The sequence below is a fragment of the Glycine soja genome, chromosome 5 (genome assembly GCF_004193775.1).
Source record: "Glycine soja cultivar W05 chromosome 5, ASM419377v2, whole genome shotgun sequence".
NCBI classification, from domain to species: Eukaryota; Viridiplantae; Streptophyta; class Magnoliopsida; order Fabales; family Fabaceae; genus Glycine; species Glycine soja.
In genome coordinates this window covers 34,358,404-34,415,257 of record NC_041006.1, presented here as the reverse complement: position 1 = coordinate 34,415,257, position 56,854 = coordinate 34,358,404, and the positions used below count along the sequence as shown (strand labels likewise).

Genomic DNA, 56,854 nt, shown 5'->3' with positions numbered 1-56,854 from the left:
TCTTTTAGCAAATAACATAAAAAATCTAATTAGAGATTCATATGTGAGGTCACAAATATCTCAGTATACCTCCCTATAGGTCACAAATTTACACCCTAATTGATGAAAATACAGATATATCCAATGATTCACAATTAATTTACTTGTGTTTGGTATTAAATTATCTACATTCTTGTGAACCCTTTTATGTAATTATTTTAACGCTAAAAAATAACGCAATAAACAAACATGTAATGTATGAATAGGGCGTATATAATTTATCACATGTTTAAAACCTGTAAGGATTAAAATAAAAGACAACAGAATTTATAAATATGAAAAAATACTACATAGGCATTGTATTATTTTTTATGTATGATCTATATATAATAATAATTAAGGTTTTAATCAATTAAAAATAATGTAATTTTTTTATTTATTTGAAAGAAATGAAAATATAATCATAAAATTATAAAAATTAACATATAAAACCCCAAAAATCATATTAATGAAATAAATTAATTAATTATAAAAATAAATAAATAGTTAAATATATATTTATAAAACTATATGAGATTTTAAAAGATTATTTATTATTACGGATCAAAATGTTATTATGAGAATAAAATAGTAAGTGCGCGTTTGGTTCACGTTAGAAATTAATTCTGAATGTTTAGTTTTTCTTTATTGAAGAATTCATAATTAATTTTGAGATCCAAATTTAGTAAATTTTTTGTTCATTCTTCTTAATTGTTCTCTCTGAGACTTTGCTTATTTTAGAAAACTTTTGAATATAAGTCTCGTTTGTGCTCGAGTTAGAAAGAAAAGCAGACCATGAATAATAGGAGTCACCAAATGACCAAGCACCAAAACGCGTATGATTCTTGGTCAGAGCTTCATACACAATTCCCATTAAAGTCTCACTTTAAGACAGAGTTGCCACTACATACCCATTGGAAAAGGCATGAATGACTCTTACACTTTTTTAATTGGGAGTCAGAAGAGAGAGATATCAATTTTGATCCCTCATCATCACTAATCTTCTATCTAATGCATTATTTCTTCATTCTGCTAAATGATGTTCAAATAACAAAGTCAAGCCAAGAAAATAGAAGTATGTACATGGATGCTGGAGTGGAGGATCCTTACTCCTTATCCAGTTATCCTCATATAAATCGTCTTACACAATTAAATGAAATTAAAACTAAATATAAAATTATTATCTTAAAATATAAAAATATCTATTCTTTTTACTAATAATTAGGAAAATTTATAGGAAAAAAAAGTGAGAATATAAACTAGAAGGGTACTAAGAATATAGTCTTTGATATATTTCTTTTAACATATTTTATATTATTGATTAAAATTCATTAAAAATTATAAAATTTTCAATAAACATTAAATACAAAGTGAATTAGTGAAACCTATAATATTTCTATAGAATTTCAAACTCTTTTCTATTGGTCAACTCAACCCAACTAATTTTTTTTCACATATTTTGCAGAAAACTCTCATAATTAGCTGAGTTTAAAACACATCCTTGAAGTATAAGTCATCTCATTGCAATCTTAGTTAAGTGTGTAATAATTAATTCTTCATAATCACAATCATATAGAAGAACTCAATTAATAGACAAATATAAGTTTAAGGATCTAATTGAAAAAAAGACTAAATTGTAATTGATCTCCTTTAACTTTTTATCTACAATTTTGATAATCTTTTTTTAGATTCAAGTCCATCTATTTTAAAAATTTATAATTTTGATCAAATTTTTAATTTTACATATGTTTTATCCCTGACCGGTGCATATGAAAAAATATTTATTTAAATATATCAACTTCTTAAATAAATTTTAATAACTCAAGAGATTAGTATTTGACACTCAACCAAGAGATACTCCTATTTGGTTGTAAATGATATATGTGATAATAATATAAATTGTATTGATCTACCTTAAAAAATATTGATTTATAATATATATACTTAAAAGATACATAAAAAAGTGAATAGTTTATTATTGTTAAACAATAATGTATAATAATTATTATATTTTTTTTGTTAAATTTATAATAAAATACTTTTATATACAGAAGTATAGTATTAATTTTTACACAAAAAAATAGTAACAATAATTTATCTATCAAACATGTATATTTCACATAATAATAATAATAATTGTTGTTGTATATTATATATCTTCTATTATAATAATTAGTTGTTGAAAACAGCCATTTATGTATCATGCTCATTTAATTTATTGGCAATTATTTTTTTACGGTATAAGTATAAATATTTATTATTATGGAAATTGCATAAAATTATTATATATTTCCTTTTTGTTCTATTTATAAGATATTTTTTTAAAAATGTCTCTTTTTATAAGACTTCATTTTAATTGCCTTGTACATTAATTAATTTTTTACTAAAATAATGAATTGTCTCTTTCGATCTCCTGTGGAGATTAGAGAATATAAATATGTTCCTAATAAATTTAAGGATAAAATTGAAAAAATATTATAATTATAGATAAATTTAATGTTAATAACTAATTTTCTTAATAAATATAGATGAGTCAAACTGACTTATAATTAGTGAAGAAAAAAAAAATATTAGTGATATTTATATATTAATAGGTGGACCAAGTAATAAATGTCTGAATTCAAATATTCATTAATGACATGATTAAAATTCATTGTCATTTCTCCAATATCTCTAAATGAATGTGCATTTAAAATCTATTTTCTATTAAATGTATCATTCATTGATATAAAAAATGCATAAGTAAATCTATTATTTAAAAATTAAAGGCAAATGCTAACCAAAACCATGAGAGTATTGGTTGAGGAACTTAAAGTTGAAATACTTTTATTGGAAGGCAAAAAATTACGTTATTCATTCTTTATTTTTTTACGTTCTCTTATAATTTATATAATAAATATTTTTTATTTTAGTTCTTTAACCAAATGTTCTAAGGACACAAGTTAGTGAAACCCAAAATTAAACTACATAATTATACTTAGGTATATTCCATAAAAAAATATACATACACACAATAACAAATTAATAAATACATGAATTCACATTCATTTATTATATCATTAGAATTCATTATCGTTTCCCTAATATCTTTTAATCAATGTGTATTCAAAACTCATTTTCTATTAAATATACCATTCATTAATATAAAAAAATGTATAAATAAATACATTATTTAGAATTAAAATTCATAAATATACATAAATATAATAAATAAATGCATACTCATTTTGTCTCATAATAATCATCTTATAAGAAAAAAAAGTTCATCCCAAAATAATTATCATTGAAAATGAATTAATGATGATAAAGTTAATTTTCTAAAATTATTATTCTCTTTCATTCATTTAATAGTTTTTCTTAATTTATGTATTCAAATATTTTGCAATTTTATCTAGGAGATAAAAATTCAGAAAGCTTGTTAGTGACCCATTCATTCTATTAGAAAAGTCACAAATAACAAATTATCAATTTATCTACATCATCAGTCTTAAAGAAAATAATCTATATCATTAAATACAAAGTACAGTATATAATAAATTCACACGAACACTAATGGAACTGAATTCTTGGTAATCTGAAGATGGCTTGACGCCTTGATCTTCTAATTCCTGTTGTTGAATACAAGAACATTTACTATATATATCACTGCAGTACTATACTAACTAATGTTGCTTCCACCATGCTTTACAGTCCATACTAATACAAGTGCCATGCATATAATAACGAATTATTATATCTGATTCCAATTTGAAAAAATGCCATGCTAGACAAAGAGGACAACAAAAAATATCCAGCAAGCATATATTTCATTTCACTTGGAGAAAAAAACTTTACATGTTCTCAACAATCCTATATTTTTGCTAGTTCACTCACTGTCATACCTACAAAAATTCTAGCGCATTGATGAAAAGGCTTCAGCATCAAGAAAGAATATGGTTTCAATTTTTTTATCCAAAACACTACAGTTATGTTTCCTGATCTCTCACAGCATGGTCTGAGACAGTTCCTTCAGATGACACCTCCACTTCATCGGGCCGTTCAACCCGAGAGGGATCTGATTGAGTCTTGCTGGAATCTCCACTATCAAGGTCATGTACTTCTTGTTCTTGAGGTGGACACCAAATTTTTGGTGAGACCTGCCTAGGATTCTTATTTCTGAAGGCACCTTCGGAGTCTTTGAATTTGGCTCTGCCAACAGGCCTTGGCAATGGAAGCTTGCTGTCAAGAAAGTTTGAAGCACCAGTGATCGATGGAAGATGGGGGCCAGGAGCAACACATGATGCAACCAACTGGAGCACTTCAGGAGATGGAGACAGTCCTGAACTTGCTTTTTTTGAAGAGTGTGACGAGCTTGCCACTTTCAAATTTAGAGGAGGCAAGTTAAGGTCAGATTCAATCTGCTGAGTTCCTAGAGCTCCTGTATGAGAAAGTAGAGGCAATGATGGGCCCAATGGGAGTGAGCTTGAAGCACCGTTATCAACATGGTGGCTTCTGTGCAAATCCCTGCTGTTTCCAGCAAAATCTGGAAGACCCCGACTGAACTTGTGTGATCTTCTCTTCTTTTTCTTTTTGACACTACACCTCGGGTCCTTTGGTAGGGAGGGAGGTGGTCCAGGAATCACAAACGGGGGAATTGTAGGCTTATCTTCCCCGTATAACAGGCGAACTGATTGAGCAATGGCTGATACTGTGGGTGGCAGTTCAGGATCAGGAAGTTTGGCTGGGGAGCTCACAGCTTCTCGTAACCAATGGGGAAGCTTGTCTTTTGAAGTACTGCTTCCACCCACTTCCTCTCCTTTTGAGTGCAAAAGATCAGGTCTACTGGGGTTAGACAACAATCCAGAGCTAGTAGACTCACCATTTCCTACATTAACGCAATTATCACGCACATCATTGGATGATCCATCAAAAAGTACAGGCAACTTTCCACGCTTGGAATTTCCTTGGCCATCCTCCTTTTGATGTGCATCAATGCTGCCTGAGCAATTCAAGCCTAAAGAACCCAAAGTACTGGTTCCAAAAGAATTAAGCAGAAATGGTCTTTCAGTCAGTACACTGGAAGAAGTTCCTGGTCTATCAGTTGTTTCAGCAGGAGCACCTTCAGGAAATTTTGATCTGTTTTTATCATAACTCCAAGATGGAAGAGGTATAAAGTGATCATTTTGCAAACTAGGTCGGTCCAATGTACTAAAATGTGACAGACTAGATGCAGAATCACCTATCCCTAATTTCATGTCAGTCAGATGGTTTTGAAATTTTGGTGGCAAAAGAAATTTGCTCCCATGCAAGGCCCTTTCCATCATTCCATCAGAGATTGGAAAATGTGCCGATTTGGTAGATTTTGTTGTCTTGAATGATCTTTGTGCAGGAAAAGGTGGCCCCTGAAAGACCTTTACCTGCTCCTCTTCCCACCTCACTGATAAATCCTCAGATGTTTTGTACTTTGAAAACTTTAACTTGGGATCTCTGAGCATAGCATCCCAATTACCCCTTCCATGCCTACGAACACCAATCCAGAGGGAATCAAGTTCATCTTCAGACCACCCATCTGATCTTGACTTCTTTTTCAATAAATTACTTGATCCAGATCCAGATCCAGTTCTCATCATTATGTTTTCAAGCACCTTCCTATGGTTTTCTGGGAAAGATGAGAATGTGGTTGGCCTTTGTCCTAAACCCAAAGTAGGGGGAACATCCCTGTCTTGCTGATTATATCTGAACAAATCTTCAGGGGGTATTTTGAAATTTGGCAACACTGGCATTGTTGGAAGGTCTTGCATAGATCCATTCAAAGATTCAAGTCTTCCTCCTATAGACAAACTGGGCAAGAGGTCCAGATGTGAATTTGGCATGCTCTTAGTTGTAAGAGGAAATCTGGCCAACAACCTTTCATCAAATGGCAGATTTGGCAAGGCCATCTTCTCCTGAAAATGAGAGAATCTAGCACCTGAATTTTCAAATGCATCAGATTCCTTTCCTTGCACAGACGGTGGAAACTGCAAAATAAATAAAGGAAAGGATACAAATCATAAGAACACATGTGTAAAGCCAACTACAATCGAAAATGAAATCCACAAATGTATTAAGAGAGCATACTGGAACAAATGGGAGACTGTTATCAGGGATGCTATTTTTGAAACTTGGTTGTAAATTTTCTGTTGATGCATCTGCCAGCTTGGTATTTGCTGCCACTTCCTTACTTCTGACCTCAGCATCCACGGAAGTCCCAGAACAAGGGGCAAGACTGAATGGAAACTCTTGTCTGGATCCATGTCTATGTCTCCAATTAAACTTCGAAATATTACTTTCCGATGAGTCTATTCGGTTAGCATTAGGAGCACAAAGTCCCAGTACAGGCAACAAATTGTTGGTGGGCATAGAGCTTGTCATGCTCAGACCCCCTTTAGGGTGACTTGGCAGAAAAATGTCAGGGAGAGAACGACCTAGATTACTGACAGAAGCATCAAAATGACTGTTCATTTTATGTTTTGAAAGCTTATCGATCCTTGATAAGGAGTCAGTGTTGCTATTCTTAGCTTCTGAAAGTTGTCTGTCCTGTAGGTTGATAGAAGGCCCCTCCTGAACTGAATGCATCGGTCCAGCCCCTAGATCCCCACCCATGGTAATGGCTGGAGAATGTGAAAGTAACTCATTACCTGGAAGTCCTTCAACAGGATTTGATTCTTTAATCGCTTTTATCCGGGCAAGTCGTTCCTTTTGCCGAGCACGGAGTTTACCACTGTTAAGCAATAGCAAGTGTAAATATTCAGCATTGAGGGCCCATTTAATTGTCAAGGCATACTAAATATACAGAATCTACCACTGCCAGAGACACAATATCTTGGTACATGAGTTCGAAAATTGCCAATTAAAATTTGAACCACAATTGAATAATCTCATCAGTACAGATAGAACTGAAGAGGGAATACCAATATAATATGTATAACTTAATTTGTTTAAAGGAAATTAATGCATGGATGTCCAAACTACCTTAAACAATTGATCAACAGCATGTAGGAATTGCTAAGAGATCTAGGTAAGTCATTTCAATAAGTTAAAATTAAAGTATCACAGGTTTATTTACATACATAACTACTTTACAGAAAAAAGAAGGAAAACAAACGAGGAGGAACTCCTTGACAATTTACCAGTGAAAGAAGCCAAGTATAACACCAAAAAGAAGTCATCATGACAAACCAACAGCACTGATGACAGATAGGCTCATTTCAAATATGTATTAAAAGGAGGGGAAAGAGGAATGATGAGAAGAGATTGGAAGATGAACATGTATACATCTCCCTTAACCGTATTTAAAAAACATGAAGTAATTCAGGAAGTTCGAAAAATAAATCATACTATTTTGCCTTGAAGGCCCGTCCTGCTGGTGTATATTCACGCTCAGGCTCTGGTTCTGGCTCTTTTTCCTCTTCACCACCACTCTGGTTGAACAAGCGCACCAATAGAAAACATTAACAAATAGACCAATAGAATTTCTAGAATTAAAATGAAGTTAAGCTTAAATACTGAAGCTAAAGTGGTAAAACAGCTGAACAAATATGAAAACTTTAATAATAAGCAAGTGACCCTAAATTGTGAACAGGAGCCTATTTACAGCCCTCCACACAAAAACCAACAACTAAACTAATACTGAGCTGAAAATAAACTGGGACAGGAATAGCCCTACACAAATAAAGAAAGAAAGTCCCAATTTACAAGAATAAAATCTCCATGTTAAATGCAGCACAACCATTCAACAATAATGCATGTTATTGTATGGGGTCACACGATTACACTGAAGAAATCAACAAACCAATTCCACCTTACCCTAGCTAAACACTCGAAGGGGCCAGAAATGCTTGAGAAAGTTGTGTGACATAGGTAGAGCTTTTTAACTTGGAAGGCATATATATAGAAAAATGTTATAGGTCCATGACTAATATCTTAAAAAAAATGATTTTACAAAGCCCAAAATAGTTTTTCCAAAGGCATTTGGTAGATCTATCCCAACCAGGATCACAGCGGGACAACGAAAAGAATATGAAAAACAGAGTCACCGCCATAGTTTATTAAGGGAAAACATACAGAAAAACTCTAAAAGAAGTCTTGAACCTAAATATGGATTTGGGAATTAGTTACGCGCAAGGAAAGAGCCACCCTATGACATCCATCATAAAGACGGTTACTGTTTAATCTAGCAGTTAAAACAAAATTTGTCTTTCCCTCTTGCTCATTAAGTTACTTACCAAACAATTTTTTTATTTGCATTTTATTTTTTAAAAAGAAACTATTTTTTATCTTATTTTAATCCTTTATTAATGAATTTCGGGGGACAGAGTTTAAAGTCTAAAACCCAACTTAACCAGTCTTTAAATTTGATTAGCTTATATATCTGATAAAAACACATGAGAGGATATTTTAAGATAGTATGAGAAACAAAACTTGGTCATCATCTTCTGCCAGTGATATTCAGAACCAAATACATAATACATAATTAAAAAATGTTGAGCATATTAACTAATAGGTTTTACTTGCGAACAGAAAGGAAGCAAACTACCTCATTCATTGTTTCACTTGGATGTGGAGCATATACTTCCCTATAAGAAACAGCTTTTCTCTGCCGCTTCCCTCGACCAAGAGCTGCTTCCTCCTCACTTTGATATTTCTCCCACCTACAAACCAAGGTATGACAAGAAAATTCAATCATATTAGTCATGCCACTTGATAGCTAACTATGCTGTCAAATGTATGGAAATATGAATTAAAAAAAATTGCTTTCATCACTTGTAAAGATAAGAATTATTCCCCAGGTTTTACTTAAAATATTCGAATTTTTAGAAAAGTGGTTTCTATTACTCATGCTCCTTTACCATCATATGCTCAAAAGAGTTCACTGATTGCTGCTTCAGTTCTTATAAATAAGTGTTAGTATGTTAGGATCGTAGCTAGGATTTGCATGGGTGTCTAAATCTTGTAGTTAGAATCTACACTGTCTGAAATTTTTGTATGCAAGAGTGACGTGCCCCTTCACATAATTAAGACCTAAGTGCAACTACTTCATGAGACTAAGGACCTGTTTGTTTAAGCTTTAAAAAAAAATTAAGCTATTTTTTTTTGGTTTTGTTACAATTATAAAAAAAATACTTGTGATTTTTAAAAGTAGCCATAATTATAGCAAGAAGCTACTCAAAACAGTCTTCAAAAATATCAGAAATCTGACCTTTTCAAGATTTTTTTTTTTTCAAAAGCCTTATCCCAGTAAGTGAGATCAGCTACATCACAGCGCCATTTGGCTCGATTATAAACCAAATCTTTAGAGATATTATTTACCACGAGACCTCTCTTCACAAATTCCTCCAATGTCTTTCTTAGTCTCCCCCTCCCCCTTTTCATAGGACTAAAAACCAAGCAATCTACTCTCCTCACATGGGCGTCTAGTGGTCTTCTTAGTAGATGTCTAAACCATCTTAACTGATTTTCTATTATCTTTTCTTCAATCAATGTCAAATCAATATCTCCAAGTATACAATCATTTCATATACATCCATCTTAACATTTTCATTTTTGTTATTCCCACCTTTTTCTCTTTTTTTTTTTTTGCACAGCAAAAATCTGATATTATTAATAGATGATCAGCACTAGGTGTACTGAAATATATCAAAATATACAAGGCAGAAATCTGCCAGCCCCAATTACATGAGATTTAACCACAATAGGTGGATACCCATACAACAAAAAATTCCCACCTTTTTCTCTTGTTATCCCTTTAAAGCCCAACAGCCAGAGTATAGTCATGCGTATATCAATACAATAGAACTTCCCTTAAATAAACACAGTAAAAAAAATTAGAAGTGATTTTATAAAAAAAATAGTAATTTTTTCATGAAGATAGCTAAAACAAATGGGCTATAAGTGAGTCTCCTCCAGCTGTCAGTTAGTCATGACTGCTAAGTTTGTGGATAGTTAGTCAGAAAGTTGGTTAGTGTGCCAACAATAACTCCGCTGTCAGACTGTGTAAGAGAGCTAGTAAACCTCAGATGTATAAATACCTACATTTGTACTGAAACTATTCAGATATAATATCAAAAACACTTTACATCCTCAAATTCTCTCTAATATTTTCCATTTACTTTCTTGCATTTTGTGTTTCTATCTGGTTTAATTTGCTGCCTTTCACTCTTATATGGCATTAGATTGTTTTCTGGGCATGATGTTGCTGCTCAATCCATTCCATTCCACTTTTGATCCACCACCACCAGGGAAATCTTCTTCCTCTCCAATAATGTTCCCAAACACAACCTTTGTTTGACTAGACAATCACCATTTCTTGCTGCGAAAACAGCAAGTAGAAGCAGTGATTAAAGCTCACCGTCTTATTAGATTAATTGTATATCTGGAAATTCCACTGAAATTTGATGAGAATTGAGAATTAGGATGAGTCAGCAAAGCATGCATGCATGACCAAATGCTGTTCTCATAGTTGACATCCTCTCTTTCCAAATCAATGCTTACCTGAGTGGTTCACTGAGTTCATTCTTGGCAGGTATGGAAAGAAATCCATACCTATATTTAGTGCGTCAACAAGAAGTCCACAACACAGAAAGGCATGCATCCTATATAGAGTATCTCCTTTGAATCAAAGCCCTTGTTGATTCAATAATCTCAATCAGTGGTCTGGTGACACTCCATGATCACACTGATATATCCTTGAGGTATTACCTGAGGATATGAAGCTTTTGTCACCTCAGTCATCCATTTGGAATCTCACAATGTTCATGACATGGAACATTTGCTTCTTGACCATGAAGCAAAATTTCAAAAGCACAGGCAAAATACATTATCAATGTCCTCTCCCTCTGAATCTAGATCAAGGCAATCCTAAGGAATCTGTTTCAAATCAACATAACCAACACTCTGTGCACAGGACTAAGTACTAGTCAGCTTGCATTTTGACATTTGACTTTAGACAAAAATCACAAAAGGGATTTCATGTGAAGGACATGTTAAAATATATCCAATTCCTAGGTCTTCTTCCTTCCTTTAAGCAGTTACTAGACTCAGCAGTAGTAGCTAACTGACTCTTACAGATTCTGTTAAAGTCATAACAGACTAGAGCAGTTACAACAGTGAAAAACAGAATCTAATCAAACAGTAACTATTAGTTCTGCAACTACATGAGCATATCACAAACACCTAAAAATGTACCCATGTCTGATATATAAACTTCCTTAAAAAAAGCATGAACACATACATCCACAAAAAATATCTAAGCCTTATCCCATTATGCACGGTTGGCTAGATTAACAGAAACCTACACAAACAAGTAAAACAGTTCTATCAAAAAATTTGTTTATATTTCAGGTCATTTCAGACAAGGAGGGAGTGATCTACAGCAACATTGTCTGTGTGTAGGGTGCCCCCCACTTCCATCCTGGGGTGCTAATGGGCTTTTGTTTTTGGACAGAAGGCAGCTATCACCACTATGTTTCAAATTCTTAATGTCTCTTGAAATGATATTTTTATTCTTATTGAATAAGTACTTTATGCAGACAATAATCAGTAATTTCACAGAACTTGCATGTTAAAGTAATATATGACAAAAACAGAGGAGAAAACAAATAGAATCTACTTACCTCGCACGCAGTAGTTTGTCCCATTCATTTTCTTCATTGCCATTCACTGCATTATCCTCTTTCTTCTCAGAATTTTGTGTACACACATCATCAGTCCCATGAGGAGGAGATTCACCCACTACATGTTCTTCAGTTGGTTCGTCATTCCATTCAAGCGCCTAAGTAAGAAATTTTCAATCACAATAAGGGGCAGAGCACACTATATCTAACCGCGTGTAAGAGCACAAAGATACAATTTAAGAAAAAATAAAAGTGGAAACTTAATCATTCAATTAACATGATAGAATCAGAGTTTATGGGAGAAAGAAACTTATAGAAAAAGGGAAACCCAGTGCACAAGGCTCCCAACTAGTGGAGTTCGGGGAGGGTAGGTCTACACAGCCTTAACCCCCACAAGCGAAGAGACTGTTTACAGGATTTTAACCCATGACAACCAGGTCAAAAGGCAGCAACCTTACCATTTCACCAAGGCTCACCCTTAGAGAAAGAAACTTATATCATATTAAAAATAAATGGAACGAATTTCCTGAGGCACAAGGGGAACAGAGCATCAACAAATTCTTTGTTTAGATTGTTTACATATTAATCACAGAGGCAACTTCAAAGAACTACATATAGAACCAAGTACAGCCATTAATGACAGAACTGGAAAACTTAAATCATCATAAGCACACAAGCTACAAGACAGTTTCAAATAGCCAAGGTACCTAAGAAAGGAAAATAATAAAAGCCACAAGAGAAAGAAAAGGATAGGGGCATGGGGGTATGTCGTTGTCTAAACGCAAACAATCCAAACAAGATTCATGTATGTCACAAAAACACACCATATGACTAAGTTTATTGCCTTATTGGTAATATTCTAGCTTCTAGCAAAAGTTTAAAGAAACAATACTGTATCAACCAGAGTTAACCAATTACTTCACCTTCACTGAGCCCAGCATATCATTCTCAGAATCCCCTTCAGCATTATCAGTTGAACCATCTTGAAGGTTTGAACGATCAAGCAATTTTAAAATAGCATTTTCATCCCACAGAATCTTGCTGCTGCTATCAGTACACTTATCCTTGTATACATCTCCCAGACCACCAGTCCTCTTCCGATGCTTATGTTCTATATCTGCTACCGCCTCATCTTTGCTACTATTGTTATTTTCACTCGTGTCTTTCCCATTCAGTCCAGGAGAATCGTTGAAGAGTTCCTCAGTTCCCCATTTTAAAATATCTTCTACCTCTTTTTGAGATCCAGACTTATTTACAAAAAGCTGATCAAGCATCAATTTCTTCTTAGCAAGCTGCAAGATGCGCTCTTCAACGCTAGCACGAACCACAAGCCGGTATACCAAAAGTCTATTTGATTGTCCAATTCTGTGTGCTCGATTCATTGCTTGGATATCTGCATGGGGATTGAAATCAGAATCATAGATGATGACAGTGTCAGCAGTTGCCAAATTTATCCCAAGTCCACAAGAGCGAGTGGATAACAAGAAAACAAATCGACTTTTGTCTTGGTTAAAGCGTGCAATAGCTGACTGGCGATCAGCAACTGAAACAGATCCATCCACTCTCTCATACGTTTTAGGCCCAAATTCTATATTCAAATAGTCCTCCAGGATGTCAAGAAGCTTGGTCATTTGTGAGAAAATAAGAACTCTGTGACCTTCCTTGTGTAAAATCTTTAGCATAGAATGCAGAAGAGTCAACTTAGCTGAAGCCTTTATTCTCATTTCATGAAGGAACTCAACAGAACCAGATTCAGGCTCAGTTCCTGGTATGAGGTATGGATGATTACAGACCTTCCTCAATTGCATCACAATGTTCAGCATAGATTGTTGGGCAACCCCTTTCCCAATATTCCGCAATACTTGATAATTCTTTGTAAGCATTGCACGATAATATTCAGCTTGGATGGATGACAACTCAACAGGAACCATTCTTTCTGTCTTAGGGGGGATATTTTGCATGGCATCCTTTTTAAGTCTACGAAGCATGTGAGGAGCAACAAGTTTTTTCAATTCATCAACTTTCTCTGCAGTCGTAAGATCATTAAATTTCTCCTCAAATAAAGATAGAGAAGGAAATGATGCTGGCTGCAAGAAATTAAGCAAGTTGTACATCTCGCCAAGGTTGTTCTGGAGAGGGGTACCTGTCAACAGTACACGATGTTGAAAAGAGAATGTATTTAACAAGCTGAAAAGCTTACTTTCTGAATTCTTCAGTCGATGGCCCTCGTCAACAACAAGAACTTCCCAAGGAACTCCACGCAAATGAGAAGAATCAGCAAGAACCATTTCATATGTAGTTAAAAGCACATTAAATTTATAGGCTTCTGTTTTCTTATTCAATCCACTTGGATTATTTGCATGCCATTCATACTGGCGAATTATTGCTCTTGCTTTAGCACAGCCATGATATTCTACAACATTCACATTCGGAGCCCATAGTTCAAATTCAGCAAGCCAATTAGGCATTGTGGAAAGCGGTACCAAGACCAAGCAAGGAAGTGAAACTTTGAATTCAAAATACAATGATGAAATAAAAGCACAAGCAGATACTGTTTTCCCAAGCCCCATCTCATCAGCAAGTATCACATTTTTGGACTTATACCAGCATTTACGCAACCAGTTCAGTGCCTCAAGCTGATGGGGAAACAAAGAACCACCTTTTAGATCCTCAGGTTGCTCTGTAAGATTAAAAATATCATTTTGATGGTCATTGCTTTTCCTAGTTGAATTTTCCTTTGATGAATCCCTTTCAAGAGTGAGAGTTTCAAGCTTATTGAAAAGTGTAATCAAATGAGAAGAAATTTGAAGCACTGGTTCATCTAAACTTTCCCAAGTGCATTCATCATAAGGCAGTCCAGTCCATTTTATAAATGCTTCAGATGTTCCATGTTTGGAAGTTCGAAGGGCAAGCACCCGCTGAGGCTGCTTCCAATGCTCCTCACAAATATTAATTATTGTCATCCCATACTTTGCCTTGTAATTTTCTAGTTTTCTCTTTGCAAGAACTTTTAACTGGGATTCAGAAATCCAACTATTATGAATATGAGACTTTCCTACCCATTTAACTAAAAATTCATAGAAAACTTGCTCTCCATTTGGGCCTGCGCATTCAACTACGTTAGCATCCTGAGCTTTATCATCAATACAGCCACTCGTTCCCTTCTCTGCATTCATTTCTTTTTGTTTTGTTTCAAGAGAGAGATGTATTTCACAATTTTTTGGAATCTCACTGTTATCCTCACTTCTTAAAGCAACATTAATGATCTCCTCTGTCTCCACCTTGTCAGTTGGTTTTTCCAACTGTTCAGCAGATACAGCAGAATCATCCTGATCTTTACCATCCCCATCACAGGGACCTAAATCATCAGTGGCTTTACTCAATGAATCTACAGGATTTCCTTTCTTACTTTCTTTTGTTATTGATCTTCTGTATACATGAATCCCTTCCACTCTATCAGTGTTTTTCAGTATTCCTTCTTCATCAGAACTCTTGACATTTTGACGATCATCAATATGATTTTCAGTTGATTCAACATCCAAATCATTAGCACAAGCAGAATTCTCATCTAGTAGTCTGGACTGATTTTCTAATATTACCAGATCACCAGAAGGTGAGTCACCCACAACATTCAAGGACAAGTGACGTGATGAATTTGCATTCTCACCTTGAATTCGACACCCTAGAACCCGATCAACCTGTCAGAAGGATATCCAAGTACAGTAAGTCATGATAATCACATAAAAGATATCAGGGGAGGCATTTTCTTAAACAAAGAAATGTAAATCATCTGACAGCTCTTTCTAGATGGTTACCTGCAGAGACTCAACAATAGCACTGCCTTCATGCAACAAAGTTTTGTCCACACGGCTCTGTGCTTTATCAACTTCACTTGGGGTATCTTTCATTAGCTGAGAGACCTTCTGCATCCAGGCAAAAACAAATCATGCTTACAGTGTAATAAAAATGCAATAGCATCTCAACAACAACAACAAAGCCTTGTCCCACTAGGTATAGCATCTCAACAACAATAATAAATATATGCTAGATAGTATATTAATATAAATCAAGGATCTTATAGTAGGATTAATACATTGAAATAGCGAGTAACATGCCCTACCACACTATACTGTTCTGATACATTTTTTTTTTTGCTCAGCAAAAGTAAGTAGTATATATATAGCCTCGGCTGTTGGTTTTCTGGAAGATATTTTTTTTTTTTTTTTTTTTTGCTCGGCAAACATAGATATGATATATTAATAATGAGTACCAGTGGTACTGAAAATACAGATTTTAGGGGCCAGCTGGTTCCTATGATATAGAAGGAAACAAAGCCAGCACCATAACACCCTGCTACCTAACCCATGCTACAAGAGTCCAGCCCCCAAACTCCCAAGCTAAGTACAGAAAGCTAGTGTTAGATTGGAAGACCATTGATTAAAGTGAACTGAAAAATCTTTCTCGTTGGACTTGAGCCAAGACCAAAGTAATAGCAGAGCATCATCCATAACTTTGCTGCTGTTGAAACCTTGATTTTGGAAGACTATTCTATTTCTTTGTTGCCAAATGGTCCACGTTACTGCAACCCACCAACATTTCCACCTTGTAGACTTTGTGGTCCCAGTAACCTGATGCCCATGCTGCATAAAGTGCTCCGCTGGGTGTTGAGGAAGTGCAGTGGCTATACCAATCCAAGATAGTGATTCCCACCATAAAGGTAGGATCTTACTGCAGTGAAAAAACAAGTGGGCAGCATCCTCCTCATGACTACTGCAGAATGGGCACGTCGTGTCATTCACCACCACTTGCCTCCTACTAAGGTTCAACTTTGTTGGTAATCTATCCTTAATTAGCCGCCATGCGAACACTGAAGCTTTAGGTGGAATTTTAAGATTCCAAAGTTCCTTAAGGTGGAATTGAACTAAACTTTTTCTGGAAGATATATCACACACTGCACTCCAACAATATGCAGCAGACAGCTGGGTATGGAAACCTGAATCCAATGGATACTATTCTTCTAAGAGCGCCTACATTCTGCTGCAAGGGAACTCAGAGGAGGGAAACATGGATGATACATTCAAGGAATTATAGAAGCTAAAGATCCCAGCTAAAGCATCAATTTTTGCTTGGAGGTTAATTAGAGATAGATTACCGACTAAGTCTAATCTGCGGAAAAGGCAAATTGATATAAATGACAGCCTGTGCCCTTTCTGCAGTATTAAGGAGGAAACTGCATCTCATCTCTTCTTTGAGTGCAGCAAAACACAGCATTTATGGTGGGAATCCCTATCATGGATTGGTACCTCGGGGGCCTACCCTATAAATCCAAGGATCCACTTTCTGCAGCACAACAATGGGATGAAAGGTGGGAAGAAATACAACAGGTGGAAGTGCTGGTGGGTTGCTCTAAATTGGTCTATTTGGCAGTATAGAAATAAGGTTATTTTCACGAATGCTCCATTCAATGGCAGTAAGTTGCTGGAAGATGCACTGTTTTTGGCATGGACATGGTTCAGAACAATGGAGGAAAATTTTACTATGCATTTCAACTTTTGGTCTAGCAATCTACCAGCTGGTTTTATGTAAACTAGGGTAACACCAGCTGTGTTTTTGTAATTTTTGCCGCTTTGTACTAGGCTAGTAAGCTCCTATCAGTCTGTATTCAGTCTGATATGAGGATTTACTAGCCTTACTTACATTCTCTTGTATTTTCGGTACCTCTGGTACTCTCTCTTATATCAATATATATTATTTTTGCTGACCAAAAAAAAATATAGATGAGTACCAGAGGTACTATAGATACAAATTGAAAATGGGTATACAGCAGGTTCTGAGTGCTAGACTAAACACCAAATATTAAGAACCTATCTGAACCCAAAGTAGGAATTATAAGTGCCCTGCACAAATTATTGATATTCCTGCAGCTACCAGCCTTTCCTAATTACAAAAAGCTTCTTTGAGATGAGTGGACCAGTGACTGAAGTGCAGTGTGAAATCCTTCTCCATAGCCTTAAGCTATGTCCATAGTAAGAATAGTGCATCAACCAGCACTTTACTTCCATCGAAGGTTTGGTTTTCAAAAACTGTCCCATTTCGATGCTTCCAAATGGTCCATGTTAGCAAACCTTGCAAAAACTCTGATACATATAAACCACACTATTGGCATTCCTAATCTAACCGAATGTATCAAACCTTGCATACTTTGAGAAACACTTATACCTCATTTTTCATCTTTTTCTGCAGACTGTAATACATCTAAAAAGAATTCTTACAAAACATGTCTAAACGCGACAATATTCAAAATTTCTCTCCTAGTAAAGGAAAACGTATTTTCAGTTTTACACAAATCATCTAATTCAATAGTTCTTTTCTGTATCCTAGTATTCAGCCAATAGCTAGATCACTGTAAGCCTGCACCATTATTTCTTATTTTCGTATTCATGTTTTACTATTTCCTAACTGTGAGCTTACAGAAGGCTAGGAGATGGGGACAATACATACATACATACATAGAAATGAAATGTAGGTTGTGAATTAGCAATTGAAATTAAATTTGAGGATTGAAGGTGAGTTATGCCATTTATGGACATTACAGTTGCAAAACACCACACATAAAAGACCTCTACTGTAGTCCATCTGAGTCACCGTAATTTAAGGCTACAATAATTAGACCCTTTATCATTTAGACATTACAAATGTATTTGAAATGAATTTCCAAGATATGTATAAACTGTAGAGAGCACTAAACCATTATGATAATTTAAAATAGTCATGCTTTAACGTAGTATACCATGGCCAGAATTGATGTCAAGAGAGACAAAAAAGGGCAATGCTTAAAGTCAACAATTTTTAAGAAAAAGTGGAAACTTGAAATTTTAATATCAATCAAATCAAATGCTAAGTTGGTAATAAATATACTAACATTTTGACTCCATAAGAAAGGACAATGCTTAAACTCAACAATTTTAAAGATAAATTGGAAATTTGAAATTTTATTAACAATCAAATCAAATGTTAAATTGGTAACAAATATACTAACATTTCGACTCCATAAGAAAGGACAATGCTTAAACTCAACAATTTTTAAGATAAAGTGGAAATTTGAAATTTTATTAACAATCAAATCAAATGTTAATTTGGTAATAAATATATAAACATTTTGACCCCATTAATAAAAATGTCAATATTATTATGCCAGGATTTAGTCATTGTAAATTTTAATAAAATGATATCTACATTTAAACTAACAAGTAAAATGAAGTATCTATTAGAAAATGCAATAACTACTTATCCAGAAGTAACAGGTTAAAGATAAAATGTTCCATTGGTTATTAAAAGTAAAAATAAAATAAGACATTAGAGAGCAGAACAAGTACCTCATCTTTTTGTTGGGCATTAGAATTCTTGTTCCCAACATCCTCTTTTGATACAGATGCAGAAATACTATGGGTTATAGACTTCTGCTTCTTGTGTACTTTGTTATTCCCAGACTTGGACTTTATAGAAGAAGGATTGACAATTTTTTTCCCCTTTTCAGTCTTTCGTTTCTTTTGACTAGTATTATCATTAACAACTTTATTCTTCCTTTTTCTCACTTCCTCTCCACTAGCAGCAATAGCAAGAACAAGTGTTTTCCTTAAAGGAATCTTATTGCAAGATAAATCAGTTTTTCCCTCCAGCTGTTCATCATTTGCTTCTAAACTAGTAATTTTAGAGAGCGGTTCATCTTCCTTGGCAGGTGAAGTTGACTTCCTGTCCATCGGGGATTCTGTTGATGCCAAGCTCAATTTTTTTTCATCAGCATTCACACCTGATGAAGTTCCTTCCATAGGACTCTCAAGAGATGGGTCAATAGGTTTGTTGCTACAAGTTTCATCAGCTGGGGAAGACAATAAATTCTTTCCAAAAAAATTGGCTCCCATGCTTGAAATAGGTTTTCCTTTGCTTGAGGACCTTTTCTTTGAAATAAGTTTAGTTCCAAAAACTTTTTCAAGGTTAAGTGAGCTAACTTGATCTTTTGATTTTGTAGTGACAATCTTTGTCCTTGCTCGTTTTGAAATGGGATCCAGGTGGTTTATGGGCATTCGTTGATCTTTTCCTTCAAAGCAACTTGGACATTGCCACTTCCCATTAGGGATGCGCTTCAAGAGACAAAATCCCAAATGATTGAAAGCAAAATCAGATAAAAAAAATCCCAAGAATCGTGACTTTGTAGTTGATAGATAGCCCAAGTCACCAAAAAATGAAAGCACAGCATAAAACCAGATTTGAACATACCTTAAGAGGAGGATCAAGACATTGTAAATGATAAGTGCGAGGACAACTGTCACAGCACAGTAAGTTGCCACCAACATCACAGATCACACATTCATAGTAATACTGAATCAGAAGTTTCATTATCTCAAGTTAGAGCAGCCAAGTGGAAATAATGAAGAAAAAAAATCCTAAACTGGAAGCATCCCAAAATATTGTTCTTAAAAATGAAGAAAAGAAGTATGAAGATTGAAGACAGAGGATAAGATATGCAGCTAGAAAATAAAACAAAAGACAAACAATATTATTGAGATCAATGAGATGACAATGTATAGAGTATACTTACTCGGTGTAACTCTTTCTTTTCTTTTAGTCATGCTGTTAGTCTAACTACAGTTGGTTAACATTAGTTAGGCAGTTAGTTAGGACAGCTGTCACTAACTAACTCAAGTTAGTTGACAGTTATAGTTATATAACTGCTATATAAACTGTATTGTACTAAGTTTCTCTTTCGGTTGAATACAATCAACAATTTCACCTCACTTTACTTTTCTGTAAATTTTCTTTCTTAGATTCTTTTATGGTAACAGAGCAAGTTTTCAATCCATAGTTTTTCTTTCATGGCTTCCACTTCTAACAATCCTCCTCCTCCTCCTCTGCCGCCAGTAAACAATGCAGTTCCGACAAATCATGCGAATCCGGTGAATGCAGACGCTGCTACGCAAGTCACCGCCACTTCTTCCACCACAATCATAAAAAATTTCTTGCACTCGATCTTGGAAAAACTCACAAATTCCAACTATTGGTTGTGGTGTCAATAGGTTGAGCCTGTGATCAAAGGACATCGCCTTCACTATCTCCTCACGAATCCACAAATTCCACCGCGATATGCATCTCTAGTGGATCACAATGCCAGAAACATCTCTTCTGAGTTTCTACTTTGGGAACAACAGGATGAACTCTTGCTATTGTCGCTTCAATCCACATTTTCCGGCAAAGTTCTTCCTAGACTTGTCGGTCGTAAGTCCTCTTAGCATCTCTCGGATAACTTCATTCCCACTTACAATCTATATTCGTGCGAAGAAGAAGCAGCTTCGTAATGATCTTCGTAATATTTTGCTGGATAATCATTCAATTTCTGAATATCTCCTTTGAGTCCAGACCTTGATCGATTCGCTTTCATATATTAGAGAATTAATTCCGACTAATGAACATGTTGACCTTATACTTGATGGACTTCCAAATGAATTTGAGTCACTAGTTATGTTAATTAGTTGTGGGTTTGAGCCTCTCACAATTGATGAAGTCGAAACTCTTCTTCTCGCTCATGAGACTCGCATTGAAAAGTCTCACAAGAAATTGATTGCTTCCATCAATCTCATTGAAGCTTCTAAACCTAATTTTAGCCCCAATTCCTGGGAGCGGATGTCCTCAATTTATAAAAAAACTGCAGAATCTCAATTTAAATAAATAATAATAGTTGGATTAAAATTAATGGTTAGGATAAATTTTAACAAAACTCACCGTTTCATTAAAGTTAGAAACAACTCTACAGCCCTAATTTCATTCCACTTTCCCAAACCAATTTGACGTAACAGGATAACTTAAAGAAGGTTGGCAACGAGCAATTGAAAGAAAACGTCATAACCTCGGTGTTGTAGTGGCTCCTGTGACCGAAAGCGAGACTCTACAAAGGTTAGTGGCAAAGGGTGAACAAGTTTGCGAAGAAGACGTGATAACCTTGATATCTTGGTGGCTCTAGCGACCAAAGAGTGTGACCGGCGGCGGTGACCAGAGAGCAAGAAAGGCAACGACAGAGAGCGACATCGACAAGACTCCACCACGAGACACCAACAGCGGCGACGAGAGAGTGACCAGAGGGCATGCCAAGCTTAAAACAATACATCTCGTAAAAACCTTGACTTTCTTTTGACATCGTAGTCACTATTCCACCACCTATGTTTTAGATGATCACTAGTACAGCACGATATAAATGGTGAAAAAGAAGAAACAAAGCATCCATGAGGTGGGAGATAGAGAAGGAACTCAATAAGCCATGTGTGCCCTTCAATTTCTTAGCTTGGAAGCCATAGTAAGATAGCGGGAAAGAAGTTGCAAAAGGAAGCAGTGTTTCGGTTCCAGGAGTGATGCATTTTTTTTTTTTATCAGCAAAGGTAAACTATATATTGATTGGAGTACCAGAGGTACTGAATAGTACATAAAAGGACCATACAAATGGTTCCACAATCAGACATTCATATTCTAAAAGGAGTGATGCATTTAATGTGAGTTAAAAAATATGTGAAGTAAAACTGTAAAAGTGAAACGGTGAGTTTTGTTAAAATTCATCCTAACCATTAATTTTAATCCAACAATTATTATTTATTTAAATTGAGATTCTTCAGTTTTTTATAAATTGAGGAGATCTGCTCCCCCAATTCCTCGCAGCAGGTATGTTCCAACACTACTCCAAAACCACAAGCCAATGCTGCTCAAGCTCAACACAATGCTGCTCAGAACAATGATTCGACCTACAATAACTACAATGGAGGTAATCGTTTCCTCAACAATGGCCGTGGAGGTGGCCACCATTTCTTTCGCGGTGGTCGCAATGGTGGTCGTGGCTATGGCAATGGCCGTGGGGATCATGGGGGTCGTGGTGGTAGATTCTCTAACATTCAGTGTCAAACATGTCATAAATATGGACATGAGGCTTCCTATTGTTATTACAGACATGACGATAACTATATCCCCACTCAACCAATGCCATATCCAAATCAGAATCAGTACTCCAACTCAAACCAAAATCCCAATCAACGTTGGTATTTTAACCAACACCCAAACCAATACCAAAATCAGTATCCAAACCAGTATCCTACTAATCAACATTCAAACCAATATCCCACAAAATCTTCCAATTTATATCCCTAATCAGCCTCCATATCAAGATGCTCCACCTCAATACAACAATCCACCACCACAAACTCATCTAACCAGTGCTCAGTCCTCTTCTTCACAAAATTGGTATCCAGATTCAGGTTCATCTCACCATGTCACAAGTTTCTCAGAATATTCAACAGACCACACCCTTTGAAGAATCAGATCAAATTATTATTGGTAATAATGGTCAGGGGTTAAACATTAATTCCTAAGGTGTAACCTCTTATAAATCTCCTTTTAACTCTTAAATTCATCTTGTTCTTAATAACCTGTTATTTGTTCCTTCTATGACCAAAAACTTGATGAGTGTCAGTCAGTTTTGTAAAGATAACTCTGTTTTTTGAGTTTCATTCTCAATTTTGCTTGGTCAAATCCCTGGTATCTAAAGAGGTCCTTCTTCAAGGGTTGGCTGGTGCTGATGGCCTTTTACCAACTCCCTAATTTGCTTCAGTCATCTAGACAGAAACTCAAGTCTCAGTTCACTGTCAATACCATTTCATCTGATGTTTCAGAACCCGTCTTCAGAGCATCTTCTTCAAATTCTGTTCACAATCTGTAAATAGAGTTAACAATGCTTCTGTTGTAGACAAGTTTCTAATAATTCTATTTCTTTTGCCACTTGGCATTCTAGATTAGGACATCCTACTGTTGATACTATGAAACTTGTATTCAAACTTTGTAATCTGCCTATTATCAATAAAACAGGTTCTGAATTTTATTCACATTGTTGCATTGCTAAATCCCATAGACTTCCATCCTCCCCTTCTCTTAGTGTCTATTCCACTCCTTTTGAACTTATCTATACTGATTTGTGGGGTCCTTCTCCCATTTTGTCCAGCACTGGTTACAGCAACAATTTCAACAGTTAGATGTCAATCATGCCATTTTAAATGGCATCCTTGAAGAGGATATTTACATGTCTCAACCTCCTGGTTTTGAAAACAGTAACAACCAACTTGTGTGCAAGCTGCACAAAGCCATCTATGGCATAAAACAAGCCCCTAGAGCTTGGTTGGACAAACTTAAGACTACTCTCCTTCAATACAATTTCAGGTCAAGCAAATGTGATCCTTCCTTACTCATCTACACTGAATACAGCACTGTGATCTATATGTTGGTATATGTTGATGACATAATTGTCACAGACAACAATCCTACTTTCATTAAATCATTGGTTACTAAACTTAATTCTGAGTTTTCTCTAAAGGATTTAGGAAATTTGGATTATTTTTTGGGTATTGAAGTAAGACATCAGCCTAATGGTGCCCTCATTCTCGCTCAGTCCAAGTATATAAGGGACCTGTTGACTAAAACAAGGATGGATGAAGCTAATTCCATCTCCTTTCCCATGGTTGGTGGCTGCAAGTTAACCAAGTCCGGGTATGAGTCCTTTTCTGATCCCATCCTGTACAGATCTGTTGTGGGTGCTTTGCAGTATGCAACCATCACTCGACCTGAAATTAGTTTTCCTGTAAACAAGGTCTGTCAATTTATGTCTGATCCTACTGAACAACATTGGGCAGCAGTAAAGAGTATCCTAATATACTTGGCAGGCACTGTTAATTTTGGTTTAAGCTTTCTCCCTTCCTCTACTGGACCTCCATTTTCTCTACATTTGCTTGCGGGGGATATAGGAGTATACTTACTCAGTGTAACTCTTTCTTTTCTTTTAGTCATGCTGCTAGTCTAACTATAGTTGGTTAACATTAGTTAGGCAGTTAGTTAGGACAGCTGTCACTAACTAACTCAAATTAGTTGATGGTTACAGTTATGTAACTGCCATATAAACTGTATTATACCCAGTTTATCTTTGGGTTGAATACAATCAACAGTTTCTTTTACAATGACATCCAAATCCAATCTCAGATCCAAATCCAACAGTTTCATATATCCGAAAAGATATTTTACTAGAAGAGATTATGTTAGAATAACAGAACAAAGACAGAAAGGAAAATATTAATATTAGACTAGACAAATAAAGTAAAATCAGGAAAGCAAGCTGATTATGGCACTACATATTAATATTAGACAAAGACCCCTTTAAAGAACCCACTAGCTCAACTTCATAAAAAACAAGGACAATTTTTCCCAGATAAGAGGCAGCAGTATATATTTCTCCTTCAAATATTATTGCATTTCATTCCTACCATAAATACCAAATAAATGCATGCATTGCACATTAACACATACATCTTACACCAAATCTGCCAAGCTACCACACAATGCAAAAAGTGGCGGCTATTTGTATCAGGCATATGAGCAACATGATACAATCCTATAGAAATCAGAGAGTATGCCGAATTCTGCATATCTAGGTAGCACATTGATCTCATATTTATAATATAATTACAATCAATTAAGAAGCAATCAAGCAGCTGATTAGGATCTATTCAATAATTAATTAACAATGATGGTAACTACAGGCAACCATATATATATATATATATATACACATGCTATATACCTAGATCAGTAAGTCTAACATTCCTTTTCAAGCTAGAGCATATATATCGTATGTCCTAAGCTTGGTATCAGTAAAATCAACCCAAGGCCCTCTATGTGACTTGGCAAATAACTCTGCTAATTGGTTTCAGGTGGTGACACTGTAGGTTATATCCAGATCTTTATTTTTCTGATGTGAGACTTGACAATGGCGGAAGTAGCTCAGATGTGACACTGTAGGTTATATCAGATTTCAGTAACTCAGATGTGGCAACACAGCAGAGGTCCATTAGCAGTAATCTTCCAGTAGTTGAGTAATTTGAGGCAAGCAAACAAAATAGTTGGATCATTCTGAGAGAACAAAACACTCATGATGTGTGGGAAGAGGTCAATTCATGAGGCATAGGAGAAAGTAGCCAAACACTCATGAAAAAGAGAGAAAACAAGCTTAGCCACTTATTAACTGAGGAACAGAAACTCCAAACAGCTGCAGGTAGGGGCTAAAATTAAGGTTCCAGTGGCTAGAATTAGTGTACAGCTGATGAGAAAGTAAGAACCATCAGACAGTCACCATGAAAGAGAGCTCTACAGTATTGAGAACTCAGCAGTGGAATAGTGCAAGAGTATGTCACAAAGGATGGTATTGCTTTCATACCATATAAAAATTTAGAGTATGATGATGTGTATCTAGGCTGAACACTGATCTCTTATTTAGTATAATTGAAAATTAGAAATCAATAAATGAACTAATTATTAGCTGATTTGCAACCTATCAGTGACATGTTTACATCAACCATCAACGCTTTAGTTTTAGACATGCTAAATCTAACACTTCTTTTTTTAATTACAAGCAGAAATAATCTCATTGCTTACCCCTTCAGACATCGGAATGCCCCTCAATGGTGAAGTTGACACAGCAAACATGAGAACAAATGTAGCAAAAATAGTATAGACTCTCTAATTATTAGGAAATATTCAAATTCTCAAAAACAACACTCTCTGATTAGCCCAAGGCTTACAACCACTATTTCAGTAATAAAGCAGTGGTTACCAAAAGGAAAAAATAAATAAAAGGCTAATATAATCCTATGACATCCTAAATTGTAATAAAATCTAGCTCGCAAAAGGACAGCATAAATAAAAAGCTAGCATAATCCCATAATATCCTAAATTAAAATAAATAACCTAAAATAATGTGCTGGATATAGCCTAAATTATGCCTTAACCACTTTGACAACCCCACAATAAATTTCCTCCAAATATCTATATGTCCAGATTATTCTAGGTCAGAAATCATTTTCATTTAAATTGCATTAATAATACAAAATATTTGTTTCAAGTCGGTGATCCACAAAAGGCTTTCTATGGTTCTCTAATTGGGAGATGTGCAGCCATTCATTATCCCTTTATCCAATATCCATCTGCTAGATGTTTGCGGTATAGACTCTTTGATATTGTTGATAATGCAGGGTATGTATTGTCCATAAGGAAGAAATTTTGAGAACTTTCTCACATATTGTTTCAGGGATTTTGGGAGAAGTAAAGATGGAAAGGCTCATTGGAATGTGCTGTATATGCTATATTATTAGGTGCTTATGGACGGGGACAAATGCCACATTTTTAGGGACAACCATACTGGCTCTGTCCTCTTCAAAGAGCATTACTTCTAGATGGTTTGAATGTAACTATGTCAATTTCTGGTATTTCTTCTATTTTTTTCTATATTTTGTTCTTCTATCTACTTTTCAAGGATGTCTTGTCCTGACTGCTATACTCTTCCATTCTCATCAATAAAATTTCTATTCTAACAAAAAACATAAAAGACAACTTACATCACTCAAATTATCATAAGTAACTACCATGATATACATAATGACAATTCTACAGACCACCCTTTCTCTTCATAAGTTGGATTTCCGACGTTTCCATTGGAAAGGAAGTATTACAAACATGGAAATATAAAAGAATCTCATCCCATGTCACTTTTCTTATTTCCCCTCTTTTTATTAAAGAGCTTAGATAAGCTTGCATTATGTAATAAATTAGGCTCATAAAAGGTAACTCACCCCATCATTTCCTTTCTTCTTAGATGAAATTTGATCAGTAGCTACTTCGGTCTTTAGCACACGTTTAGCTGAAGCATTTCTAGAAGATTCAGATGTTAGTGAATTTTCTTCTTTACCATTGGATTGCTCTTTACCAGATGACTGATCTAGTCCTAAAGGAAGTTTTCTCCGCTTACGCTTTAAAACCCAGTTCCTGTTAAGCATTTTAGGTGCTGATGATTTGTTTTCTTTCATTGTTCATATATGCATCCTGCATTAGCAATCAACACTTCAACCATCAGCATGTCATGCGAAAAAATGAAAATTCAAAGAATTATAGCTTTTAAAACAGCACTAAACATGTCTGCCCATTAACACAAAACAATAACAGGAAAGTAGTACAAGTAAATAATGCGAAAGTAAAACAGAAAAAATGAACAAAAACTAAATATTGAAATAACGTTGGTAATCAATAGTGTGTCTCATAATATCTGTAACCAAAGTTCAACCATTATCAAAAAAGATTTTAGATGTGTACCCAACTAGAGAAAACATTCTTTTAATCCATTCAAAGTATAAACCATCATTGTATTTTTTTTCGGGGGATAAACAGAGAATTTATTAAGAAAGAAAGGAGAGATACAAATGCATGAGGATACAAAATCCTCAAAAACTGAAAACTACACCAAGAAAGAAGGAAAGAAACATCGAGACTAAGAACATGAAACATTTAGCACTACATGCCAATATCTCTAATGATCTTTCAAAGACATTCCGTTAAAGCATAACACCACAAAGAAGCTAACATGCATTCAATTTTTTTAAGAGATTCATGTAGTCCTCATTCTTTATTCACCATACCATAGACATTATTCATGATCACCTAATATCGCTCAACATGGAAAGCAGGCAAATTCGATTCAAAAGAGAATACGACACCACATTTCCTAATCAATCTCAGCAGGATTCAAAGTATCAAGTTTGCATTTCAAATTTTCAATCTATTCATCTTTCCGCAACTGCAATTACCAAAGACTGTATCTGATAAAGTATCCATCAGCTGGTTGGACAAAGTTTGTCCTCTTTGAAAACCAAACCAGCATAAAAAGAGCTTTTTGCCTCAAAAGGGAAGGCTTGATGATAGCTAAAGGGAAAGTCCAATACGTTAGTCTTGGGTTGAAGCTTCAGAACTCATGGTGATTCAATACATTTGCTAAAATATTTCTATGTAGTCCTATCTTTAGTTCACCATCGTTACAAGAATTCCATACTTCATTCATTTGAGGTGTGACTTATTCCAACATCTAATGAATTTGGAAAATCCAGCCTACTTAAGTCTTGAGATAGGTCTTAGGTAAATCTGAAACCTGAATGGTTGAAGTGAATAACAAGGTTGCTGTCAATAAAAAAAGTAATTTCTACCCGCTACTTGCTAAGGTAATGAGTCCTTTGGATGCAAAAATCAATTGCCTCATACAAAAAATTGTGAGAGTCTGTTTGGAAATCATGTTAACATCAGGTAGTAAGGTTTATCAAAAAATATGACAATCAAAAAAGTCAAGCAGTAGTTTCATGATGTAATAATGCAAAATCAAAGCAAATGAGATATTTCACTTAAAGAATGAACATTTACAACTACCTAACACAACAATCAAGCCTTTACACTTAAGAATGAACATTTCAGGACCAAACAGAATAACTCCCCCTCCGAGAAAAATATAAAACAAAAGCGAATTTGTCAGCATTTAACACTCAGAAATATTTGCATTTGGTACACAACATATCTTCGAGGATAGAATAACATGAATAACAGCATCACCTTGTATTATGGAAAGTTAGAAACGTAGAATCAATAGCCTGCACCAATCCTGCTGCAAAAATTAGCAAACGTTACTCCCCCATTTGCAACCACATTCATGTAAGCGAAAAAGACATCCAAGTATAAGACATGCCAGTTGCCCCTAAACATAAACAGCTAAACAATGATAAATTTCCTGAGATACTGTAGGATTCACAACTTTGTAGGCATACACATTCATTCCCCAATCAAAGCAAGATCAGATAATTCACATGAACATAGACAGACTACTAAGCAACACTCTCATGTAGAAGCTATTAAACACACCGAATCTACAGAAGCATACACAATCTCCATCAAAAAGAAAAAAGCAGCAGCATATATAATGAACAGAAAGTCAGTGTATGTTCCAGCACACCACAATCAACAATCAACATCCACAACCAACAACCGGTGAAGCATTCTGCAGATTCAACTAACACAAAAACCCTTAATCCCCCCCTCCCCCATCAAGGGACTAAATGACTCAGCTCAAAATCCAAGTAACAAATCATGCTCATTAAACCAACAAAATCCTTAAGCAGGAATCACAATCACAGAGCAAAGTAGGTTGAGAATCAACGGACTCACACACAACACAACACAAAACAAAAGACCCAAGTGAAATTGAACATGAACAACAAGAAGAGGCAAAAAACTAAAAACCCCAGAAGGCAAATTGCAGCTAAAACCGCAAAGGAAGAGGCGAAGGAGGGAAATTGACAAGCATACCAGCGTGGGCTATGGATCAAATAGAAGCAGGGAGAGGGATTGCATGAGAGGAATGGAAAAGGGGGAAAGAGGGTATGCAGAAAAGGGTATTAGGGCATGGATGCAAGGAGATGAGAGATACGAGGAGAGAGAGAGAGAGGGCAGACAAATGAATAAATAGAGAGAGAAAAAGAGATAGCTGTTGTTGTTTGTTGATGTTGTCATGTAGAGAGAGAAAGAAGTGGTAGAGAGAGAAAGACACACAAATACGGATTCGCCGGGGTCATAGGACGGGGTTACGCTCTGACATGGCAGGAGAGAGAGAGAGCCTTGTTGTTGTTGAAACCCCCCAAACCACTCTTCCACTCCAACCATGCCACGTGGCATCAGCACGAGCCTTTGCCTCTCCTCTTGTTCTTCTTGCACTCACTCTCCTTCTTCTTCTTCTTCTTCTTCTTCTTCTCCTCTCTTTCTCACAATCACAACTCAACTCAACTAGTTACCATCATTTCCATGCTTTTGCTTTCTCAAACGCACTTCTTCTCCTCATCACACCCGCCATCTATTTTGCTTCCCTGCTGCATCTGTTGTTCATGCGCTACCTCCATTTTTTTTTAAATATCCTTTAAACTTTTTTTATCATCGATCGGGTGAATCAATTCATGTCAAATTATTTTAGATTAATCGGTAGTCTCGTGTTGAAGTATTTGATACTTAAAAGAAAATTTTCGCTGCTAACAATTCTATCGGATTAGAAAAAAAAATTGCTTCTGATCCTAGAATATCACGTAAAATTGCGTCAATTATAAAGTCGCTGTTTTATTAATTTTTGTTAATGAAAATAGGAGTTTAATTACTATTTGCCGTGACAAGAATGAAGAATCTATTTCAAACCGTCAATTAATGCCTAATATGCTAAACGGCATTCAACTCCGAATTCAGTTTTAGAATCCAACAACTATTCGTGTTTACATTTTTCAACGTGATTTTTCGTCTAAATCCTTATGCGCGGTAACTGGTTTTACTGTTTGATGTAAATCACTTTATTACAAGATACCTTTTCTCCAGGCTAAATTTAAGATTCTGAGATGAATTTTACAAAATGCAATCTAATCAACACGTATTTAAGGTTTAATTTAATACAAGAAAAATTAAAAATAAGAGCTATGGCTTACTAAACATCCCACTAATGACAACTATTCATGTCAAGCAGTGAACTATAGGCAGAATCATGTAAACATTTTCATTTATTGCATTTATATTCTTCATAAAATCTATACACATAATGGATTTCACTGAGGAAAGATATAATGTATTAACGAAATATAGGATTTAATCTATTAGAAATATGTTAAATACAGAATTTACAAAATATATTAGAAATATGTTAAAGCCTTCTGAAAAGATATGTCTTCTTTCTAAAAAGATAAATCTAATAATTGTCAAAAAAAATCGTTTGACAATGAATAATAATGAAAGAAAAAATTTTAATGTACTAAAACTATTAAATTCGCGTGCCTTATTATGTTGATTTCCTTCTTAAATGATTTAATTTAAAATGTTATTAAATCAATAGTATATAAGTAATGAAATCAATGCTTAATTAATTTTTTCATTTAATTTTTATATCAATGCAAAAGAGATTTAGGAAATTTTGTAAAAAGGATAAGAAAATCATTAAATTTTGTCTTTTCTATTTTTATTTAGTGGGCTATTTATGGTAAGACCAAACGAAACAAAAACCCTTGTGGAACGGTATATAGAATTCACAAAAATATATTAGGAATATGTTTTAGATCCTTCCAAAAGATTTAATTAATAATTCTCAAAAATATATGTTGAAAAATGAATAATATTGAAAGCAAAAAGTTAAAAGTAGTAAAAAAATCTGAATTCGTGCCATATTATATTATTTTCCTTACTGAAAAAATTTGAGTATTATTAGATCAAACCAAGTAATGAAAATAACATTTGATTTTTTAATGAATTTTTTATTATAAATGCAAAAAGAAAATAGAGAAAAAATAATAAATAAATAGTAGTATTATATTATTAATGAAACGTTGTATAGCCGACACATGACAACAGCTGAACAGTTTTATGAAATTATTGATGAAAGAAAAAAAATTGAAAGTAGTATAAATATTAAATTCAAACCCTTATTAATTATATTGATCTTCTTCCTAAATAATTAAGAGTATTATTAAATAAATAATAATTAATAAATTAATTTTATTGATCTTCATCGTAAATAATTAAGAATATTATTAAATAAAGAATAATTAATTAATTGATACTTAAATATTTTTCATTTGATTTTTATTATCAATGCAAACAAAAATTAGGGAAAAAGAGAAAAAATATATACATTTTAAGCTTTTGTGTTCAACCATAACCACAATAAAAAATTTTGGTCATACATAGTCTCAAACAATATTAAAAAAATCAACAGCATCCAACACATATATATTTTCAATGAATACTTCTAAACTCTAATATTACAAAAAAAAACATTTTTTAAATCATTCACATAACCATTTAATATTCAAGAGCAAGGACATATATTTTCATGCTTTGGAATAAAAGTCTCAAATTTTTAAAGAGGATTTTCATCATAAACTTAAATCACCATCATTTTCAAACTAAAAACAAAGACCAAATGGGTCAAGAAACCAAAATAAGTCATAAAATAGTAGATCCGACATTTTTTAAGATGATTTCAAGGAATGTAAAAGTAAAAGATGTGACTAAGCTCTCTTATCCTTGAAGATCACAAACTTGGAAGCTTGAAGAAGTTGGTAAGTGTGAAAAATTAAAGCTTTTAGACTAATTTTTACTAATTCTGAAAACAGTGCTAACAAAACATATTTTTAAACATTCACATAATTGCTTAGTATTCAAGATCAAAATATATTTTTTTATGCTCAGGAATAAAAGTAAAACATGAAGTTTTAAACATTTAAGGATGATTTTCATCATAAATTCAAACTACCACCATTTTCAACTCAAGGACAGAAATCAAACTTGTTAAGAAACTATCATGAAAAAGTAGATCTGACATTTTAAGAGAGTTTTAATGGATGAAAAATAAAAGATAAAAGTAAGTTCATACACAGATCTCAAAGTTGGAAGCCTAGAGAGAGTGAAAATTTTAATCTTTGAGGTTAGCTTATGCCAAATTCAAAAAGGGTGTCAACCAAACATATTCTTCAACTTCCACAAACCCACTTAATACTCAAGATAAAAAAAAACATGCATTTTCATGCTTAGAAATAAAAATAAAAAACACAAAGTCTCAAGGTTTTAAGAAGGGTTTCCACCATAAACTCAAAATACCACCATTTTTGAACCAAGAACAACGGTCAAACTTGTGAAGAAACCAAAATAAGCCATAAAAACCAATAGGTCTAGCATTTTAAAAGGATTTTAGCATATAAAAAAGTGAATGATAGGGGTAAGCTCTCTTACTTTTAAAGATCTCAAAGTTGGAAGCTTGGAGAAGTTGGGAAATGTTGAAAAGTTCAAGCTTTTGGGCTAGCTTCCACCCAATCGGAAAATTGTGCCAACCAAAGGAGTTCCCATGAAGCAAAATCAAAGAGGTGAGTTAGGAAAAAAAATTGTTGGACAAAAAGAAGAAAAAACTATAAATAAAACTCACCAAAATGCTTAGAACCAAAAGATGACACGGGACAAGAAGACTTCGGTGAATGAAACACTTAATCTTTGATCTCTGTGGGCTTTAAAGTAATAAAAAGAGAGGACAAAAGAGATGAAGACTTCGGTGGATGAATCACTTTATCCTTGATCTCTGTAGGGTTTAAAGGAGTAAAAGATGAGAAAAATTAAAGAAGAAAGGGATTGTTGCTCACAATTTTGTAAGGGCAAAAGGGGAAAATAAGAGTTGGCTTCTTTATCACATATGAGGTAGGAAACTTTATATATAAGTTAGGATTTTGAGGTTAGTTTTGTCATTAAAAAAATTATTTCCCCCACCTCATTTTCCAAAGGTACTTTGGAATAGCAAAGGGGAGGGATCTTTAATTTCTCACGAGTTCAAAATAACTGATGATGCCAAATAAATTGATAAGTGAATAAAATCATAGTTAACGAAAAAAATTACACGTGATTATTCTGTTAGATTTTCTAATGACGTGACAAGTCAATTTGCAATTATGTCATTAATTAACGTTGTTACTAAACAACAAAGATTAAAACCAAATAAAAAAAATAGCAAAGGGTGTATAAGGCACAATTCACAAAAAAAAAATGCAAAGGGTATAAGTAAAAGGGAAGGGTGTCCAATGTTATACATAGAAAAATAGGATTTTTTTGTAAGAATACAAAATGAAAAGATATTAGGTGTAATAAGAGAAAAACATAATAAGATGATGTGTAATTTACTATATTAATTTTCAATAGTCTCTCTCTTCACTATTTTAAAGGTGTGTTTCATATACTATCCTAACAAATAAGCAAAATAATTATCTCTTGACAATCTCAGGTTATAATTTTTCTATCTTTATTTAGAAAAAAAAATCATTTTGATTATCTAAAGAGTCTATCTCATTCAAACTACCATCATTTAACTTTATCTCCAAATTGAATTTGAACAATTTTTTAAAAGAAGTTGTCAATAGTTAAAAATAATACTAAATTATCCACATGGTCCCTTATACTTATTATAGTTGCACTTTGGTCCCTTAAATAATATCTTGTATAGCATGTTTCTCATGTTCAAAACATTGTTTTTAATTTTGGGGCACAATTTTAAACCTTTTTTTTATTGATTCTAAACATGAAACATGTCTTATTAGATTCACCTACATGAAAATTATGAAATCCAACTAATGTTAATTTGGATAAAAAAAAGGGACATAACACATGGTAACATTGTGTGAAAAATGAGTCCCACTCAATTTTTTTTGTTGATTTTGAAAGATTTTTCAATGTGAATGACAAAAAAATCCTTTGAAAACTATATTTAAAATGATATTTTATATGTTTTTAGATTTTAATAAATTATATCATCATCAAATAATAATAATAATAGTAGATAAAATATTCATGAGTTGTGGCAAATTCTAAATTGGAAAATATCAAAGAGTTAAATAAAAGAAAAAAAATTGACTTTTTTAAATTAATATTTTAGCTCATGCAATACATGAGCTTTGAGATATTTATTTGTCAAGTATGCAAACAAGTTTAAACATTCAAAAGTGAAAATGAATAATTTCATATCTTCAACGTGCCAAAAATGTTTTTATGAAAGTGAAATTTAACACGTTTATCAATGAAAGCATTCAAAAGTTTTTAGAAAACTAATGCACTCAATGTTTTACTTAGTAACATCCAACTCATGTTTTTTATAAAGTCATCCAACACGATCATAAAATCTAAGTTATTGTTTCTATGTGTTCATTACTTTATGGTTTTACATGAATTGTATAAGGATTGATCTTTTTCCTTCTATAAAACATAAGTTAAAATCCTTTTTAAAATGCTTTAATGTTTAAATATCTTAATGAAAAATGATATTTTTTTTATTATACAAATACACTTTTAAACCAAAGCTAGTCAACTTATCAAGGAAAAGTACAAAAAAAAGAAAACAATAGAAAGAAAGATCAAATGAACAAATTTGCATGAGAGAAAAGAAACACATTTTTGGTACAAATTTATACAATTATTTTTTCTCTCTTCACTCTGAACAATATATACACACTTGAATAATGTAAAAACGATCTTATGCATTAAATGAAGCATTAAAACAAAAATTTGATTTGAAGTTCTATCTCACGACTAAAATTTTCTCAAGAGCCTATATAAAGGAGATCTAAAGATTTAGGAATTGTTGGTTAACATTTTGAACATTCTTGCATTATTCTTAAAGTATCTCTAGATGATTCTTTTACACAATCTTTTGCTTTCATATCATTTACTTAATTAGCAAAGTTCTATATTATGCTTAAACCTTCATATCCTTACTAAGTGAGTAAATCTTAGTAAATAAACTTGTATTTTGTTTGAAAAGCCTAGAAAAACCTAGTGTGAAAGAATACTTGGGTGTAAAGTGATATTGGGATAAGATCATGATTGTTTTTGCCTAAAGAGGTGTTAAATACTTGTTTGTAATTATTTTTGTGGGTAAAAATCCTTCTGAATCCAAGGATTAGATGTAATTTTAATTATTGAGTGAACAAGTATAAATTTGTGTTTTTTTCTTTTCCTCACATTTTTACAAAATATTGGATGTCTTTTTATATTCATATCTTGCTGAATGTATTTGATATGGTATTTTTATAAATGAAAGGTATATATTTATACACATAATTTAGTTTGAATTGAATTTCAAAATTATGTGTAAAAAGTTTAGTTTTCATTTTTTTTAACTCCTTGATATTTTTTTAATTCATAGTAATTCATAAATATTTTTATCCATTATTATTAGACGATGATAATAAATAATGAACATGTAAAACACATAAAGTTATTAGTTTAAATCTGAACGTTAAAGGAATCCTACGTTTTGGTCGAATTGCTTATGTGATTTTTTTCTTGTCTTTTTTTCCCTCTATTTAAATATGAGCTTTTAAATGTATTGGGTGGTTGACACTTTAGCTAAAGAGAGTAGGAGAGAAAATCTCGTTAAAAAGGATATAGAGGCTTCACTATAAAATCAAACGAAATAACAAATAACATTAATAGTGTATAAATTTTACAAATGTCAAGGGATCTAAGTTCGATTTTTACAAATAAAAAAAGTATAAATTTTACAAACATATATTAAAGCTTCATATAGTTGCATGTTGCTGGTTGATTCGATACCATACTTTTCAAGTAGAACTTGCCACATTGAGGAATAGCTAATGTTAGGATCAGTCATAATTAAGCTCTCAAGTTTCTATGCAATCCATTTTGAGTTAGCATCAGAGTTCTTTGTAGTTCTGATACAAGTACGGCCAGAATAAAATTGTCGTAGTTGGAAAGATTCTTGTTTTACCCGAATCATTTTTTTACTACATTATACCTGAATCTATAAAAACATGCGAGTTAATAATTCATTGTTCAACAATATCAAATAGCCAAAATGGAAAAAATAGAGAAAGATAGAGTCTCAGAAACGTTAGGTAGATTGAAAATGGCCCATTTGTTATAAATCAAATGATAAAGTTCATGTGATTAGTTCACAAATGACCACTAATCTTTTCTACTATACCATAAATGATTGATTCCCATTATTGGAAGTTCTTGTGATTATCTTATCTAGTGCTGAATATGGAAGTATTATAAAAGCATATTTAAAAATTATTAAAGAAACAAAAAACTTAACTGCATAACATTATTAAATTTTAAAAGTGCTAGGTTGATTTACTAAATAAAATAACCAAAAACTTAACAGCATAACATTATTAAATTTTAAGACTATATTTTAAAAGAAAACTTATAAAATGAAAAGTATTTTTAGATTTTTTTATAAATTCAAATTTATTGTTTTTGACAAACATGTATAAATAAGCAATTGATTTCCACGAGTTCATAAGAAAATGGTGTTGATGTTTGGTTAGAAGAAAATAAGGATAAATGATTATTTTGATTTTTAAATGTGTAAATCAATAATAAAACTAACGATAATAATTAAATTAACACTAAATTATCACTTTTTTATATATATTTAGGAATTAAATAAAAAAATTTGTTGTCTTAAGAACTGAATTGTTATCAATTTACACATATATAGAATAAAATTATTATTTATCCAATAAAATAATTTGAAAGGTAGAAGAATTTACAAAAATTGGACTTGATAATTAATATTTTGTAAATCCAAAGAAGTTAGGATATAAGAGTTCTCCTTTATAAATGGTAACGTACTTCTTAATAAACAGAAACATAGTTGAACATAAGAAAGACGACAGTAAGATATAATAACCAGAGTTGATACATACACTCTGCCCTCCCTTGCATAAGCCACCGATTCACTTCTAAAATTCTGTTATGCTACTCCATTATTTGTCCTCTCTGTGACACCTACCTTTGTGATTTCCAAACAACATAATGAGGAAAAAAAAAATAAACATCACAAACATCATAAGTTCATAACTACTAAACTACACAAAATTTTAACATCTTCAACACACTTAGCCAAACATGTACTCATGTATATTTATGAAGAAATGAAGCCAATATCTTTTGGGGCATTGGGCAGCATTATATTTTATCCATTGCTCATCAACCCCATAAGCATTTGTTGATGCTAAAATATTATACTCAAGCACAACATATAAACAATGAGTTTATATAATTTATTTACATATTGTTTCATGATGAAATATTGTGAGCATAAGCAATGAGTTAACTAAGCTGATGAAATTTGATCATAACATCAAGTATAACAAAAAAAAAAAAAATGTGGCATAGTGTAGTTGATTTATAAACATATATGTGATAGGCAGTTCTTGACAGACAAATATAATGTCACATCGAGCAAGCTGCTTGCAAACTCGACCTTCTTGTCCATTTCAAAATTCATCTCAGATTGTTTCTTTTTCAAGCTTTTAGGCATCATACAGTTCGAACTGACCAATCACTTATTGATGATGGTTGATACTATATATATATATATATATATCTTCTTCTTCTTCTTTTTTTAATTTCTTGTTCCTTTGTCAATTTTGGATGGCAGAATTGTCAAATGTCGACAGCCACCGTAAGCAATTCACTCGACTATTAACTGTTGGGTTCATTCTTGCCCTTGAGACAAGGGCTCTGTCTCAGGGAGCTGCGCATCTATTTGTTTTTTATTTTCTTGTATTGTACTTTTGAATGCATATAGCCATATAGAAGGTTTAAAACTAAACGAGAGAAGTAAAAAAAAGAGCTAAAGTGCAACTAAAGCGACTCAAGATATTTCACTCCAATATCAAGTTAAACTCTTAGTATAAAAATAAACGTACAGTTAAATATTCATTACATCTATTTTGTATTAATAGATAATTCAATTCATTTTTTTTAATCCTCTCACTGTCACCAACTAGTGTCATACTTTCGTTTCTAAGTAAATCTTAAACCATAATAATGAACAATAATTCTCTCTTTTTTGTCAAAAAAAAGAATAACTATTTTCATCTACTCAAGGCAGAGTTGAAGTAATAAGTAAGTTGAAGACAATCTTTTACAGTGGATATCAAAATGTAAAATTGGTAGTAAGCTGTCTAGAACATGCAATATAAATATTTTTGCTAATGTCTTGCTCCCCTTTTTTTCTCATTCTAACTACTATAACTTTATAAGATTAGAAAGTGCAATAAAAAACAAAAAGAGAAAATTTAAAAGAAAGGATAGGACAAGCAAAAGCATAAAAGAAGTTTTGATGTTCAGCATGATAAGACAATCAAAAGCAAAGGAAGTTTTGACGTTCAGCATCTTCCAAACGTTTTGAAGATGAATGCAGGTCTACCACCCAACAAGCAAGAGTTTCAATAGAGCCATCCGAATATATAGACCATATTTGGCCTGCCTAAAGTAAGCAGCCCTTGGATCAGCATCAACATCCACAGTGATCTGCATGAAATCAAGAAACAATGATGTAAATAAATTGTATAAACTCATTGCTTATGCTTACAACATTTGATATAGCATGCTTACTTCATCAAGTCTTGGAAGAGGGTGCATAACCACAGCATGTCTCTGCATCACATTGAGAATACCCTGATTCACAACGTACTTGCCTCTAGCCTTTTCATAAAGGTCGATTCTTTCGCCAAATCTTTCCTTTTGAATACGAGTTTGATAAACAACATCACACTCTGAGGCCACTTCTACTAAATCAGAAGATTCTTCCCACTCCACTCCCTTTGATGTCAAATAGTCTTTTATATCATCCTATGAATGTATAAATCAGTAATGAGAATTGAAGGTTGTGCCTTGTAGCAATACAAATTCTAAGGTTAGAAATAGCAATATATCTAGACTTATATGTCCAAATACATTGTGATTTTTCACCTCTTCCTATTTCAACGGCTTCTTGGAATGAAAATAGGAAGGTGGAAAGTGGAGAGATGGAATATGGAAATGTAGTTAGACTTATATGATATTCAAATACATTGCCATTTTATCTCTATGTATTTTCTACCTACCAATTTTCTTGTCATACCAAGCACAGTCCTAATTCCCAAACTCATTATCTTGTCATGATGAGTGAAAATCAGAATGTTCAACAATTTACCTTCATTTTTACCACATCAGGAGAGACAAAATAAATTTTCACATCCTTGAATTTAGCAAGCAAGTATGCCAATGAACGAACAGTCCTGCCATTAGCAAGGTCTCCCACAAGCCCAACTTTTATGCCATCAATCTTTCCAATCTCTCTTTGAATTGTATAGACATCTAAAAGTGCCTGAGTAGAGTTTGAAAAAAGTAGTAAAGCTTTGAACTCAACATATTACAGTAGCTGATAAATTATAGACTCTCACAAAATAATACAATACCTTGAATCTGTACAAACATAAACAAAAGGTACTTAAAAACACTTAGACAAAAAGTCTATAAGTTCACAATAGTTCTAAAGTCTATAAACTCTAAACATAAGATTGACCAGGCTAGCAATTCAGTCCTCTGTATTATTAAAAGTAGGGCACATGACACTCACCTCATACTATGACACTCAACCTCAGTTTTCTGTCAACATTACATACCACCCCAATTAACTATGTTTTTTTATAGGCAGCTCAGTTGACTAAGTTGACTAATAGCACCCATAATTATGTTAATGAGAACATTCCCTTTATCTCGGATTTTATAATGATTAACACAAACATTTGACCAAGCTCAAACAATCATAGGGAGATGATTAAATGTGACTGGAGGAAGCATTCTTTGCTGTCCCTTTGTATTTGAATAGTTTATGAAAGGGGATGGGATCAAAATGCCAAGCATGGCAGAAACAAAAATATGTTCTGTGTATTAGACATGGACTGGGCTTAACTCGGCCTAAAAAACTAACTCAAGAGAGAAGGATTGTGCATGTTCTATTTCTTGACAATTGTTTCATATGCAGACTGGGAGTGTGTTCTGGTGTATATGGAGTGGATTTTTATAGGATGTACTGATGCTTGGAGGGTGGGGTTTCTTGGGATAATATGGTTGTGTCAGCAAAACATCATAGTATGCATCACAAGTCTTATGTTTGGGACTATATGGAGCAACAGCAATACCATTTTCAGTATATAGTTAAACAACATGCAAAGACTGTGCTAGTACTGATAGGTAATAGTGGCTGTCATCAAAGAAGCTGGAGTGTGCTGATGTGCAAAGGCTTATTAGTATCTACATGGTCAGTCATATATTATTGGCAGTGTTATCCTGACAGCACTTTCTGTGGCAGATAGCAGGCTAGAGCGTATCAATTTGGGGACATTTTCATGTGTTGAATTAGCTTGGTTAGCAGGGTCCATCAAAGTCCACTTGTGGTTTAGTTTGCAACTTTGCAGGTGTAGGAAATGTGAATAAGCATTCTTATACTTTGGGAATTTTGTTTTGTAACCAGACTATGGATTAGGAGGTGTGTCAAGGGGTGTCTATCCAGCAGTATTTTTTGGAGGATTAATTATAGGTTCTGGTTTTTGTACTTTTGGTAGTTAGGTGCAGGACACATCTTGTGCTGATTGCTACTCCGATTCAATAAAATTTCGTTTTGCATTTTTAAAAAAGTGAATGCAAACACAAAGACTAATTGCGGTATGAAACACGGACACCCCAGTTCCTTGCCGTGTCCGGTGTCCGACACGCGTCCGTGTCAGTGTCCGACACCGACACGACACCCGTACTACGTTCTATATTTTGGACATTACAAGTGTCCACGTGTCTGTGTCCGTGTTGTGTCCGGTGTCCGTGTCGGTGTCGATGCTTCATAGATTGTGGTTCACTTGTACAACCTAGACTCGGAGTCTCGTACTAATTTTTGAAGGCAAATCATTATGAAAGAACTGATCACACACCTCCAATAACTTTTCAGCAACATTTATTTAAAACAGAAGAACAAAAGGCATTGTTAATAGAAGTGAAAGTAGAACGGACTAGAAATTAGATGGATAACCCAAATCAGTATCATCTAGCAGAATAATCTATCCTATCCAATCTATTTGACATTCTCTCTGGAAATAACTGTTTTTCCCAAGAAACTCTCTCATGAAGTTGCCAAGAACAAAATAAATTGATTATCCCCCCCCCAAACTTTGGTTGCAACAGAATCCATCATGACTATTTTAGGCATACCTGAGTCGGATGTTGTCCAGGACCATCCCCTGCATTGATTATTGGAATGTCAGATGTAGCTGCAGCTCTTCTGGCAGCACCACTTTCAAAATGCCGCATCACAATTATATCAGAGTAACCCTCAATTGTTCTGATTGTATCTGCAAGCAAACTATAATGAGAAACCTTTTAGGAAAAAATCTACAGCAAACTGGAAAAGGAATTAAAGGGAATTCACCTTCAAGTGTCTCTCCTTTAGCTGCAGATGAAAATTCTCTCGCATTTTCAGTAGTTAAAACCTCTCCACCCAGTCTTCTCATGGCAGACTCAAATGAAAGTCTAGTTCTAGTAGAGGGCTCATAAAATAGGGTAGCCATTAGATAACCCTTTAAAAGCTGGTTATCAGGCGAATCCTTTTCAACATTCTCCATATCCTGTGCAACTTCAAAAATGGCACTGAGAATATCTCGATCAAACTGTTGAGCTTCAATAATATCATTTAGTTGAAATTTCTGCCCCACTGAAAAGGTAGGTGCACGTTCAGTTTTCAAAGCACGACAATGGAATGCATCTCTTCGATCCATTTGTTCCCATTTTGATGACATATTCATACTTAAAAATCTCGAATTAGGACAGCATACTTGTTTTAAATAATTAGGTTCCATATAGGAAATTTTGCTATGACAGCATACAAAATTTTGGGGGCACTTTGATGTCTTTGGAGCAAGCATCTCCCTATGCATTGAAGAGGAGAAAAGAGAAGAAGAAGCTGCCATTGCTGATAAAACCAAACCTAGATAAGCAAAAACCAGTTATCAGCCCACGACATAAACTATACCATTACCAACCCACACAAGTGCCAGCCATAACAAAATTATTCATACTCCATTCCAAATCTATTATTGTCTTTTAAGGGTGCTGCACATTGATTAAGAAATCATTAATCGATATCTCATTATCTATAGTTCTAGAGTGGAAGGGAGTAGTAGACTATTTCAGGCACCCCACGTGCCAGCTTGTAAAATTCTCCTCAAAACCATGAACTAATTTTGAAAACTATCAATCATTGTGTCCAAAAAGAAAAAAACTAATTACAAAAAAATCAGTACTGACAAAATTTAAATATTTCTTACGATTATTTGAGGTACCCCATATGGTTGATTACTTGATTACAAAATTCTCCCAAACAAAAGAAAATTGAAAACAAAACCAATTTTGAAAAGTATCATTGTTAGTGTCAAAAACAGGATCTCTTAACAACTAAACCGGAATTCAAATACAAATAAAATAACTAATATGGGAATAACCAACGAGAATCCAATGCACTTTTGAACAACCAGCACGTGATCAAGCATTCCGAGTTGTGCACAAGAAAGGAAGAGTATAAGAATTTTACATGGAAGAACCATCATCACTGAACACAAAGGATAGATCCATGAAACACACAGAAACGAGCCTTTAGCAAAACACCCACATTAAAAAATTCAAAATTTACAAAGCATGGAGAAAAAGAAAAGAGAGAGAGAGAGCAGAAAAAACAAGTGTGAAGGACAAAAAAATTGCACATAGATGCACTATATACCTGTGTTTTCAGTGGCAGTGCAGTTAGCTTAGAACAATTAGAGCTGGTGAAGAGATAAACATCTTCTCATAGGATGAAGATCAAAGGAGCTTTTGTAGCTTCTTTTTTAGGCAGCGAATAACTGACACAAGTGAAAAACTGGAGTATCAATACACAAAAGAAATCTGAGCCATTCAATATAGTATTTATTTAATGAATGGTTTAGATTACTTCATTGTTTTCAAAATTACAAATTGATATGTGCTCTATCTAAAAATATTTTCATATCAGTCCTTCCTTTCCATCTCTGTTTATTGCCCAGTTGCCTTCTTTAGCACTCACACATCACATCAACCAAATAAATAAATATTAATGAGTTATAAATTATAACTAAACCCACCAAAAAGGTGGGGTGTGGGTGTTAAGTTTCAAGTAAAAAAATATTATTTTTTTACTTTTTTATTTATTTAACTTTATGTTGAAGTAGGTTTTAGTCAAAATATAGATGCTTAGTTATTGTAGATAATATTGATTTTATCTTCAAATTTTGATTTTACTAAAATAATATGTAGTAGCTTTTGTGTCAAGTTAAATAATGGATACTAAATTTTAAAGTAAACTTACTTCCATGATAAAAAAAATATTTAAATATAAATCACTTTACTTCAAAATTAATTTTAATCAAAGTGATTTTTTTATAAAATCAAATTCATTCAAAAATTTAGTATATGTGTAGATTTTAGTTGGGAGAACTCAAAGTTATTTTTATTCTCAAACTTTATTTGTGCATTGAAATTCAGTATTGTGTATTGAAATTTTGTAAAAATACTTTCTCAACTTCTATCCAAAAATAACCGTAAATATTTTGATTACCCATTTTCAATATTAATTTCTACAAGGTTACTTCAAGTCTAATAAACAAACTATACGTGGTGGATAGTTTTTTTGTTTACTATCTCAGTTGAACAAAGCTAAAAAGCTTTTTGTAAGATTTTGATGCATCTTTATTACTTCTTGTTGCATTCTCATTGTGTCTGATGAATACAATCACTGGCATAAGGCGTGAGTCCAAGGCAGTTGTGATGGTTGCAGAGTTGAGAACTTGAGATGGAGTTTCTGCCAGCAATAACTCTATGCAAGCAACAACTTTATGAAAGAAAGGGGGATGAATGTTTCAAATATTAGATTTATATAATACCCTTTTTGTAAAATGTTGGACGGATTGAAAAACTAGATTTTAAAAGTTTTATAACCTGCAATAGAAGGTAGGATTGTGTGTTCTGTGTAGTACACAATTGTTGGATTTATGTACCTTGCCTTTTTGTGTACGGTACGTATCCATCATTTTGAGGTTAAGAATTAAAATTATTGAAAAATGTTTCTTATGGATTTAAATTGGCAACTGATGTAATTTGATTACCATATATGTGAATGTGATAATCTTTTGTAATAGAATTTTGGACGTATAATGCCATGTGCCAATCTTTCAGTTTCAGATGTGATTAAAAAAATAAAATAAAAAGGCCATATGTGAATTGTGATACTATGCCAATATCAACACCGAGAGCCTTACTTGCCTCCTTAAACGTAGTATTTGTTTTGGGTGAAATGTCAAAATTAATTTTTTACTGAGAGTAATTGATTTCATTTGACCGGGAAAGAGTAACCTCAATTTTGGCTTTGTGATAAAACAAAAAAAAATAAATCAATTATGAGGTAAAGAGTGTGTTCGATCGATTATGAGATATTAAAGACTAGGATTGGACTCCTCTAAAGTGCAGCACTTTAGAGATGTGAGTCTTTTATTTTATTAACAACTTAAATCGTTTCATGTCATTAAAAATTTCCAATTTGATATTTTACAAAAAAAAACACATTAAATTAAAATAAAAATTAAAAAATAAGAAACCACACGCATTACATCGAAGTTCTTGAGGAAACTACGTTCACCACTTACAACCTATGTTATACGATGTATGCTTCTGTTCCTGTGCTACAGGAACGAACGCTTCTTTGCATCTCCATACATACTGCACTGCACAAACACTTCCTTGCATCTCTGTTTCTGTTCTTGAAGAAACAAATCTTGTGTTCTCTGTTATGCAGGAGATCCTAGGTTAATTAACTTCTCTGCCCTCCTTATTTCAATAGAAATTAAAAAGTAAGACTATGGAGACTGAATTTGGTCATTTCAAGCATAAATATCTATACCTTATTCGAAATAATATTATTAATTATTTAGATAGAAAGCTAGAATTAAAATCCATTATAAATTAAGCAATATATAAAAAAATATTTGTTATCCACGGCTGAATTTTATTATCTAAGCTTTCTTTCTAAATATGCATAATGTAAATTCTATCAAATGTTTGGGATAAATTATTTTGAAGAAAAAAAAGTAACATTTTAAAAGTCGTAAAAATACAAGGAAAAAAAATAAGTCATATAAAATAATTTTACATAATCATCTAATTATAATGTGTAATAAATTTATTGATTATTTTAAAAGTCATATCAACGATAACTTATGATTAAATGATATTATAAAATTATTTTATTTTATTAGTACATAACAATTAAATTTTACATACATTTTTAAAAATAAGTTATGAAATATATTTTTAATAATAATTATAAAGTATTGTCCTGTTCTCATTATTTTCTTTTCTCTACTTTGTATATGCATAATGCACTAGTCTCGCAATTATCAAAAGTTATATTTCTTAGGTATAGATTACCATCCTTTTATCTTTATGAGTATATTTGATCATCTTACCTTTAATTTCTTTTAGGATATTTTGATACACATCAAGGTAGAACAACACAAAACAAACTTTGATCATCTTAATCATTTATTTCTTTCAGGGTACTTTGATACACATCAAGGCAGAACAACAAAACACAAACTTTTGAGTTATAAGACATCTTTTGGTTCCATATATTCTTTGGTGAATAATGAATAGTACAAGCAAAATAATGTATAATTTATCCTATTGTCCTTTTGAATATCAATAAAATTTATATTATGTTAATATAATTTATATTTATTATTGTAAAAATAAAATATAATTATTACTATAATAATATATATTATTAAAACATATATTAATAAAATATTATATATATATATATATGAGTACAACTCTTGTGATAATAATATCTTACGTGAAAACATGAAAATAACTAATAATAAATATTAGATCAAGATTAAAAATAGTATATGACTAAGATTAAAATATTTATAAATTAAAATTAAAATCTAATATAACCATCAAATTTATAAAAGATTCAACAAACGAAAATTAAATCTATAAAAATTATTCCATCAATTATCATTTCTTAAAAGATCCCAATTAAATTATTGTCATAATTGTCGTTGTCATTGTCACCACCTCCGTTGTTGACCATTGCCACCATGACCATCTTTGTTGCCCCTACTCGTTCCACCATTGTCTCCATGATCGTCGTTGTCATCATTGTTGTCAACCATCATCATTGACCACTACCACCATCATTGCTGTCGATTACTACCACCTTAGTCGTCATGACCTTCGTCGATTTTAAGACGTCATAATGGATATTTTTTATACATTTAATTTTTATTTTGTGAATCTTTTATAAATTTGATAGTTATATTAAATTTTAATTTGAATATATATATATATTTTAAATATTTTAATCTTATCCGCTTATTAGTTTTAATCTTGATCTGATGGATGTTATTAATTATTCTTATGTTCTCCCGTAAGAAAATATTCTCACAAGAATCAGATTATATATATATTTTCACTTTTTTAATTTGAAGTTAGCAACCAATCGTTCAAAAATAATAGAGAGTGGAGGAGCAGTTTTGAAATTAAAAACCATGAAAAAAGAATCCAACAGTAGAGGAGTGGTTTTAAGTCATAGTTCTACCTTATTTTGTTTTACAAGTATCATACACAACACTCAATTCTCATCAAATCAAAGAAAATTATTTTGAGCTGCAAAACTTTTCCTTAAAATATGTAATTATATTACATATTCCAGAGTCAAGACTTGAACATGAACTCAAAACCTTTAAACTCGAACTCAAAACTTGTAATTGAGCTGAAACAAATTGAAATCAATTGAACTCGGTAGTCTAATTCTACTTTAATTGGTTAACTTTATAATCCCAATTTGGTTTGTTCATTTTTATGATACAACGTGGTTCATAATCTATTCATACGTGGAACTGGGCTTCTGGCCCAATATATGTGGACCCAAATACAAGTCTTAGCTACATTTTTCAATAAGGATTGATAATCGTCACAATCACCAACAAGAGTTAGACAAGGGGCGAGTAAGAGATGTAGACATTACCCCTTTAAATTATATCCTCAGCATTAATGAGACCTCCATTATAAGGTAGTCATACTTACTAAGAACACATGACACAGACCTAGCAGAGCTAGGCTTTGAACTTAAGGCTTGGTAGGTTAGAGTCTGGTTTTAATATAAAGATTAATCAAGCAATCATGTTTTAACCCCTACTAAACTAGTAGTAGCGACTTAAGAAGAGGAAATTTTTATATCACTAGAACACTGCTAGCCCAATTACTTATTTTTTTTAGTTATCCAATAACTTTCTCAAATTCTTATATTGTCTTACCAAGCTAAATTACATGTTTTGATGATTCAGGTTCATTTTATATAACTTATCACAATATAATTTTGTGATATTATACATAAAATATGAAGTTATTAGTATAAGATGAGAGCAAAATGCGAGAAAATGAGATAGCAAAAAGTGGTCAGCTCAAAATACAAAACCAACAAAAGAATTCAAATCTGTGATTAGTAAAAACTTGAAAAAGTCATTAAATCAGTATATCAGCATTGCAGCACAGCAGAAGAGAGTATGCCACTGCCAAATTCCCAGCAACAGTTTGCAAAATATTTGAAGCACATTGAATCTGTCAAACATGGAAGAACCTACTACCATCTATATCATTCCCAAACAATCATGCAATTTTCTTGCTAGAGTTCTTGACTAAGGGGAAACAATTTAGGAAATGACAACAGTATGCTGAAACAAGCAAATAAATAATAAGTAATGTGGTCATGAAGATGAAATTCATCTAATATCTGGATACCGCTTCCATCGTAAATCTCATCCCCATCTATGCACTAAATACTTAAATATTCACACTACCTACTCGCAAATTATGTCTTCAGTACTACTGCTCTAACCAAAATGCTCCAAGCTTCTATGCAAACCGTAGTGCTTCTAAACCACACAATTGATTGACACAATAAAAAAGGCTGGCTAATAAGTAACAATGTTACTTCACACTTAGTCACTCACAGACATTCAAGTAAACAAAAAGCGATGCCCTGACTAATCAATCCCACTACGGCAGTTACCAAGGGATACTAATGATAGCAGATGTGGCTCAAGGCATAAGAAGACATAAACCACAAATCAAGATCAACAGTTTTGACCAGTTACCATTTAAACTTATGATATGTGGAAAGGTGGATTAAGATTTAAGATAGCAGAAGCGAATAATCCAAATAAAAATAACTTTGCATTTCATTAAAGAAGATTAAAGACATTATAAAAAAAACAAAGAAAGAAAACGTAAAACCAAGAATCAGTTGTTTTATTAGAATTCCAGCAGCTTCTCCCCCAACCCTCTCTCTTTCCCTCCCGATAGAATTGCCTTTGATGAAAGTAAAAAAAAGAGCCCCTCATTTAAGAGTCTTAGCTTTAAAGGCTAAACACTGAATACTCTGATTGCGTGCCTTTTCCCCATTAAGAGGGTCACTGAGCAAACTGATTTGCAAAGCATCACACAAACAGAAATTTTGATTATAAATATCTTCTAGTAACCAATCCCACCACAAACAATTTTACCTTGGACTACATTACACAAGCAATTTAACCTGGTAGTTATAAAAGTTGTTAAAACATATATTCAATCTACATCATTATGCAAAAGAAAAGAGCTTACGAAGGCAAACACCTATTTTGCTTTCAATTCAACAATAATTGAAGAACTTGTGTTTATGCGCCAACAATATGTCAATGCGACCATACCATAAACATGCAGAGGAATGAGCAAAACACTACTGAACCGAACCGAACCGAGCTGAGCTAGTGTCAAACAAGGATAATAGGATTGGTTCAACTTCACAAATTGCTTATTTAAAGCAACAAATGGAGACATCACTACTATTACTACTACACAAACACAAAAACTCTAAGTACTCAGCACACAATCTAATAGTGTCATTGATTAATTAGTCTCCCAACATTGTACACTATTCCATGAATTTTCCATTACACGACCACAACAACAACACAACAACAACAGAGAAACCAAACTTACAAACAGTAATTCCCGTGGCGTGCGTGTCGTGTCATACATCCAAATTCTCCATCTGAATGCTGCTCTTAAGAGGCACGTATTCTCCAAGGTACCCACCAAGATGATCATGCAACGCGCTCTTATCAATACCCTGATGATGATAACTCTTGCAAACATAGTAAAACACACTCTGCACCAACAACCCCACCAAGTTCACAATCACCAAAAGCCCCACAAGGAACCCTCCCACCACGATTCTGGTGAAAACCCCATAGTCCTCCCCACCGTGCACCACAACCACGCTGAAAACACCGGAGATAACCCCGCAGGCGACCAAATAGGCGGAGACGAGGACAGCGGCGAACCGGAGCCTGCCCTTGAGGAGGTGGTAGGACTTCTTCATGGCGGCGAGGCCGTAGACGGGCTCGAGGACGGAGACGACGGAGGCGAGGTGCCAGAGGGCGGTGATGTAGACGTGGGCGACTAAAAAGAGAGTGAGGACGATGAGGATAGCGAGGAAGAGGAGGAGGGAGTTGTCGGTGTCGATGGCGAGGATCATGAGGACCAAGGAGAGGAGGATGAGGGAGTTGTAGAGGATCATGAGGAGGGTGACCCATAGGAAGGTGAGGAAGAGGCGCTTGAAGACGCGGGGGATGGCGGAGAGGGTGGAGGAGAAGGAGACGGCCTTGGAGGTGTAGAGGGAGGCGACGGTGAAGACGGCGGCGGCGGTGGAGAGGAGGGAGAAGGCGAAGAGGAAGAGGAGGTAGAGGAACTGGATTAGAAGAAGGAGGGTCCACTCGTGGGAGGTTTGGGAAGGGTCGTTGAAAGGGGACTGCAGCTGGGAAATAAGGGGGTGCGTGAAGAGGGAATGAGCTAGAATCGCGAAGGAGAGGGGGAAGATGAGGCTGAGGGTAATGAGGTAAAATGTTTTCGGAGAACGCTTTGGGATTGAGATTGATTCTCGTAGGATGTCGGGGATGGTAAGGAATTGAAGCTCTTCTGGGGCAAGATCCATTTTCAGACTAAGAGGATGTGAGATGTGAGATGTAAGATGTGAGCAACCAAATTCTACATTACTCTATAAATAATATCACTTTTTTCTTTTTCTTTTTAAGCGCTCTGCTTAACCGATGCTGATTGTTGACCGCTCCACCACTCACTCTTGCTCTTCATTTATTCTCCTTCTTCTTCCCTCTTTTTTTTATAATTTAATTAAATGCGTGTTTTTATGTGAGATTGTACTAATCTCTTTTTTTTTAAAAAGGAAGGTGGTACTAATACTAGTAACTATAATGTGCTTATATTAATACTATACTAAACAATTAATATATAACAATGATAAAAATAAATCAACAAGTTAGATGACTAAATTTCTTATAGATGCATCTTATAAGTCATGAGATTATTTACTGTTTTGCATATACTCACGAAGTAACTAAGCCTATAAAGAATCTCTATATTTATTCATCTTAAATTGTTATTTATTCACTTCCTTTTTTTATAAATATTAAAATTGTGTTTTTAAATAATTATTATTGATATTAAAATCATGTTTATTTTTCTTCTTTTTTATTTTTAGACAAAATTATATGTTTATTCTAGTTCAAATAAACATTTAAAAAAGGACGTGTGGAGTGAGAGGAGGAGACGCAAAACCGACAATACAGCACAGGCCTGGATTTGGGCCGGCCTGAGAATTCGACCCGACCCATATAAAATTCTTACAATTTTAACTTATTACATTACATATGGTCTTAGTCCCAGTATTAAGTAGTGAGTAGTGAGAGAGGCGCGCACATCACCGGCACTTGTTTTCATTTTCAGTTCATCTTAGGGTTCAATTCTCAATATCCTCATTCCCCGTTCCCTCGCCTTTGCTTCCTAGTTCCTACTGTGACCTGTGAGTCTCCCCTTCCCGGCCTCGCCAACGGGAAATTCAACGGAGTTGTGTTTGCGAATCGCCTTTTATTATCTCATTTCTCTTGCCATTCACACACTTCTTCATTTTTGCGTTTCTCTTTTCTTACGCTCTTTTGCTTTCATTTTCATTTAAGCTAACCGCGTTTTTTTTCTTTTCTTTTCTTTTCGTTTTCCTCAGTTAATTCTCGTGTTTCTTCGGAGCGAGCAGAAGGACTTCAGCATCGGAGACCGAATCGTTGTGAGTTTTAATTTCAATGCTTCTTTGTTAGGTCAAATTGTTGTTAGGAATCTGAATCACATTGAGTCCCTCGTTGAATAACACTGCTTAATGTGATCTGGTTTAGGTGTGCGATCTAGTGTTCTGTCTTTAATTCTGCTTTCTATATAGATTTTATTTTATGTAGGCTACATGCAAATGATTATGGGCTTCTCATGTACTGGATTTTCTGCGACATTGCTTTATATTCAATGTTTTTTTTTTGTTTGCGCATTTACGATACTTTTTTCCTCATCGTCTAAACCTGTTAGCTTATATTGGATGCTGATGATGATGCCAATGCTGAAAAACAGTGGGAGTAAACTTGTAGTTAATTAGTTACTAATTATGTCTATTTTTAATTCATGAGTGTCTTTACTGCATATGAATTTACGGTGCTAACTGAGTTTTATTTGTTTTTAATGTATTGCAGAGGGTGAGGGGAGTAAATAAACAGGGTGAACCGACTCAAGCCCCCATGTTGAACGGATAATTAGTTGCAATTGCAAAAGATTGTGATTGTTGGGATTGCAGAGAGAAGGGTGGTTAGTGTTAGAATAGATTGAGTGTGGATGGGGAAAGAGGAGGAGGAGATGAGGGGTGAGATTGAGGAACGACTGATAAATGAAGAGTACAAGATATGGAAGAAGAACAGTCCTTTCTTGTATGATCTGGTCATTACGCATGCCCTCGAGTGGCCTTCTCTCACTGTGGAGTGGCTTCCTGACCGCCACGAACCACCTGGCAAAGACTATTCCCTCCAGAAGGTCATCTTGGGCACCCACACTTCTGAGAATGAGCCCAATTACCTCATGCTGGCCCAGGTCCAACTCCCTCTTGATGATGCTGAGAATGATGCCCGCCACTATGACGATGATCGCCCCGACATTGGTGGCTTTGGCTGCGCCAATGGCAAGGTCCAGATCATCCAGCAGATCAACCATGAGGGTGAGGTTAACAGGGCTCGCTACATGCCCCAGAACCCTTTCATCATTGCCACCAAGACCGTTAGTGCTGAAGTTTATGTATTTGATTATAGCAAGCATCCCTCTAAGCCCCCTCTTGATGGTTTCTGTAACCCTGATTTAAGGCTTAGGGGTCATAACACTGAAGGCTATGGCTTGTCCTGGAGTAAGTTCAAGCAGGGCCACTTGCTTAGCGGTTCTGATGATGCTCAGATTTGCTTGTGGGATATTAATGGCACTCCCAAGAATAAGAGCCTAGAGGCAATGCAGATTTTTAAGGTTTGTAACCGCATCTCTTTCTGCTTTCCGGTTAGGTTAATCAGTGATTTTAATCTGTGGAAGATTTTTTTTTTTTTTTTGTGTGTGTGGGTAGGTTCATGAAGGTGTCGTGGAAGATGTGGCTTGGCATTTGAGGCATGAGTACTTGTTTGGTTCTGTTGGTGATGATCAATACTTACTTATATGGGACCTTCGAACGCCGGCTGCCAGCAAGCCTGTCCAATCTGTTGTTGCTCATCAAAGTGAGGTGTGTTGTTAATGCAATGAATTGGTAAATCTTTGTCGAAATGAGTATAACCTGTGGAGGAGTAACTTTCCTGTTTTATGATCTGCACGTGTTTGATATTAAACAAACTTCGCAGAGGGAATTGGAGTTACCAGTTTATATTTGGTCGTATCACCATTTACTTAATTTTTTTTTGAAATCTAACAAATTCATGAGAAAGTTTGACCTGTCTCACTAATCACAGATATTAAATCTTAAGGGTGTCATTTGTTTAACATTGATGACATATTGAAATCAAAGACTTAATTATGGGTGGTGATAGAAAATTCAATAAGCTAAACACATGAATTTCTAACTGTGGCCAAGATTAAAGAACTGGTCATTACTCCTCTCCAGTTGTATGTTGATACTATTTTACTTCTATGGCTTTTCTTTTTTTGTTTGCTTGGAGACCTTTTGAGCTTACTCAAATTTTCAGTCCAGTCTGTATGCTCTTGTAATGCTCTCCATTATGCTTTAGTTGCTTGTATCTTTTTAACTCTGGTATGTTCACCATATTTTGGTGGGTTTTCAATGTTTTAAAAATGCTAATACTCTTATACTCAATATCACACACTGATAAAAGCTTTTTTTTCCTTTCTTGGATATCTTGCCAGGTTAACTGCTTGGCTTTCAATCCCTTTAATGAATGGGTTGTTGCTACTGGTTCTACGGATAAAACTGTGAAATTGTTTGATCTGCGGAAGATCAATACTCCGCTGCACATCTTTGATTCTCACAAGTAAGATTCTCATAAGATTTTCAATAATTGCTGTATTTGTACTTATATTTAGCAGTTATTGATCTGGATTGCTGTTCTTTGGTCCAACAGGGAGGAGGTTTTCCAGGTTGGCTGGAATCCAAAGAATGAGACTATCTTGGCTTCTTGTTGTCTGGGTAGGAGACTCATGGTGTGGGATCTTAGCAGGTATTGCTTAATAAAAGCATTATCATCTCTGGAGTTTTTAGTGGATTTATTTCTATTTGTTGTCCTGAAATGTATATTAAGTCATGGTACCCTAGTGGAATTGTTATAGGTGTTGATAAATCATAAAGCATATCAATGACACTTCCCCTAAAGTTCAAGTGCTTGCTATACTTTGTTCTATGGCATGTTTGATCCACTAAAATGTCAGGGTAATGTTTTGGATGGGTTTGTACAATGTCTAAAGTTTGAGGTCTCAATCCATGGCTTTCACATCAGGGGATTTGTTAGGAATACTGAAATCTATTCCATGGTGTTACAGTTTAAGCCCTTGAGATAGTTGAATCCTTGGCATGCAGTCTAATCCATTCTTGTTTCTTTTGGGGGGAAAAATGCTTGCTTAGAATTTAGGTTGCTTTTACATGCTGTTTTGTTAAAATTTATCTGTGGATTTTTCATCTCTTCTGGCGAATGAGGTCACACTGCTTGAATGATAGCTCCCTCTCTTTCCAGCAAATTGGATAAGAATTTCTCAGTCTGAACCCTTGGACTTAGTTATAGTACGGTTTTATTAGATACCAGGTCAGCTTTAGCTTGTAGCTCAAATGTTAAATGACTATTGAGGATTGATTAAAAAATACCTATAGTTGTTAAATCATATCATGATAAATCATAGATATTCCAAATGTTTGCCTTAATAACAGAGTTCACCCATTTTTTCTGCAGGATTGATGAAGAGCAGTCACCAGAAGATGCCGAAGATGGTCCACCAGAGTTGCTCTTTATTCATGGTGGTCATACAAGCAAAATATCTGACTTTTCCTGGAATCCATGTGAAGATTGGGTTGTTGCTAGTGTCGCTGAAGACAACATACTTCAAATATGGCAGATGGCAGAGAACATATACCACGACGAAGATGATCTGCCAGAAGAGTCAACAAAGGCAGCAGCATCCTAATGTAATTGATGGACATGATAATTAGTGTAGTGTTTAATTAATACAGGTTCAGTGTTGTGGACTCGGGGAGCTTTTTCCATATTTTAAATTCGTGCTATTACTTCGTTTTTCACCTTAGTTGTAGCTGTGTTTTTGTGAGGTATGAAATATGATTGCCTTCTCCAGTAGCATGCTGAACCACCGAGACCTAGTGTAACTTTCGATGCTAAAAGGTTTCCCATTTATCATGACTGACTGATAGTGTTCATAATCCATTCTAGTTACAGCTGTGCATTGTCCCAAAAAATAAAGTTTTTATTCCAGTTTTAAAAATTGCTTTACAAAATGCTTGCGAAAAATAAAACAGTAAAAGACTGAAATATTTTTTTAACTCAAGAATTTAATTGAAGATTTTGCGAAGTGAAATTAAAATGATTAAAATTTAAATTTTGTGGTATTAAAGTTTTTTTCCCCTTTTCTAATTGCAACTTGCAAATAGTTGGTGCGAGCCTCTGTTTTTTGTAAGACACTCAGATACCTGCTTATCCTTAGTCAAAGCCAAGTCAATCTTTCAAGCATATAGATTATTTCAATGAAATTAAACTGTTATTTGGTTGCATCAATTTATAAAAATAACTAAATGAAACTTGTAAAGAGCCAGCAATCAGGCAACTCGCGGTATCGCCACATATATAACCTCGAGGGATGTTGCTTCTTACACTTTCCGGATCCACTTTCTTTTTTACTTCTGGAATGACTAATCAAAAGAGAAAAAAAATAAAAATTCTGAAAAGAGTACAGGAAACTTGGGAAGAAGCAACAACCTAATCTTGAATACGTAAACATCAGTGATTGACAGGGTTTATGACGGAGCAAAAGGTTTGAGCTGATAAAATGTCATTCATTTTTTTTTTTTAATTTGTACTGATGATTTAACATGAAATTTTACTATTTTGTCACATGCATAATTTGTCTATAACACTCGTTGTGTTTAATAACTTTTCAAATATTCACCTGTAAAATTCGTCCACACTAAAAAAACTTTGATTAATTGTCACGATTAAAACAAATTTATAAACTTTTGTTTTCTCCGTTTTAATCTTCTGGTTATTTTACATTATAACTACGTCAATCCTCGTGATTTTCTTAAAAGAATAAATAATAACAATTCAATCCTCATGAACCCATAATATTTTGCTCGCTAATAGAAAATTCAAATGTAGAAATTATGTATGCATCAATTTATCGTACATATTTCATACTTCTTATCCTCGCACATC

General features: G+C 33.9%; 4 protein-coding genes across 11 annotated transcripts; 1 reads left to right on the top strand and 3 right to left on the bottom strand.

Annotated features, from left to right (window-relative positions):
* Positions 1-3,505: 3,505 nt before the first annotated feature.
* LOC114412681 (protein CHROMATIN REMODELING 4-like) lies at positions 3,506-30,554 on the bottom strand. 4 transcript variants are annotated; one of them, XM_028376668.1, is made up of 12 exons: positions 30,141-30,554; positions 29,148-29,199; positions 27,350-27,599; positions 19,926-20,027; positions 19,025-19,789; positions 15,464-15,571; positions 12,572-15,346; positions 11,649-11,806; positions 8,573-8,687; positions 7,375-7,457; positions 6,115-6,757; positions 3,506-6,014 (listed from the first exon to the last, which is right to left on the bottom strand). In XM_028376668.1, exons 3-12 carry the CDS (start codon positions 27,581-27,583, stop codon positions 3,984-3,986), a joined length of 7,014 nt encoding a protein of 2,337 aa, XP_028232469.1. In that variant the 5' UTR covers positions 27,584-27,599; positions 29,148-29,199; positions 30,141-30,554; the 3' UTR covers positions 3,506-3,983. The 4 variants fall into 4 exon arrangements, with proteins under 4 accessions (XP_028232469.1, XP_028232467.1, XP_028232470.1 ...); XM_028376666.1 differs by lacking the exon at positions 30,141-30,554 and adding an exon at positions 29,898-30,109; XM_028376669.1 differs by lacking the exon at positions 30,141-30,554 and adding an exon at positions 29,898-30,109 and having other exon boundaries at positions 15,464-15,568.
* Positions 30,555-39,017: 8,463 nt separating this feature from the next.
* On the bottom strand, positions 39,018-43,843 carry LOC114412680 (aspartate carbamoyltransferase 2, chloroplastic-like). The gene is made up of 6 exons (XM_028376665.1): positions 43,714-43,843; positions 42,370-42,924; positions 42,153-42,292; positions 40,102-40,275; positions 39,522-39,758; positions 39,018-39,437 (listed from the first exon to the last, which is right to left on the bottom strand). Exons 2-6 carry the CDS (start codon positions 42,905-42,907, stop codon positions 39,330-39,332), a joined length of 1,197 nt encoding a protein of 398 aa, XP_028232466.1. The 5' UTR covers positions 42,908-42,924; positions 43,714-43,843; the 3' UTR covers positions 39,018-39,329.
* A 5,966-nt stretch (positions 43,844-49,809) lies between these two features.
* LOC114412679 lies at positions 49,810-51,119 on the bottom strand. Its single transcript, XM_028376663.1, has one exon. The coding sequence runs from the start codon at positions 51,040-51,042 to the stop codon at positions 50,080-50,082; it is 963 nt and encodes a 320-aa protein (XP_028232464.1). The 5' UTR covers positions 51,043-51,119; the 3' UTR covers positions 49,810-50,079.
* A 660-nt stretch (positions 51,120-51,779) lies between these two features.
* Positions 51,780-55,849, top strand: LOC114412677 (WD-40 repeat-containing protein MSI1-like). Of its 5 annotated transcripts, none has more exons than XM_028376662.1 (7): positions 51,780-51,927; positions 52,126-52,182; positions 52,637-53,447; positions 53,542-53,694; positions 54,330-54,454; positions 54,545-54,640; positions 55,364-55,849. In XM_028376662.1, exons 3-7 carry the CDS (start codon positions 52,776-52,778, stop codon positions 55,593-55,595), a joined length of 1,278 nt encoding a protein of 425 aa, XP_028232463.1. In that variant the 5' UTR covers positions 51,780-51,927; positions 52,126-52,182; positions 52,637-52,775; the 3' UTR covers positions 55,596-55,849. The 5 variants fall into 5 exon arrangements, with proteins under 5 accessions (XP_028232463.1, XP_028232459.1, XP_028232462.1 ...); XM_028376658.1 differs by having other exon boundaries at positions 52,126-52,185; XM_028376661.1 differs by having other exon boundaries at positions 51,791-51,971.
* The last annotated feature ends 1,005 nt before the right edge of the window (positions 55,850-56,854 follow it).

Excerpts from the sequence above, each read along its gene's own strand:
- LOC114412681 (XM_028376668.1), bottom strand. The coding sequence starts at position 27,583 with ATGAAAGAAAACAAATCATCAGCACCTAAAATGCTTAACAGGAACTGG. Across the intron at positions 15,347-15,463 it reads CTATTGTTGAGTCTCTGCAG|GTTGATCGGGTTCTAGGGTG; the intron begins GTAACCATCTAG and ends TCCTTCTGACAG. Across the intron at positions 6,758-7,374 it reads CGGGCCTTCAAGGCAAAATA|TGGTAAACTCCGTGCTCGGC; the intron begins GTATGATTTATT and ends ATTGCTTAACAG.
- LOC114412680 (XM_028376665.1), bottom strand. The coding sequence starts at position 42,907 with ATGGCAGCTTCTTCTTCTCTTTTCTCCTCTTCAATGCATAGGGAGATG. Across the intron at positions 42,293-42,369 it reads TAAAGGAGAGACACTTGAAG|ATACAATCAGAACAATTGAG; the intron begins GTGAATTCCCTT and ends GTTTGCTTGCAG. Across the intron at positions 39,759-40,101 it reads CTGATGTGGTAAAAATGAAG|GATGATATAAAAGACTATTT; the intron begins GTAAATTGTTGA and ends ATACATTCATAG.
- LOC114412679 (XM_028376663.1), bottom strand. The coding sequence starts at position 51,042 with ATGGATCTTGCCCCAGAAGAGCTTCAATTCCTTACCATCCCCGACATC.
- LOC114412677 (XM_028376662.1), top strand. The coding sequence starts at position 52,776 with ATGGGGAAAGAGGAGGAGGAGATGAGGGGTGAGATTGAGGAACGACTG. Across the intron at positions 54,455-54,544 it reads CACATCTTTGATTCTCACAA|GGAGGAGGTTTTCCAGGTTG; the intron begins GTAAGATTCTCA and ends TTGGTCCAACAG. Across the intron at positions 54,641-55,363 it reads ATGGTGTGGGATCTTAGCAG|GATTGATGAAGAGCAGTCAC; the intron begins GTATTGCTTAAT and ends TTTTTTCTGCAG.